Genomic DNA, 72,089 nt, shown 5'->3' with positions numbered 1-72,089 from the left:
TAATCTTGGATGTGAAATTAAAATTCGTCTATATTCTAAATTTTGATATATTTTAGTCTTTAAACTTTAAAAATGAATAGATATAATCATTTTTAACTCAATGACCGTTAACTTTTTTTACATGTTAAATGTTATTCTAGACTAACATAATCAAAATTTATAACATGACGAATTTCAATTTCATATCTAAATTTAAAGAGTACAAAATATTTAACCCAAATACAATTCATACCCCCACCTCATCTTCACATATGCCCGAATTTATAAATATCCAACTCATCTTTACATCTTACCAATTTTACTTTAATAAAAATATATATTATATTTATTATGTTGTTTTTAAAATTTTATAATTATTTTTAAAATATAATTAATTACTAATAATAAAATTAATTCTTTTTATTATCTATACGCATATAAAAAAGGAATCTTTTTGTCCATGTTTTTTACTTTTATCTTTTAAATTACATTTTATTTAAATTTAACTATTTTTTCAAAATTTAAATATTATTTTAAATTAAATAAATAAATTATATAGTAAATAAATAAAAATCATTTATAAAATAAATAATAATTAAATTATAAAAATTATTTATATAATTTTATTATTGTTTTTGAACATATACGCACATATTCACCTGTCATAAAGTCATAATAAAAAGAAATCCGTAGCAGGTGTTTTCACTGCCCATAATTAAAAAAATCCATAAGGGCATGTTTTTACTTGTTATCTACTTTTACCTTTTTATACAAGGTTTTTATTGGTTTTCTCTTTTTGTTTTCGGAATTAAAAGTCAAATTTCAAGAGTGGGTCAATTCCATATCTGCATTTCCGAACCCAGCCAATCAAAACCACCAACCCAACCCGAAAAACAGAACTAGTAGAATCCGCATTTCACCCACCCACCCGTTTTTTCTTCTTTCTCAATCACGCCCAATTTGGGTATACCTATCAGAATCGGATCCAAATCCAAACACGCAGTTCCTCGCCGGGTTCTCTCTCCGTCTCCCTCCCCTCCTAACCCTATCAATTTCTGCCGGACCCTCCTCCGATTAGACTCTAATATCTCATCCACCACCATCACCACCCTCTCTCTCTAAGTAAGACTCTCCCTCTTCAATTCAACTTTCTTCCCTTTTCCTTTAATTGGAACTCTTAATTGCCTTATATGTTCAATTTATCTTCTGAATTGCATAATAATTTTGTAAAATATTGCTTTTATTTAGAGCTTATTGTATATAGGCCACGAAATTGTAGCAGTCTATGGTTTTAAATTCCAAAACATACCTAATTTGTCTTTTCCTTTACTTTTTTTGCCTTCAATTTACTGTGACTTTGATGTTTATTTAAGGTTTAAGTTAGTTTGAGTCAAGATATGTCTAGATTCTGATCTAAATTAATTGTTCTTACTTTGTTTTTCTGAGGAGTATGCTGAATTTCAAGGTTTTGTTTGTTAACTTGAGTAGGGTTATAAATTACAGTTGTTATTGTGATCATCATAGTTAAGTTAAGGAATCTTGTAGAGCAATTGCGGCTGACAGGGTCTGTGATCACAGCCTGATGAGACTGTGATATTGGCAATTAAGATGATTGAGTTTGAGCTCATCATGTGAGGTAGGTTGCAATTTAAAACTTTGCTCTAATGGAAGAAATCTTGGAAGAAATCTAATTTAGGAATATAGGTTGTCGTTTTGACAAGGTTTATTAGAAGATAAGCTTTAGCCCTCTACATCTTTGTCTAATTCATGAAAGAGCGAGGGGTGAGCCTTGTCGAAATAGTAAAGTTGCAGGATTATGACATAGAGGTCACAGGTACAAACCTAGAAAAGTTTGCTTGCAGGGTAATATTGTGCAGATTTATTATATATACTTTCCCCAAACCCACTTGGTGGAGGTGCCTTGTGCATTTGCCACCCTTTATTCAGAGGAGGGTGGGACCCACATCAGCTTTTGATTTTATTCTACCTATTCATCCTTAAATGCTTTGCTACTTCACAAATTTTGAAGTTTTGACTTTTTGTTTTGGGTGATTACTTATCAGTTAGTTTTGTGTGATGTGTAGAGTGTTGGTAATCTGAAGCCTATGCGATGGAAATATCAAATGATTCAGGCACTAAGAAACCAAAAAGGCTGACATCCGTTGTTTGGAATCACTTTGAAAGGGTTAGAAAGGCTGACATCTGCTATGCTGTTTGTGTGCATTGTAACAAGAGACTCAGTGGATCAAGTAACAGCGGAACTACTCATCTGAGAAATCACTTGATGCGGTGTTTGAAAAGATCAAATTTTGATGTGTCTCAATTACTTGCTGCAAAGAGAAGGAAGAAAGATAATACCATCAGTCTAGCTAACATTAGTTTTGATGAAGGTCAGAGGAAAGAAGAATATATAAAGCCAACGATTATCAAGTTTGAACAGGAGCACAAGAAGGATGATATCATTAGCTTCGGAAGTAGTAAATTTGATCAGGAAAGAAGTCAACTTGATCTTGCACGCATGATCATATTACATGGATACCCATTGAGCTTGGTTGAACAAGTAGGATTCAAGGTCTTTGTGAAGAACCTCCAGCCTCTCTTTGAGTTCATGCCAAACAGTGCTGTAGAGATTTCTTGTATAGATATCTATAGAAGGGAGAAAGAGAAAATGTATGATATGATAAACAAACTACAAGGTAGGATTAATCTGTCTATTGAAATGTGGTCTTCAGCAGAAAATTCTTCGTATTTGTGCCTGTCTGCTCATTATATTGACGAGGAATGGACATTACAGAAGAAAATCTTGAACTTTGTCACACTTGATTCTTTGCATACTGAAGACTTACTTCCAGAAGTGATTATCAAATGTCTCAATGAATGGGATATTGACGGCAAGCTTTTTGCCTTGACACTGGATGATTGTTCCATCGATGATGACATCACCCTTAGAATAAAGGAGAGAGTTTCTGAGAAAAGGCCTTTCTTAAGTACTCGTCAGTTACTTGACATACGCTCTGCAGCACATCTCATAAATTCCATTGCTCAAGATGCCATGGATGCATTACAGGAAGTGATCCAAAAGATTCGAGAGAGCATCAGATATGTTAGAAGTTCACAATTAGTGCAGGCAAAATTTAATGAAATTGCGCAGCATGCTACAGTTAACACTCAAAAGGTGTTGTTTCTTGATTTTCCTGTTCAGTGGAAGTCTACATATCTCATGCTTGAAACTGCAGTAGAATACAGGAGTGCTTTTTCTCTCTTCCAAGATCACGATCCCTCTTATTCATCAACACTAACTGATGAAGAGTGGGAATGGGCCACTTCTGTTACTGGATACCTAAAACTTTTAGTTGAAATTACAAACGTATTTTCGGCCAACAAATTTCCTACTGCTAATATATATTTCCCTGAGATTTGTGATGTCCATATTCAGTTAATTGATTGGTGCAGAAGTTCAGATAGTTTTCTTAGTCCCATGGCTTTGAAGATGAAAGCCAAATTTGACAAGTACTGGAACAAGTGCAGTTTGTCTTTAGCTCTCGCTGCTGTTCTAGATCCTCGGTTTAAAATGAAATTGGTTGAGTACTACTACTCCCTGATTTATGGCAGCACTGCTCTGGAGCGTATCAAGGAAGTTTCTGATGGTATCAAAGAACTTTTTAATGCGTATTCTATCTGTTCAACTATGATTGATCAAGGCTCAGCCTTGCCTGGCAGCAGTTTGCCTAGTACTAGTTGTAGTTCCAGAGACAGGCTAAAAGGCTTTGACAGATTCCTTCATGAGACATCACAGAGTCAGTCCATGACATCAGACTTGGAGAAATATTTAGAGGAACCAATCTTTCCACGTAATTCTGATTTTAACATATTGAACTGGTGGAAAGTCCACATGCCAAGGTACCCAATTTTGTCTATGATGGCACGTGATGTTCTTGGGACTCCAATGTCAACTTTGGCACCGGAATTGGCATTTAGCACTGGGGGCAGAGTGCTAGATTCTTCTCGTAGTTCACTAAACCCTGATACAAGAGAGGCTTTGATATGTACCCAAGATTGGCTCCGAAATGAATCTGGAGGTATGTACTTATCTTGTACCCTTTTCCACCCATAGAATAATGTTGATTGATTTCTGATTCTGATGCATTATTTTTTCTGACTCTTTTCAGATCTAAATCCATCCCCAATCCATTCTGCTCTACCTCTTCTCCTCGAGTGAAGTTAATTTTACCATGGTATGCTTCTGTAAAACTTGTGCCATGAGTTCCCAATCTCTCCAGACTCCGTTGTCGAATATTTTATTTTTTATATGTGCTTGATTTTCAAGGCCGATGGGTCGGTTACCAGTTCATGAATAATATTTTACCATTTTATTTTATAATTTCAGGCCTTATGGAAGAAGCATCTTAGAATTCTCAAGTTGGCCCTTGTTCCCCGCGTCATTTGTAGCAGGGAAGTGATCTATCTTTGTGCAAATATTCTGTGAAGATGCACTGTATATTCTTAGAGCAACAATGTAGATTTTTTTTATACTTATAGAGATCTCTTCTCGGTTAGATGCTTTTATTGGGACTAGCGGCTGAATCTGATTTTGTATAGAGGGTTGCATGCCCTTGATATCAAAATCGCTCCTTGCCTGAGTTTTCTTTCGCTTCACTTTTCACACAATAAAGTTGCACTAAATGAATGATCCTAACGAATAAAGATCACTTCAGAATGGTATGTTTTAAGTATCCTTCATCACCTTTATAATGCAAAGTTTTTATCCACATTTTTGTAATTAAACATGAGAGAAAGGTTAGGATAGATCATAATTGTTAAGTACAATATTAATCATGTTAGGAGAGTGATATATATACACACACTCACACACACCTCATTTTTGAGAGATATCTATTATACATCCTTTGTTTCTTTTTTGTTTCTTTTTTTCTTTTATTATGTCATTATTCATAAAACATTTTCCGTCTTGTTATTAAGGCTAGTGCATACCAAAGCCTCCAAACCCTTTCCAAGTAATTTCTTCTCCAACTGCAACTATCCACTGCTGATTATGGATAGTGACATTTTTCTTTCCTTTCTTGGCCATCGTTGCCTCCTCCTTCTTCCTCTCCGAACCCAGATTCACCCATCATAATCCATCCTAACCCAATTAAATTCCAGAATTCTGTTTATCCAAACATAATCTGCAAACAAATATCAGTAGCACTAAGCCTTGCATAATAATATGGGGTTTATAGAGCTGGAAGTGGAGCTTCAAAATGAAAAGATTGACAATGGTAGCAATCACAAGAACCACTTTCCCTAGAGTTAAGCTGTACGGAAATCAATTTTTGAGAAGAGAGAAGCTTTTGCTTTCTACATGTCGTAGAAGAGGAATGTCTACTAGATTTAACCATTTGAATATTTCTATACATTTAATTGATTAAATTTTAAATCAAATAATTAATAAGTGAAACTTAATTTATAAGTATTAATTCTTTAAGTTATAATGTTTAATTAAATCTTTCAAATAATATAATATAAAAAGTTAATATTTTAAATTATTTTATTTAATTTTTAATTTTAATGAAACAGGATGGTCTGCTAGTCTATACATATGACGGATTAAGTGAAAAGAGATAGACCACATATTAAAATCACTAAATTCATTAAAGGTTGTTTCCTCCTGCATCCCATCAATTATTTTCCTGCACCCATTATTCTTGATTTTATTTTTTAAACACACTAAATCAATTTTGGAAATATATTTCTGGAAGATAAAATTTTCCGAAAGTCTTGATGGGTGCTGGAAGAAAATTGACAGGCTATCTGCTTTTTAAAAAATTTCAATTTCATCTTAACTTTTTAAAGTGTTTCAATTAGGTCTTTTACAGACAAAAAATATTAAGGTTGTTAGCACATACCACGTGTTAGTCTCTGATTTTTAAATTTTTTAAATTTTTTGAATTTTTAATTTTTTTTTGAATTTTTTTTTTTAAAAAATTGTTACGTGTCAAATCTTTGGTGTGACATGTGGCATTGTCAGTGCCACGTGACAAGGTACTGCCACATGTCCATATTAAGTGTCATGATTTCAATTTAGTCATCACCACATATATTTATTCGTTTCAATCTAGTTCTCATTCTATTTGTTTCAATTTTGTCCGAATATTTTTTTACAAAATAGAAAAATATTGTCTTTTCCTTGAAATCAAATTTATTATTTATATAAATGTTATATTGAATTTGTTATTAAAAATGACTTACAAAATTATTATTCATATTTATATTAAAATTTAGTAGTAAAAGTCATAAATAACAAAACATGAGTATAACAATTTCAATAATACTAATTTTTTATTAAAAATGACGTCATAACATATTAAATTTTTCTTAATTGTTAATCCATGTTTTGTTATTCATGACTTTTACCACTAAACGTTAATATAAATATCAATACTTTATTTTGTAAGTCATTTTTTAATAACAAATATCAATATAACATTTAAATAAATAATAAATTTTGTCTTAAAAGAGATACAATATTTCTATATTTTGAAAAAAAAAATTGGACTAAATTGAAACAAATAAGGTGGAGACTAAATTGAAACAAATAAATATATGTGAGGACTAAATTGAAACAAATAAACATATGTGGAGACTAAATTGAAATCAAGACAATGACACTTGGAAGAGACACTAACACAGGACAGTACCTTGCCACGTGGTACTGACAATGTCACATGTCACATTAAGGATTTGACACGTGGCAAAAAAAATCAAAAATTAAAAAATTAAAAAAATCAAAGGCTAACACGTGGCACGACGTTAACGAAGTTAATAATTTTTTTCTGAAAGGGACCTAATTAAAACACTTTTTCAAAAGTTGGAACGAAATTGAAACTCTTTTAAAAGTGGGTACCAAACTAAAATTTTCGAATGAAAGTAGGTACCAATCGACTAATTAAACCTTTAAATTATGATGAATACACATCCAAGTGAGCTTTGCCATTTCTAGATATGTGGCAAAGTTCCAAGTGTTGTCTCAAAATTTTAAGGAAACTTTGGATGAGAAGCAATTTTGCACTCTTATAGTTTTTATGTGCATTTTATGGGAGTGGTTAAAAAGATCAAACTCTCTTCGTTGTTGTCGTCATTCCCTTTTTATCATCATCCTCTTGTGGTCATTGTCACATTGATTTTTGTGAATGAATTAAAAAATGTAGAGGTGTCAATTTGGCTAATGGGTTAGTTTTAACCCATCCTTCATGAAGTTCCTTTTAGGGGGTCCCTAAATGAGAGGGTCAAACAAAAAAGTCTCAATCACCTCTCAAGTGAGTTAGGGCTAGAGCTAAGGTAGGTTTGACCTCATTAAAATACTTTAATTAAATATTAAAAACAATACTTTGAGTCTTAGACAAAAATCGAGTCGAGTTATCTCGGGCCAAGCCAAAAGCTGAGATGGGTCGCCCAGACCAAAGGTCAAGACTAACCGGCTTAGGTAGAAAGTTTAGAAGGGTCGACCCAGACCAAAGTTAGAGATGGACCGACCTGGGCCTAAAGTCGAGAAGTGTCAATCAAGGTCAAAGGTCAAAATGGGTGACCCAAACTGAAGGTTGAGATAGACTGGCTTGGGCTGAAGGACGAGAAAGTCTAGGACAAACTAAAGGCAGAGCCGAGTTGGGCCGAAGGCCGAGACGATTCGACATAGGCTGGCAGTCGAGACTGGCCAACGATTTAGACGAGTTGGGTCGGCCCATACCAACGACCAAGAGGGGTCAGACCAGGCAGACAACCGAGACGAGTCTAATCGAGTCGAAGGTTGAGATCAGTTGAGCCAACCCAGACCAACGGCCAAGATGGGTCGGGTCGGGCTGATGACAAAGACAAATTGGCCTGAGCTAACGACGAACATATGCTAACTCGAGCAGATGGATGAGATGGGCAATCAATTTATTATTATTAGTTTAATTTTATTCTTTACATGATTTTGATCAAGTGATATATTATAACTTTTATTAGTATATAGAAAAAGATACTCATTAGAATTAAAAAAATTAAAGTAAACAGAGATTTAAAATATATTTGAATTTGAATATTTGTTTTCCTTTTATATTTTTAAAAAATATTTTTAATTTTTATCAACTAGGTTTCATTAATGTTTGCAAATTTAATAAATATTTTGGTTCTCATGAAATTTTATTTGATACTCTAATTTGAAATGTATACAGTTATAATTTCTTTTTAATATTTGATATCGAAAAAACAATCATCCTCTTAATATTGAATATGTGATAATATTATGTTTCCTGTACCATATTTTTTATTATTTTATAAAAATTAATTAATTAATATTGAAACAATAAGAAAACAGATATGTGAATGGGTACAAGTATATATTCGTTACCTAGTGGAGATGGGCAAGAGACAAAGTTTAATACCTGTTGGGTTAAGGTATGTGGATGAAGATAATTTTTTCTATAGGGATGAGTATGAGATTAAAGGATAATAAATTAAATGGAGACCCAAAAACATAAATAACATTATCAATAGATAAGGAAGGAAGAAGATTAATAATACCAACACCATAACACCATGTGAGGAGACCTAAGACCCATTGACCATGGTAATGAAAGGCAAATAACTTGAAGTAGACATAGAAGAGAAAAAAGATTTAGTATTAGTGATGTAATCTATGGCACCTAAGTCCAGAACCTAAAAGCCATGAAAGTTAGAATGAGTGAGACCAACAAAATATGTATCTTATGCAACAAAAGCAATGGAACTAGAGTTCTCACAATTCTCATGCCATTTGAAAAAATTGTTAAAGATGGTAGGTTTTTTAAAGGATAAGATGACACATGAACATTAGAAAAGGTCATAGGTGTGTGTAGAGAGTGAAAATAATTACCACGAGGAAAGCAACCCTCTTGGTGACATTTAGTTGCCTACCGTACACATTCTTGGAAGTTTGGATCACAGATGCTCAAATTACGGACATTTTCTTTCCGCACTCCCCCATCAAACTTTTTCTACCTTCCATTTATTTCGAAATAAGCTCATTTAAGAATATTATGAGATAAAAAAAAATCCCAAATATATCTCATACTCCGTCTAACTGTTTTTTCTTTCATCTATGTACTTCTACTCCCTACCCCATAATATAAACAAATCAAAAAATAGCCGATGTATTTTTATTATAATATATAAGTGAAAACACATGCGTTGTTATTTACTTTTTTTATAATAAAAAATAATAAAATTATTTTATTATTATAATTATAAAATTAACAATTATTATTGTAGGTAATTTTTTAAATAAAAAATTATTAAGTTTAAAAAAAAGTCAAGAAAAACTGTTAAATTAAAAAGAAATCAATCATTTGAAAGGTAAAATTGGTAAAATAATGATTTTAATTTAATTTTTTTTTATGTAAAGGGTAAAATTGGAAAGAAAATATGAACACCAAAAAGTATCCTTTTTATATAGGTATAGATTGTAAAATATAATAAATTCAATAATAATATTTTTATTATAATAATAAAATTAAATAAAAGGTTTTTATAATTTAATTATAAAGAGTTTTTATTTATTTTATAAATAAATTTTTAATTAAAAAATTATTAAGTTTAAAAAAGTGGTCAAATTTTAATTTATTTATTTTTTATTAAAAGGGTAAAACTGGAAAGTAAATGCAGATACCAAAAATAGGTATCTCTTTATACATAGGTATAGATTCTAAATTGCATAGTGGATTAAATAATTTGAAATATAACTTTTGAATGCATAGTTTTTGGAATAAGATTATGTAATTTTGGACTATATGATATAGTTTTGAGTTATATAATATACAATGTTGTTATTTTATGGTACAGTTTTAAAATATATTTCGATTTGTTTTAGACTGTATAATTAAAAAGTATCTGAGTTTATATATTCTAAAATATAGCTTCGAATTGGTTATGAGATACGTTTCATTTTCATATTATGAAATATAAGAAAAGGAATTCTGGGGGTGAAGAAAGTAAAACTGATTAACCAATTGTCAAAATATTGGTACAGTTCAACTTCAACAAGAACCTTGTCTTTGCAAGACTGTACTGGCCTATAGAAGAGGCTTTTTCTTCCTGCACCCGTTCAGTTTTTTCCACATCCTTTAAATTTTCAAAATAACCATATTTTACCTTTTGTAAAAGTGAATTTTAGATTACCTATCGTGAAAATTTTTTGGAACGAGATTTTTAGAACGCGTGAAATATATTTTGAAACAATCTTTCCATAATAATATTTCTGTATATATTACCTCTAGAATGAACTTTCCAAAATAAGTTTTTCAAAATGATTTTTTTTAATTACTCGGATAGTCTCTATTTTAGTAGGGGTGTGATATAAGTAGGGACTAAATTGAATTAAAGAGACATAAATAGAGACTAAATTGAAATCAAGACAATGATATTTGATAGTGACACTAACACGTGCTATTGTCCTGTCACATGATACTGGTAGTGTCACGTATTACATCATGAACCTGACACGTGACAACAACCACATATTGACACGTGACACGCCGTAAATGACGGTAGTAAATTTTCTCTTAAAGGAGCCTAATTAAGATACTTTTTCAAAAGTTATGACACAATTGAAACTTTTTTAAAAGCATAGACTAAATTAACACATCTGTACTAAAGTGAGGACCATCCAAGTAATTAAACATTTTCTTTTCTTTCTTTGCAACTGTTTTCTCTCTCATCTTTGTTTGCAACATTCTCCTTGTTTTCTTTTTTCCTCTACAATGTTCTCCCTCTTTAATTTTATCATTCTTTTTTGTTTTTGTCTTTGTAGCAACGACATTGACAACTAAGACGACTATTGTTGAATTGATAAAAATAATACTTTTTGAAAAATCTCACAACATCTAGGATAAGCAAAGGAGTGGGTATTAGTCTCACAATTTGTGATTTATATTCAAACTTTGTGTAGTGATAATTGTCGAGAATACCTTTCACACTCTTTTAAACATTTTATGGCTTCTCATGACATTCTTCGTGAAACCTCATGTGTTTATACACCTTAATAAAATAGGGAAATAGGGTGATGGAGCATAATAATAAAGACAACTTGTTGAAATCACTTGTACAATTTTAATTCATGGTGAGTTTTATCGGTATTTTTGAGGTAATGTTATTCTTATTACATGTTATCTTATTAACACGTGTCATCTTCAGTTTTAAATAACAAAATCCCTCATTCTATTTTGTTCGCTCATGAACCTTTTCACCCTTACCTCTTAAATTTTTTGTATCTACGCGTTTTGTTCATAATTTTAGTTCTGGTCTTGATAAATTATCTCCTAGCTCATACAAATGTGTTTTTTTAGGATTCACCATATCACAAAATTGATATAAATGTTTTTCTCCTTAACCCTAAAAAATATATATGGGTTACTAGGAAACCCTAACTTTAGATACCATGTGAAAATAGTCAAAATTAGGTAGAGAATTCATTCTCTTGTGTAAAAAATACACATAGGGTAATATATTTATAATAAAGAATATTACTAAAAAATATGGGCTAAGCCCAAATACACATAATATTGTAACAACATAAGATATTGTAAGTAACTACAACTTAATAACATGTAACACTTCTCAATCTGGTGTATATGAATTGTATGTACTATGCTTGGTACAAATATAATCAATTTTAAATTCCCATAAAGACTTAAAATATATGTTAACTAATAATCACTTGAGTTAACAAACCTATTCATAATGTCTCTAGATACAATTATTTCTCAAATAAAGAGACATTTAATCTCAATGTACTTGGTCCTTTCATGAAAGACAAGATTAAAGTTATGGTCTCTCCCAATTGTGAATTTGTTTAGCTTAAACAATTACTTAAAGAGTTGCAATTTGGAAATATCACTCAAATGATACTTTATGTGAAATCAAAGATCTTATTTGTTTACCAGATCAAAGGTCTGGAGAGATAATTGGCACCATATGTGAGCCTCAACGTCTTTATCACCTCACCTTTGACCTTCTGCACATGTTGACACAATTGAAATGTGTATTATGTTGTTTTGTCATCTTACTTATCTCAAAGTGTTAAAATGTTATGAAATTTAATATTATGTGGTCAATATAAAAATGATATTGTAGTTAATGTAAAAGAGTGAATAACTTATTACTTAAATGATAAGAGACTCTCTTTGTCACTACCATTAATAGAACTAGCCTTGTTATCCAACACATTTTAAATGAAAGAAACAAAAATTGATCCACCTTTTATATTACCCACAATATTATTTTACTTTAATCACATAGTTTCATATTTTTTTATCACATAAAAATAAGTAAACAAGATAATATAAAAATATAACAATCACGTCAATAATATAAAACAAAATAACAACAAACTCAATTAAAAATATATATAAAAATTGAATACACAATAAAAATAATTAAATTTATAAAATACTTAAAACTTTATTATACTAAATTTGCCAAAGCTATTTCTATAGAACTTATTGTACAAGAACACTTGACAACTACCCATTCACTCTTCATACAATAGCATAAACCAATATTTCATCAATTTTTCAAGATTTTTCGCAACTAAGTAACTTTTCTCGTTTTTATTAAATATTAAATGTTTATCGTGATTATGATGTTTTCTGTTTTATTAAATAATTAAGTAATACATCAAATCATCAAATTTAGTACATTAACTTAACATTCCATAAATATAAGTATCACGAACAATAAAAAAGAAAAAAAAAATATCATGCATGCAAGGATTTTATTTTATTAAAAAATAAAAAAAGGAGAAGAAAGGATAATGGAGAAAACAACTTGACCAAGTTGTGACAATAACCTCACAACTCTTACAACTAACTTAGAAAAGTGTGAAAGAGTATATTGGTATATAACTTTTTTTTCTTAGAAAAGTGAGTAAATTAGACAATGTAAGATTTTTACTTGATAAAATAATAATAAAAAATAAACTATCACAATAAGTAGAAAACATTTTAATATAATAAATGCGACCTCACTAGTAGAAGGTCAACATAATATTTATTCATAAAATTTTACTCCTAAGAAAAATATGTTCATGATCAATCAATCACCAAATCACTTTGCATATATTCTCTCGAAAAAAAAGCGATTTAACTAGGTGGGCACAAGTCTAAATTGATCCCATTATCCAATCAACTTGAGCAAAACAAAGAAAAAGTTGAACATAGTCAAATATTGCTACAACTACAAATATAGTGGCATTGTTTCCACCATCAAATTTAATACGTAGGATATTCCAAAAAATACGTGTATAGTTTTATGTTATGTAATTCATAATTCTTATCACTCAATTTGTATTTTTAACCGTATATTCCTTACGATAAATAATCGTGCTCCCTTGATCGGATTTTAATAACACAATTATAAATAATAATTTTTCACACAATTTACATGTAAGACTCGAATTTGAATAGACAAAGCAAAGCTAAAGAGTGACACTTTAGAGATTCAATAATCTAAAAGAACTTCTAAAATGAAAAAAAATTATGCACGAATTTAACAAAAAGATAAACGATGATTCTTTTTTCTTAAAAAAAAAAAACTTGTATACAAAATTAATTTTGACTTAAAAAATCATTTTTTTCAACGTAGTTATTTAGGTCAAATTCAATACATACATGAAAATAAGGTGAACGAGTCGAATTGAATTTAATTCATTTTTAAAATAAATTAATTTTTTCTTAACTAAATCTGATTCGAGTTCGTGATGAATTGGATTAACTTACATATTAAAACCTATTTTAATATTTTTATAAGTGAGCGGAAATGATATTTTAAACCATAATCATGAGTTTGGGTTACAACAAAAGAAAAATAATTTTATAAAACTTTTGGAAGAGAATAAAAAAGTAGAACAAATTCCCTATAGGCAAAAAAGATCCATGTCTCCAAAAAAGCTCTCTTTCTGTTACTTTCTTCTCTAAATTATTTAAACCCTTACATTCCTTTCTTTCTCTTTAAGGATTCACACTATTTTTTTCTCTCTTAACTTTCACACTCAAAACCTGCATTTCATACTCTCAAGGACGCAACCTTCCGGTTAGTTTTATTTATTTATTTATTTATTTTCTTTTTCATTTTATTTTGTTTATGAATTTTATGATTTTGCTTCTTTCGATTTGATGGATTTGTTCTTGATTTTGGTAATGTTTTATTTATTTACTTTAAGGTTTTGACTGTGTTATTATTATGTTTTCTTTTTGGTTTATATTAGCTTTAATCTTTGATAGTGAATGGTGTTGTAGCCCCTGTGTTCTACAAAAGCATAAAAGTGATCCAATTCACTTTTACTTAAAAGGTTTATATAAATATATCATTTATAAATTCAAAGTACAGTAAAAGTTACAGGACTCATACTCAAGATCATACGTGGGTTTGGATTATTTTTTTTTTTGACCTTTTAGATATATTTAATTTAAACTTTTGTTGATTTCTTCCTTTTGTGATATAAGGAAATTCGGATTTATCAATTGTTTTATTTAATATATTTTTTTTTGTCTCTTGTTTTTTTCTTATGATATTTTCTGTGTGGTGGTGGGAGTAGACTGGTTTCTTATTTAAATTTTTTATTTTTTACACGTAGTTATTAAATATGATATTTTAAGTTTAGTTCAATTTTACAAAATTAATTTTTAAAATGAATTTTATATTTATTTATGTAATGTAAAATTGTTTTATATCTAATATATGTGAAATCTTTAATATACCTCTCACGTCTATACATATCGAATGTATGTGAAAGTAAATATTGATGATGATTTGATAATATTTTAATAACAGTGTCATGATAAGTTCAACAAAATACAAATTTCGTTAAGATATTTCACATAACTCTGATATTATTTTAAAAGTCTAACTCAACCTAACAAAATTAACTTATAAAATAAAAAATAAAATTGACACTGGACTATAAATTTATCTTATTTCAATTGATACGAAATATCCAACATATTTTTAATAATCACATGTAATGTTACAATTTAACATTACTTAATTAATATAATTTTCATTATTGTCTTATATCCTATTACTCTCCATCTTCATGTTAGTGGGCATGTAAAAAGTCGGTTAAAGTTATTTTCTTTATAAGTGAGTCATTCCTCTTTTTCTATCTTTTTCTAGACACAAATCACTTATTCTTTTTCTCTTATCTGGATTCTTTTCATTTTGCTCTTGCCAATGCTGTAAATCTTTACATATTATTCAATAAATTCATGTTTTAACATGAAAGTTTTTAATAACAAATCATAAATAAATACTTAAGAAAAATGTTATACCGTATCTCTTCTTAATATTTTTACAACAAATGGAACGTGTTGTATATATGGTGGTGGAAATTTTGAGTCAAACAATTCAATAATAATAATAATAACAAATGAAAAACTCAAATATAATTAAACACGTGGAAACAATCCTCACCAAATCCATTTCTTTATAATATAGTTTTATGTTACACTTGTCTTCAAGTTAATAAAGAAGAACAAAAGTCATAACTTACGAAATAATATTTTCAGCTAATCACGTGGTTCAAACAATACGTGTAACACACACAAATAAGACAAAAAAAAAAAAAAAAGAACCGTGTGGAGACATTGACTGGTCAGATTACGTGTAATCTCAAAATTCTTACTTGGCTTCAGAATACGACCAAATTATTTTTAATGTTTTTAACCATAATTGGTGTATACAATAAAAGGATATCATCATAAAACCTTCACGATGATAGAAATTGTTACCATTTATGTGAAATAGAACATATATTTATTATTTTTAAAAAGTGTTTGATGATAATTTTATTATTGAGCCTAATTAAATTTTTAAGTGGATAGATAATATATATATATATATATATATATATATATATATATATATATATATAATTGAATAAAATATCCATTAATTGAACTGATTCTTTTAGTCATCGATAAAATTATTGAATACTTTACTGGACAAAATTTTTTGGAAGAAATTGTCGTTGAATAAGTGGTGGTTTCTATCAAGTACTTTACATTGACAATATGGAAAAAAAAAATTATGGAAAAGGTTGTTGTTGAATAAGTGGTTCAAAACAAGACACTATAAAATAAGGCCAAAATAGTTAATATGTGGAATTTAAATTTCATCTTGTATTTTTAAATGAATCAAAGTTAAATATTTTTGGACTAGATGTCGAGTTCAAACCTTAAATTTATAAAAACATGGTTCAATTTGGTTAGCACTGAACAATTTGATTAAATTTAAGATAAATGTTTTGAAATAATTAATTTTTAAATGATCACTAATTTAAGAAATGAATAAGATTTTATGGTTAAAAAAAAAGGAAACTGCTTATTTTATTAAAAAATATTTTTTAAAAGATAAGCACAAACAATACCGTCCACTTTCTCATATTTTTCAATAAAAAAATACATTTGAGCATAAACATTTAGTTTAACAATATCTCAATTATTATTTAATGATTTAAAATTAATTTTATAAAACTGTAAAATGGTGTATATATCATGGAGGGTACTGTGAATAGAATCAGAAGAAGAGGTATTCATCAATATATGAACCACGTTAATCATGCAAAAACAGAATAAAAGAAAAGAGAAAAGTAAAAATGCTAAGTTGATTTCATACATGAAAAAGTTTATGCCATTTGGCTGTCTAACTTTGGAACACAATAAGAGGACAAAACATATAGCCATGTAAAATGGTTGTCCCCTTTCATGTGTTAAGATTTGTTTGGCTTCATAATTTGAAAATGAAGTTTCAAAAGTGCTTTTTGTGACTGCTTCCACTGCTATAGCTTGCATTTTATGTACCAACTTGCGTTTTCAAAGAGAGATTGTTGCATGGCCAGTGAAATTCCTAGACTTTGTATTCAATCTTTATATGTATATATACTATGATATAAAAGAGATTTTTTATGCATATATTTTATTTGTAATTTTAATTTTTAAGTTTTTCTTTAAACTAAAATAACTATATTACCAATTTTATTTTATTTTAAATTTGACCATCTTTTTTCTAAAATTAAATTATTTTTAAACTAAAATAATTATTATAATAATAAAATTTTTAAAAATAAACCTTACCTATAATAAAATTGTAAAAATTATTTTAATTTACTTTCATAATTATAATAATAATAATTTTATTTGTTTTATTATAAAAAAAAATGAACACACAAGTAACACGTGTTTCATAATAAATTTAAATAATCGTCTACATATAAAATTGATTAAGAATGTGAAATGGTATATTGGCTAGACGTGGATCATTCAATATAAATTTTTCCATTTTACCATCTTCTTGAAGTGTGTCTTCATGTTACCATTTCCAATTAAGGAAAATATAGATTTTTCTTAAATGACTTAAAACATTTTTTTTTTCTTAGATAAGCACCATCTTGAAAATATATATATATATATATATATATATATATATATATATATATATATATATATATATATATATATATATATATATATATATATAAAAGGTAACACCGGCTTAATTGATACTAATTTATATATTATAAACTTTTCTATAATAATTAGAAATCGTAAATTATTTTTTTATTCACACATTTCTTTCGTTCACACTCTTTTCTCCATTTTTTTCATTCGCATTATTTTAATTATTTTCTTTATTTACACTTATCTCTTTCATCTATATTAATTTCTTTCATTCACTACAATTGTTTTCTTCTTTTCATTTATTTTACTTTTCTTAACATGAAGATGTTGTACCATATTATTTTTAACTAACTGTCATTAAGGTCAACTAAACCAACACAAATTAGATAATATGAAAAATAAAATTTATTAGATATCGACTTAGCCGACAGCAAATTACATAAATTTTAAAATAAAAACGCACCAATACCGATTTGATCAACACTAAAATGTTTTGATTAAAAAAAATTAATTTAAAAATTAATGAAAAGTTAGTCAATACTACTTAAAGTCTTGGATAATAAATTAATGTACATAATTTTAGAATCCTACCATGTATAACTCTAATTTAACTTTATTGCTTTTTTCTTGTTAACGTTTTTTAATTGGTGTAAAATGCCTATTATTTTCTTGAAGTGAAAGCAATAGATTCAACAGAGTACGTAAAATATATATTATTATAGAATTTAATGGCGTTCCTTATATTTTATAATGAGTTGAATATGCAGAAAAGAGTGTGATGGACCCAAAAAATATGTGGTTTTGTTGGTTGTTGGAGAATTTATGGTTTAATGGAGTAACATAGCCATCTTTGACGGGTCCCCTAGCTTTTAAAAGTCGAATTCCACACCCACTTGCCTGCGTTTAGTGCAGAAGAACAACCTTGCATGCAATGCAAAATCTTTATACGATGCTGTTTTTGTCGCTTTTAATGGGACCTTTACTCCACTATGTCGTATGTAGTTCCATTCGCGGTGCTCGCAAATTTCGTATTTTTCTTACCTTTATAAAAGTTCCTCCAATACCTATTTTCTTTAGATTCTTATCAACTTTTATACAAAAAGGCTACTTATACTTTTGTTTTCTCTTATTTGGAAACATATGGAGGAAAATTGGAATCTAGTAATATTGTATCTTTTCTATTGAATTGATTTTCATGAACTTTTTTGTTGGTAACATTTTGTGGGGATAAAGTATCAAGCACTAACACAAAATGCTCCTTTAGGTCTAGTGCTTTTGGGTTCTCACGCCTGGTTTATATCATATGTAGAATCGAAAGGCGTAAATTTATGTCTGTAAAAAAAAAAAAGAGTTGCATATGTCTAGTACAAACAACCAGACATGCAATTACAAATATATAAACTTCTTTGGGAGGTCACTCATCGCACACCACCGTGGATGGTGGTTCATGCAACCACTGCATTTCGAAGGAGATCCACTGTCGTGTCGCCGTTGCAGTTGGAGACCACATCGTCCTCTGTTGTCGCACGTCGCTATCGCACACCGCCGTTGCACACCACTGTTGCAAATGGAAGGGTTTCAAGCTTTCGGGAAATGAAAATGGAGGCAAACGAACATGGAGGCAAATGAAAATGGAAGCAAACGAGAAATATACCTTTGGTGGGTTTGATGTCGCCATCCCTTTCGTGCACACAAAAAAATGAGAGAAAACCCTTTCGCGCACAGAGATGAAATCACTAAAGAAGAGAATCTGAAATAAAAAATTTAGTTTATGTCTACCACACCAAGGTCAAACATAAATATCACAATTTATGTATAATTGCACACATACATTTACATCTGCTATGACTGAAACTAACGTAAATTTATGTTTGACTACACACAGTCAGACGAAATTATCGATATTTATGTTTGACCTTGGGATGCCAAACGTAAATATTGATTACTTATTTACAAGTATGTCACCGATCATTTTTAATGTCTTATCCCTCTAGATTATGAAAATAAACAATTATATCAAACTAGACACTTTACTATTCCATAACAAAATAGTATTGTTGAAAGAAAACATGAATGTATATTGTTGTTAAACATGTTCATTTAATCAATGACAATCTCACTGCACTAAGGCAAAACAGATCACATTATACTATCAAGTGTTAGAATAGTTGACTCTAGAAGGGAGGCTGAATAAAGCATGATATTTTTTTGGTATAGAGATAGACTAGACCGTCTAGTGAGATTGAATCAAGCAGCACACATAATTTTTATATCAATTCACTCTAATCTCTTAGACTATATCAAGTTCTCTCTTAAGCAAAACTTAAAAGGTTTCACTAGTCAAAACAAAGATTACAAACCAAGTATACAAACTAGTCATGGTTAAATCTTCTTTATCTTCGTTTGAGATTAATAACTCTTAAGCAGAAAGAAAATCACTCTCACAGAGAAAACAATTTAAGCTCACTTAACCAAACTTCACAATATATATTAAGGATTTACAAGATATTTCTCACAATCCACAAACATAAGCTATGATCACTATAAGGCTTAGTAAGAGTGTTTGTTGTTGATGTATTCTTCAACTTTAACTTGATATCTTTATATAACTTCTTGAATTTGATTGTTGCATCTATCTTAGCTAACACTTCATTCTACAAAATCTGCATGTAAATGTCCATCGGAAAAGGTCCATTAGATCATCTACTAAATCATTAGACGATGTCATCAAACTGTCTAGTTAGAGACAAAACCTAAACTTTGTAAGATCCATGCTTCCATTAAACTGTCACAAAAACACACGTTAGAATATTCATATCATATAATAGCATAACACTTAGAGTGTTTGTTATCATCAAAATTGTTGGATGGTCGACTCGTGTTAAATCTTTTTCTAGGGTTCTTAAGATTAGATTGTCTGGTCTCAACATCAAGGATATTGGTCCTCTCAAGTACTTCTTAGGCTTAGAGGTTGCTTGATCCACTCAAGACATAATACTAAACTAGAGAAAGTATTGTTTTAATCTTCTTGCTAACACTAATTTTATTGTTAATAAGCATGCATCTTTCATGGACCCCTTTTACAAACTTATGGATGATTGAGGTCATTTAGTAGACAATTCAACAAAACATATGGGAGTTATTGGAAGATTGATCTACCTTACTCCACACCCTCCCCCAATATTAGTTATGGTGTCCAACAACTCAACCAATTTGTATTCCAATCTTTGGTATACCATGTGTAGGTTATACAAAGTATAATAGGGTATCTAAAAACTTCACTTAGTTTAAGTCTATCAGTTTCTAGCTTAAGGGTGTGTTCTTTTGTAGAGATTGATTTGAGGGAGAGGGATTGGATGAATTATGATAGATTTAAGGGTGAAGTTTGTATTGTTTCTTTTACGAGATTTGAAGGTGATAGTGGAGTGGGTTTGAGAGTAAAGTTTGTAAATGTTTATGAGAGATTTGACTGATATGATAAATTAAAAAAAGAATAATAGATAGAAAAGTAAGATTACCAAATTGTCCTTTATCTTAAAAGTAATATTAAATGATATTTAGATGAGTTGAAATTATTTTAAATATTTTTTATGATGAATAATTTAAAAAAAATATTAATTGAAATAAATAAAGAATATAATATATTTTATATAAAAAATTAAATATTTTGAATTTCAATATTAAAAAAAAAATTAAAGATTCCAAGCATAAATGATATTATTCAACTAGTCCACCACTTGCTACAACACAAAAGCATTATTTTCATAATTGGAATAGGTTCCAAGCACAATGGAACTTGTTCCACACACAAAGCTTGCACCTTTGGAATCATATCCACTAAACCCATAACCAGTTCCATTTCCTTGTTGAAGCACAGATATGGTTCCCACGCCATGTGCATGGTGGCCTGCATCATCCCATTCGTCAAACTGCGTGAAGACCGTGTTGTAAATAACTGACAAATCACGAACAAAAGGTGCTTCCTGAGGCGTGTAAATTCACTGCCCTTAAGGACTTATCCGCGGTGTATTGCGCAAGCCCCCCAAGATACAACAGGAACTTCTCGGATCTTCCGAGGATCTTAGAACTAGAAGGCAAGTACTCTTGAAAGAGTATTTAACCCAGATAAAAGAAGAAAGAAATATGAGAGAAGAGAGCTAGAAGAATGAAAGAAAAGATTGAGAGATGGTGTGTTTTGGAGAGCACCAAAACCACCTATTTATAGGTGTGAGTGGTGAATGGTGAAGGGCTGAAATCCATATCATTTATGGAGAAAAATTCAATGTATGGCAACGGTAAAAATTTTCCTGCAACGTATACAATTGGCAGCCCAACTTTCAGGTTCAAGAATCAAAACGGATGCACCTCTATCATAAACTTGAAACTGTAGCAGAGATAATTATGGCATGCAACATTTAGAATCTTTGCAATAAACAGATTATTTTATAACAATCCCCCACATATTGCAAAAGATAAGAAAAGAAAGGAAGAAAAATTCTGGGTCTCACAAGACGTAAATGCATCGGAGCTGGTATAGCAAGCTATATGAACTAGTCCTAGACAGATAAACTTAACACACAGTGTAGTTGGTATAGCAAGCTATATGAACCAAAGACACTTGATGTGTGTTAGTGGTTTATCGATCACAATACACCCCCACAATCCTTGCTGTTAACGCTGTGTTGCGCTTACTAGGACATGCGCGAGCCCGATATTCATGAGTGCTCTAGAGATCATGCCAAGATCTCATACAAGCGGCCCCACTTAACACTCATATAGGTGATTTCATCAAGTGTATGCTGCAAATCATACACTACCTATAAAGGATATGAAAATCATTAAAACTTTGTTTAAACTAAAATTCTTACACCACATAGAATTTAATTTACAAAGTTTAACCTCTCAAAATGCAGCCTTTAGCACTTTCACGCACACCATAGGAATGGACATAATTGATTTAAAAATCAATTTAGTGCTATCAGAACTAACAAGTAACCTTTTTTTTACCCATATGAACCTTTTTCATGGGATCTCCAATCACAAAGGTTGGGTTACCATCACTTGTTTGTTTGCAAATGGCTTCAGTCTCATTCCCCTCGATATTTCTAAAATCATATTTCTTCTCAAGGGTTTTGTCAGGGGATCTACTAGATTCCGTTTTGACTTCACATAATCAATGGAAATAGTTCCACTCTTTAGCAGCTGCTTAACCAGATTATGTCTCAATTGTATATGTTTATTCTTTCCATTATAGTTTTTTTTGGCTATAGCTATTGCCGATTGACAATCACAATGTATAGATACATATGGGGTTGGTTTAATTCCTAAAGGAATGTTTGCTAAGAAGTTTTTCAACCACTCAGCCTCACTACCAGCCATTTCGAGAGCAACAAACTCAGATTCCATTGTTGATCTTGCAATAATTGTTTACCTGGTTGATCTCCATGTAATCGCATTTTCCCCATGTGTGAATACATAACCACTAGTGGATTTTGTCTCATCTGAATTAGAGATCCAGTTAGCATCACTGTACCCTTCTAGTACAACGGGAAATCCACTATATTCAATGGCATAATCCATTGAACCTCTTAAGTATCTCATAAGCCTTCCAAGTGCATCCCAATGCTCTTGATTAGGACATTGAGTGTATCTACTCAGTCTACCTACTGCATAAGTAATATCAGGTCTTGAAAAGCTCATTAAATGCAGTAGGCTCCCAATTATCTGGGTATACTGAGGTTGAGAAATTGATTTTCCTCTATTTTTCATTAATTTAGAGTTAGCATCATAAGGGGTACTCACAGGTTTAAAGTCATAATATCTAAACTTCCTAAGAAGTTTCTCAATGTATTGTTCCTGAGATAGTAATATACTATCTCCCTTCCTTATGATTCTAACACCTAAAATCACATTGGCTTCACCCATGTCTTTCATTTCAAACTTAGATCCTAGAAATAATTTAGTTCTAGAGACTATATCAATGCATGTACCAAAAATTAACATGTCATCCACATACAAACATATAATGACACATTCACCATTTTCAGATTTAGAGTACACACATTTATCAGCATCATTAGGTGAGAACTCATCACAAACTAACACATTATCTAGTTTTTCATGTCACTACTTTGGTGCTTGTTTTAACCCATACAAAGATTTTAAAAGTTTGCACACCTTATTTTCTTGACCAGGGACAACACACCCTTCAGGTTGAGTCATATAAATTTCCTCCTCTAATTCACCATTCAGAAAAGCAGTCTTAACATCCATCTGATGTATCACTAGCTTATGGGTAGCCGCTAGAGCTAACAAAACTCGAATAAAGGAAATCCTAGTCACAGGGGCAAAGGTATCAAAGTAATCTATGTTGGGTTTCTGAGTAAAATGTTTCGCTACTAATCTTGCTTTATATTTATCTATGGATCCATCATGGTGATACTTTTTCTTAAAGATCCACTTACAACCAATGAGTTGTTAGGTTTATAAGGAGGGGGTTTCACTTGGGGAGATCAACACCAATGAGATCTGAGCCCAACCATATAAGACACTGACACCACTCTCAACCCAAAACCTTAAGGCAATGGGTTTATGGGTCTTTATTCTTATATAGTGCTCTACTTTCTCGTTTCTGGTCAATGTGGGACTTAGACTCACACTTGGATTCCTAACAATCTCCCCCTCAAGGGTGAGTCTCTTCAACCACATTGGTACACTCCCCCTCCAGCGGAAGCTGCCCAACCACGAGTACTCCTTTTCTGCCCTTTTCTGTACCGCCGTTCTTCTTAACGGGACACGCTTACCTGGAACCCTTATCTGGGACCCTTGCCAGGAAGACTTTCGATACTAGGACCATACTGGTACTGCACTCGTCTGAGCCGGTATTAACCATCGGCTCTGATACCACTTGTTAGGTTTATAAGGAGGGGGTTTCCCTTGGGGAGATCAACACCAATGAGATCTGAGCCCAACCATATAAGACACTGACACCACTCTCAACCCAAAACCTTAAGGCAATGGTTTATGGGTCTTTATTCTTATATAGTGCTCTACTTTCTCGTTTCTGGTCAATGTGGGACTTAGACTCACACTTGGATTCCTAACATGAGTTTTGCTCTTTTAGGAAAATCTACTAAGGTCCAAGTATTATTTTTCTCAATTGATTCAATTTCAATCTTAATAGCCTTATTCCATTATTTTACATCAAGAGCACTAGTAGCCTCTAAAAAACTTGTTGGATCATTTTCAACTAGATAAGTATAAAAGTCATCTCCAAAAGAAGTTTCTTTCCTTTGCCTTTTACTTCTTCTTAAACCCTCACTCATGGCATCACTATAAGTATATATAGGTTGTTCAGATGTATCACTAACCTTTAATGGAAATATATGTTCAAAAAACTCTATTTTTTGTCTCCACAATAGTATTATGTTCAATCACATCACTTTTAAGAACAAGAAACCTATAGGCAGCACTATGTTCAGCATAACCCAAGAACATACAATCAGAGGTTTTAGAACCTATTTTCCTTTTCTTAGGATGAGGTAACATTACTTTAGCTAGGCACCCCCACACTCTCAAATATTTAAGATTAGGTTGATACCCTGTCCATAACTCATAGGGAGTTTTACCCATTTTCTTATGAGGTATCCTATTTTGTAAAAAAAACATGTAGTAAGAAGGGCTTCTCCCCAAAGGTTATCAGGTGCATTATAACTAATAAGCATGGCATTCATCATTTCCTTAAGAGTTCTATTTTTCCTTTCAATTACTCCATTAGACTCAGGTGAATATGGTGGGATTACTTCATGGATAATACCTTCTTTTATGCAAAAGTCATTAAATAAAACATATTCACCACCTCTATCTGATCTAATCCTCTTAATTTTCTTATTCAATTGATTTTCTACTTCTGCTTTATAAGTTAAAAACACATCAAAGGCTTCATCTTTACGTTTGATTAAGTACACTTTGGTGTATCTAGAATAATCATCTATAAAGGTCACAAAATAATTTTTACCACCTCTAGACATGGTTTGTTTTAAATCAGCTAGATCAGTATGAATTAACCCTAACAATTTTGTTTGACGTTCTACAGAATAACATGTTTTCTTAGTTATTTTGGATTCTACACATACATCACATTTACCATTTTGTTTATCATGCATATTAATTAATCCAAGTCGTTGCAATTTCATAACATACGAGGAATTCACATGTCCTAATCTAGCATGCCACATATCATATGAGTCAACGATATAAGCAGAAGAACATGATTCATTTATAATTTCTAAAATATTGAGTACAAAGAGACCTTGATCACAATATCCCTTCCCCACAAAAACATTATTTTTTGTCATTACAATCTTGTCAGATTCGAATGACACTTTAACCCCCACTTTTCCCAATAGTGCTACAGAGATTAGATTAACTTTGATAGAGGGCACATGTAGCACATCACTCAAGGCCAAAGTCTTCCCAGATGTGAGTTTTATAAGAACCTTTCCTTTTCTAGTGACTGGAGTTGTCCTAGAATCACCAAGATAAACATGTTCTTCTCCATCCCCTACACTAGTGTAGGAGGTAAAAACACTCATGTTTGCATAGATGTGCCTGGTAGCACCAGAGTCTACCACCCACTTGCTCACATTGGTCATCAGATTTACTTGAGAAACAATCGCAACTATAGTATCATCTTCCCCTTGGGCTATATTTGCCCTAGGAGGATTGTCGTTTCTTGCTATGCGCTTGCACTAAGGTGTATGATGGCCTGACTTCCCACATATGAAGCAATTACCCTTTTTCTTAAAGACGAGGTTAGATCCATTGGGGCGGGAATTTCGAAAGTTATTTTTCCTTTTGTGATCAGGTTTGTTCTCGTACCTTTTTAAAACAGGTTTGTCTTCTACCACATTTGTCTTTACGGATAAAGCTTTGGCCCTTGTAGTAGCATTCTCCTTCCTGTTGGTGTCTTCTATTATGATGTGTGTAATGAGCTCTTGAAGTGTCATTTGCTTGTGTCTATGTTTCAACTATTGTTTATAATCAGTCTACGATGACGGTAATTTCTCGATCAAAAGTTCTGAAACAAACTCATCAGGCAGAAGTATGTTCTCTGCTTTGATATCTTCAAGTAACTTGTGATATTCGTTGATTTGAATCTTTATGTCTTTATCTTCGATCATCTCCCAACGGTAGTAATTCCCTATGACGAACCTTTGTCGGACGACGTCCTCAACAGTATATTTGAGAATCAAGGAATCCCAAATTTCTTTCGCTTCCTTATATGAGCAATACACATCGAACAAATCATTGGACAAGGCGCTAAGTAAGGTGTGTTGGCATACCTTGTTTGCATAAGTCCAATCTTCGACTTGTTTGGCACTGGATTCGTCAGGTTTTGAAGTTGAGAGAGCCATAGCTACTCCATACATGTCTAGAAGAGTAGACATATGTTCTTGCCAGCGTCGGAAGTTTTGCCCAGAAAATACCTCAATTTTTGATACATCCGAAAATGGTTTTGCAAAGACGGTCGGAGTTCCGAAACTATTTTGATTCTCTAGCGTAGTAGAGTTGTTGTTGTTGTCAGCCATAAGTCCTTAAGATTGTTGTAAATAACTGACAAATCACGAACAAGAGGTACTTCTTGAGGCGTGTAAATTCACTACCCTTAAGAACTTATCCACGGTGTGTTGCGCAAGCCCCCCAAGATACAACAGGAACTTCTCGGATCTTCCGAGGATCTCAGAACTAGCAAGCAAGTACTCTTGAAAGAGTATTTAACCCAGATAAAAGAAGAAAGAAATATGAGAGAAGAGAGCTAGAAGAATGAAAGAAAAGATTGAGAGATTGTGTGTTTTGGAGAGCACCAAAACCACCTTTATAGGTGTGAGTGGTGAATGGTGAAGGGCTGAAATCCATAGCATTTATGGAGAAAAATTCAATGCATGGCAACAGTAAAAATTTTCCTGCAACGTACACAATTGGCAGCTCAACTTTCAAGTTCAAGAATCAAAACGGATGCACCTCTATCATAAACTTGAAATTGTAGCAGAGATAATTATGGCATGCAACGTTTAGAATCTTTGCAATAAACAGATTATTTTATAACAGACCGAACCATAACCCAACTTTGCTATGGATTCTTCACCATCAACCATCTATATAGTGACACACTCATCACTTCACCATAAAGCGAGGTTATTTCAGTAAAATTACTGTAATCACTCTCAAATCTCCTCATTCAAGTGTGATTCAAAAACAACCCCAATCTCGTAATTCTCATCATTTCATCACCTCACAATCACTACAAAGGAACACAAAGAATCTTGCAAATCAATGCTTACTATTATCTTGGAATAGTAAATTCATGCAAAGGAACAAAACCTAAATGATTTTACTATTTAGAGGTATTTCTTACTCTAATTGGGCTAATGACATCAATAAGAGAAAATCAACCAAGTTATTATGTCATCATTGATTCTTCTTTTTGTTTCATGAAAAAGAAAACAATGTACTATTTCTAGTTCTTTGAGAAATATTGTGCACTTGTTTCCTTAACTTTTGAGTTTCAATGAATTTATTTCGAAAGTTCTTCCTCATTTTTCAATGTTCAATGATAGGTAATTTCATCTATAATGCCAAAAATCCAAAAGTTCACAAAAAGGACTAAATACATTAAAGTGGATTGCCATTTTTATACTTACTAAAAAAATTCACAAAAAGACCAAATACATTAAGTGGGACTCATTCCTCGTGTGCCTATCTCCTTAACTTTTTAATTTGTTGTTAAATCATTGTTATCTAGTTCTTTTTGTTCTTATTGAAGATCTTGAGATAAGATCAAGTTATAATATATAGGTAAGAGCAAACCTCACATTATTAAGTTGATTTTGTGAGGTTGAATTAAATTTAAATTCCACATTATTAAGTGAATGCCAAAGTTATTCAGAGTTTATCCTAGTGAAATTTTGGGTCTATAATACCATTCACAATTGAGTTCTCCCTAAAGCTTGAGATGTCTAGTTCTCCACATGAGGTTACATTCACATCAACTATTGAGATAGGTGGCTGAAAATCTTATCTTATCCTTGCAAATTTCATAAGGTTCATAATCTTTCCCAGTGAAGTTTGTTGAACCTATTGTATTATCCATTATCGGATTCACTCTAACTCAATGTCCACAACATGAGAAAGTATTGGAGATTTCAAATTGACTAAAGATATGACCAAATTATAATATATAAGTGGGTGCAAACTTCATCTTACTATTAATAGTTCTCGCTGTGAGAGAGTGTGTTATAGATTTTATATCAACCAAAGATATATTCAAATTATAATATAATATATAAGTGGATACAAACCTTGTGTCGATTTTGTAAAATTAAGTAAAACTTAAAGTTTACTTTTTAAATTCGAATTTGAACAGCATTATTATATATGCTCCAACTTGGAAGTATTAAATGATAAAATAATCACTATTTTTTTTTTTGTAAATGTAACAAATGCATAAGTTCTTCCGCTTGGTAGAAAGGGAAAAGAATAGAGGAAGTGAAAGAGAAAAAACATAAATGAGTGAAAATCAAAGTTTTTTAGTGTAAATAATGAACGGAAATAAAAATGATTTCATTTAATTTTATAATGATATAAAAATAGACATAATCAATTAAGAGAGTTAAAACAACTAAATACTATTTCTTAAAAAAATATAATCATATATATATATATATATATATATATATATATTATAACAATCAATTATCGTATAAATAAGACGTGATAGTTTTCTACAGACATTAACAAAATATGATCCGTAATGTTTTATTCCATCTCAATCAAAGAATCTTCTCTCCTATCTTTCTCACTAATTTTTTCTTTTCCCAATTTTTTGGGATTCCTTTTAAATGAAGCTCAAGAAATACAAGGTTTTTTTTTTTCTTTCTTTATGTTGTGAATATATTTAATTTTTGTTAGCAGAGGAATATACTTTTGTCGCTTTTTCTCATTTTTGGTTTGTTTTTATTGATCCCTTTTCTTCTTCTCCCCGTCATCCTACAAGTACTTTCATGATTTCCCCACATTTAAATGACTTCCCATGTTTTCCGCCAAGTTTTAGGTCATTGGATGATTATACATAAAACATTCCAATTTTTGGTCAAGATAAAGATCTATTAGTAACTTTTTCAAGATTTTACTTTTTAATTGCTTGCTTCTTGGAATGCGTATTTTTTGCTTGGTCGGATGATGATTTTTTTTTTTTTTAAATTAGTTTTGTTTAGGAGGAAAAAAAAATCAATAACCCTTTTTTTAATTGATTATTTATCTTACTAGGTTTCATACATATTATTCATTTTCTTCATTCGTGGGTTTAGGGTTAATAAAATCTATAAAAATTTAAGAGTTATCATAGTTAAATAATATTTAGAATATTTTTTTACATTTTATTATGTTATTGTTAAAATATTTTGATTAAGTTTTAAGTAATTTTGTGATCAATAAAATGATAAACAACAATATTTTATATTAATAATAAAATCTAACATTTCCTAACACATGGATTTAAGAAAATGACATGATAATGCAACATTCACATTACTCAATTAATGAGAAAATTAAACGACTCAATTGAAAACTATTCAAGTTTAAAATACACATATACAAAAAAAATAATAATAAGAATTTAATTAAAAATATTAAAATTTATGAGACACTGAAAAATTAATCCAATCGTTTTAAGATGATAAACAAAATAAATTTATTAAGTTGGATTATACGAGAAACTATGTTTTTTTAATTAAAATATTAGTGGTTAAAATGAAAAAAAAAACAACTTATAAATTTTGAATTACACTAACGTTAATAATTTTTATTTATAAAATCAATAAGATCTTCTATATTGCTAATAACAAAAGAATAAGTTTTTGTACTTATAATTTATCACAAAGTTTATTAATGAAACATTAAGTCATTTATATTTTTTACCGCCCTTATTAGATTATTAGAAATATAAATCATTATAGTAATGAATATAAATTATATCTCGTTTCAGTGTTATGAGAAATAATGAATTTGATAATAACTTATATTAAAGCTTATCCAGTGAGAGAAATCTTTTAGAGAAGAATTAATGGTTAATATTTTAAGAATTTGATGACATTAGATGTTTTTGTATTTTGTAAGCTCTATTATAGAAAATTATTTAAAAATTGTATTTATATGGTGCTTGATAAACCACAAAATGATAAAATGATATATGTAAAAAAAATCCCAAATTCCCTTTATATTTTCAAGCATGAATTTCTGAATAATTTAGAAATAAAAAATTGGAAGAAATTGACCGGTTAGAAAACACTAGAAATGTAACATCCCATTTTAATACTCAAAAACTGTTAAAATAAAACATTCTATAGTTGAAAATTCAAAACAAATAATTCATGGTATAAAGTATATTAGGAGACTCCTCCAAAAGATACAACTATAATAACATAACTTTATGCATCTCAAAATACTATAGCTTGGTTCTAAGAAAAAATTTCTCACCATATAAGGACCTAATTAGTTCTAACATCTTCCTTAGTTGGCTCATCATCTCTCAAATGAAATCCTAAGCTTGTACCATCCTCTACTCATACCAAACACGGTGATCATTGGAAAAGAAAGAAGACAAACAACACAAAACAACAAGACACACACGAGGGTAAACTAATTTATAAAAAAAAATAGTCATATAACAGTTAAACTAATTACATCAAAAAAATAGCATATTTCAAACATTCATAAAATACCAAACATATACATACCCTTTAGACTCATTATGCGAATCTAGACATTGATGTATGATTCTTTGTGATTTTTGCACTTGTGGTAATAAAGAATAATGCTCGACCTAAGCTGCTCTACCTGAGTTGATACACACAAGGTTAGTTCCTTTAACTATCATAAGAATCATAGGGTCATTCTTAATAACAAGACCTCTTGCCTATATCACCACATAACTATTCTACTCTATACGAGTCTTGAACATGTATTAGAGTATTAGGATAAACATCCAGTATTGACTCCTTACATCAATGCATACACTAAAAGAACACCAACATAGAATCTCCCTACAAGATTCATGGAATCAAGCCAAACTCATACTTTCATCCACAAACATGATTCCACATCAAATTCCAAATACCAAACATCATGTTCGTGATCAATTACAATCATCATATATTTTCATGCATGCTTATAAGCATTAACAAGCCCATCATCATCAACATCATAATTTCATACGACATTAAGCACATGCATATTCATCAATGAATTCATCAACAATTCTATAAACAACCAGATACCTTCAATTATACCAAGTTAAACCAAAACCAAAAATAAGAAGTGCTTTAATAAAAAGGGAAACCTAAATTAGGACAAACATAAGAAATTAACTATTCTAACTAAAGATCTCAAATCAAAGATCCCACCAGTCAAAGCAATAATTCATGTGCCTAGGATTTGTTGTCAACATTAGCTCGATCCAATGATTAATGAAGCGAGAATCTTCATTTTATCCAAAGAACGCAGATTAGAAAAACAAGGTGGTGCCCAACACTGGAAAAGTGGCACCTGACGCTCAGCCCTTGGAACCCATTGACTTGCTAGAACCCGACGGTAAAAAAGTGACACCCAACACCCCCAAGTCAGTGGCTATTGACTCATTGGCGCCTAAACCTATTAGTGGCGCCCAACCTTATTAGAACATCTCTAATTCTCCTTTTGAGTTTGATTTAAGTAATTTAACACTACTTGAACTAAGTCCCAATGTTTAAACATTTCAATTATCACAAAACTCGTATTTCTTGGCTTAACCAGTGTCAAATTACCCAATTCACTCTCAAAATTAGTATTCTCAACAACATATTGATTAATTTCACAACATTTCACCAATACAAAATCAAGTCATAAAGAATTCTACATACTACACATATTCAAATCAAATTAAACACTCACGTACAATTTAATTTACCACTTTATGATTACACATGCAGTTCATCATTATAGAGCCAGAAAATACAGATTCACAACTTAAAACACCACATTCACATTTCATAGCACTAATTAACAAATCTCAACATGCAAAACTAAAATTAGCTTCCCTCACCTGTAAAAGACAGCCCAAACAGTTCTTGAAACATCAAACTACCTCCAACCACACATGATGCTTTATCTACACATATAAACATCACAAGAATGATCATGACCTACTATTATGATCACTGATAATCAAAGACTCATATAGAAGATTAAAAGGCACATGTAAGCAGAAAGGTTTCACATGCAATAGAAACTAGAAGAAGACAAAGAAAATTGAAACTTAACTTATGCAGATAGAGAAACTGATTGGTCCAAATTGAAGAGCTCGCCGCGAGAATCATTCATGCGGTCTCAGATCTTCAATCAAACGAACAGAGAACGAGAACTCCTAAAAAGAAGTTAAAGAACTCTAAAAAAGTGATTTCTAGATAAGTAATGTTTTAAAATAATAAAACTCTTTTATAACAAAACTATTTATACTAAAACCTTTTAATATTAAAATAATCAAGTTGGTATTTTCTAGAGTTTTACGATACAAGTTTTAATTAAATATTTTAATTTAATTTTTTAATCATATTAATATGGACAAGATAAGAAGAAAAAAACTTTAAGCATTATATTTTATATTATTTTTACCACTATACTTCGACTCTGGAAAAGTTTTAGTTTAGTTGTTGATAATGTGTATATGAATATGTTTGATTTTTCAATAAATAGTACAAACTTCACTCCAACTCAATTCATTAAAAGTTTTGTATTCCATTAAAATTTGGACTACTTTAACTAACAAAACAAAATTAAAGATAGTGTAATGTTAAGGATAACAATATTATTCAAAACCCCTTACGAAATTTTTTATTTCACAAGGACAAACTTGTCGACATGTCATTCTTTTAATAGTGAAATCCATGGTATATTCATTATTTTTTCTTCTCTTATTATGACCAATTAATAAGAAGAAGATTCTCATCTAAAAGCCAAATTACACTTCCCTCTCACTTTTTTTCTCTTCTATTTCTTGATGTGTCTACCGACACTATAGCTATTGTGCCTAACAAGTACCAATAGTGTTGAATCAACCACACAATGAGTCAAATCCTAAGACTTGCACTCACAAAAAACAAATAAATTTTTAAAATGTAAATAACATTTCATTTTCTTTTTCATTAAGCTTTATAACTCCATTTTCCTTCAACATATAAAATCTTTACTTTAGGAGAATAGAATTTCACAAGTGTTTATAAAACTAATCTCATATTTACTTATATTTATGATCATTAAATTATAACCATCATAAATGTTCCAATACTTACCTTTTGAGCTAATTAGATAATTCATAATCATTAAACCGACTTTAGTATGTTGAACCGGATTGATAACATTATAACAATGAAACCAAAACGTTTCTTTCAATAATATGTGATTACATATTATTAAAAATTTGTTAATATATAAGAAAAACATGTCTTTATCATATTCTAAAGTGTATCTAAACTTTTGAAGGAAAGAAATGTTTAAAGTTAAAAATATTCTTCACTAGGCTTTGGACTTTTGACCTCAGATTGAATAGAACCTTTTAATCAAAGTTAGTCGTATAAAAATCACCATGTGAGGAAAAATAGGTAAAGGTAAACATAGTCAACTTTTGCCTCAGCTGAATTATAGGTGTTGGCATTCTTACGTGAGCTTTGGTTAGGGTTAATTATGAAGGAATGTTCACTTGTTCCTTTCATGTTTGCGTCAAGTACCATAAATTTAGCCGCGAACCTACATTATTGACTGTGTAGATTATTTTTTTCTTTTTTGTTTTTGGTCAAATGTTTTTACCTAATTTGCTTTGACAGTAAATAAATTATAATGTATAAAAAAAAATACAATTCTCATACTTTTACAGTAAAACTGTAAGTTTTATAGTGAAGTCCAGTTATATAAACTGAAAATATAAAATTAAAATAAATAAGTATAACGAATCTACTTTGTTATTAATGAAAAAGGTAACAAACTGAAAATAAAATATATGAAAAGTGTATTTAGTATAAACTAAAGTTATAAAAAGTGTATATAAAATATGTGTTAATTAATACTATAGTTGTTATAATATAAAACAATCTTTTAGTTTGTGTTCAGTCTCTTTATTAACCTTTAAATCCATATAATTTTCTTGCATGCTTGGGTAACTTTAGAACCAATTATGAGTCCCTTTGAGTCCCTTTTATAAATAGTGTAAATACATAGTTAATGGTATATCTCTTGTTATAAAGATCAATTGCAAAATTTTAAATTAGTACAACCTCTAAGAACTAGTTTTGATCTTTTGAAACATAATTCAACACTTGAGATTCCTTTTATATAGTTAAGGAGTCTTTTAAAAAGATTTCGCACTTCACTAGAATTTACTATGAATCTACTGATCACCCACTACATCTTCAATGTCTGGTCTTGTATAGACCACATGACATACATATGGCTTCCCACCACTAATGCTTCAAGATATTTATATCTTCTGCTTTATTGTTGGAATCATACATAAAGATAACTTACAATTAAACCGAAGTGGTGCAAAGTTTGCTTTTAATCTTACATGTTGAAGTGTTCCAAGACTTTTAGTAAATAATTCTTTTGAGAAAGCTAAACCTTCATTTCAAGCTCTCTATCCAACTATATCTTCAATTCTTTGATTTGAGCTTTATTGGGATTGCCACCAACATGTCATCAAATACTACAACAAGATGATAAAATCATTATCATCAAACCTATTGTAATAAGTACAATGATCTGAACTTGCTAGGTCTAATAAGGAATGGATAAATTCTTTTGTATTAACATTGAGGCACTTGCTTTAAATAATACAAATATGCAACCAAGTTTTCATATTTTGTAAAGCCTTCTAGTTTATGCCAATTTTGTAGTTTATTTTCTAAAAAACTACATATCTTTTAATAACAACCTTGTGCATAATGGGATCCTATATTAATATACCTCTTTACATTGTCAACATAGCTCAAGAATATATATTTTTAGATTTTGGATCCAACCTTATTCTTTCTTAATAGTTAAATACATGCAAGGAAGAATAATCACTCGCTCATACATATGATTAAGTTTGTGATGCCACACCATTATTATTTTTTCTTGACTTGTTGATGCAACTATTGTATTTATTTCTTGCAATGTATCTCCCAAAAGAACATACAAATTTGTCATGATGTCCTATGCTTTTATGACTACCAAATTCTTGCTCACCATCTTTAAAGTCTCACCTTCAGTTTGAATCTCACACCTAAAGTCATCTAATTGTTCAATTGACAATAAATTATTCTTTAAGTTTTTCACATATTATATCTCTTGAACTATGTGTATAGTATCACCATACAATTTTATTTTGACTATGTGAACTTCAACAATCTCTAAGACATAATCATTTCCCATGAACATAGTTCCTAAGAATAAATCCAATCATGATGCAGATTCATGTGCCAAGTTACATTGGATCAACTATCCAATTACCATGTAACTTCTTTTCCCATTAGAGTTTATTATTGCTTCACAAACTAGAATATCTTTGTTTTCTATGGTACGCCTAACACAATTTTGTGAGATACTTTAGAGTCCTTTCTTTTATTCTTTTTTGAGCCAACAATATTTCATTGCATGTTCTCTCTTGCCACAATATCATTTAAATGCTTATTTCCCAAAGCCTTTAATTTTTCAGGTGTTTGACTCCCAATAGACCATATTTTGTTGATTGTTTGCATTAAACTTTCCATTTCTACCTTATTTTTTTATCTAGATCAGTTGACTATACAAGTAAGGTAAACTCTAAAGTAGAAGCTTCAAACGTTCACTTTCAACTATGTTGAAATTTTTTGTTGAAAGTTGGATAAATCAGACAAATAACATACTCATATTGTTATAATGTAATTTGTCACTAATGTGGACCCACTTATTTGAAGAGTGTAAAGTTTTATCTTCAAGTTTTTTCATATGAAGTAACTTGACCTCGTACAATTTGATGAGACTATCCTAAATGTCCTTTGTAGTAGTCTTTTTCTTAATGCTAAACAAAACCACATATGGCTTTGTTAAATGTAAATTTGCGGTGACATAGCTATTGATTTCCTTCCTTCATGGTAGTATTTCTTCAAGTGCATCTACACAATTTTCTTTTCTTAAAATTGTCTTCATCTTTAGTTTCCACAAAGATAAATTATTCTCGTTAAATTTGTTTGTCTCATATTTTGTTATTATGACTTTAAAACCAACTAATACACTTTCATTATGAGTAGTATTTACTTGAAAAATGATGGTAGATTATGAACCGATTCACTAAGTAAGGTTACATAAATTGTGAGACAATAATGGACACACTTAAATATTAAGTATTTTCTTTGAGACAATAATGGACACACTTAAATATTAAGTATTTTCTTTGTCATAGTTTTTTTAGACATGCACTTTCACACTACTAGTGTATATCCAATAATGAGAATAATTCTTTCAAGATGTGAAAGATCATACTAACTTACATGAAATACTAAAATTTGTCTACAACATTATTCCAATGTTATTAGGATCAAAATACAATTAGCAATTAAGAACCACTATTAAGTACTTGAATAATAACATAAGAACTCTACAATACCACTCTCTCTAGATAGAAAAAAAAATAAAACTCATTCTTAAAAATAGTAAACAAATATTAAGAAAACCTTAAAAGGATAAACCATTTTTTCTCTCTTATATATTAGTTGAACAAAACTGTTAAAAGATCTGTAAATGTTATTCTTTTATTTTAAATGAACGTAAGGGACTACAAATAATAATTTAAAATAATAAGTGATTTCAAATTTTATAAAAATAGAAAAAAAAAGTATAAAAATCAAAATTAGGACAAACTAATTTTACAAGATAGAAAAATATACTTAAGTCTTAATTATATTTGAATATATATTATTTAAAAATCGGTCAAGATCATAAATAATTACAATAACTTATTCTATTCACTATCATCACTTTCATTATAGTGATTACTATTATATTTACTACTTTGAAAATATTTTATATTATATAAAGACATTTCTTTTCAATAACTCTAGTAAAAAGTTAAATATACATTATACAAAGAATAAAAGTTACTTTTAACTAAAATAACAACTCAAAAGTTTTTCTACATCTATAACACAACTGCTAGAAAGAAAATAAGATATTTTTAATTTTAGTTGATTTCCTTTAAATTATTTTATATTTTAAAATAAAAATATGATACGATGGATGTCGGATAGCGATTTATTGAGATATGGGGTGTTTCTCGGTCACCACCCAAATAATAATACTAAAAAATCTTAAAAAAATCACACCTAAATTTCCTCTTGAGAAATTCTGCTTACCAAATTTACTTCAATTTTGAACGTAAAAAAAAAAAAAAAAGTTTTTGGCTCCCATTTTGAACTCTGCTTCTGGTTATGTGTTACCTGCATGGGCGGGGCGTTTTAAAGTGGCTTCTGAAACTTACACGGGGATTCCACTATTCCGCTTTCTTTTCTCTAAGTGATACCATTAGCTTCAACATTCTTTGTCATTCAGATTCTTCAAAATTTTCCACTCACTTCCCACCTCTTCATACACAGCTGTTAACTCGCTGTCCAAACACTTCCCAAAGATTTCGCGGACAGGATTCTCTGTCTCTTGCTTCTCCTCAACGCTACCTCACGGAGCGAGGTTACTCTTCAATTTCTATTCAAACTTTTTCTCTCTATGTTCATCACTGTTTTTTCACTGCGTTCTTATTTTCGCAACGGTTTCATCATACGAAAGGTTCATATCTCAGTTTCTCACATGCTTATGCTGTTGTTCGTGTAGAAGAACGCAATTGTTACTTTTTTTCCAGAGAAATTTATGTTCGAACTAAACATTTGATTTGGTTATATAGTCAAATTCTAATCCGTTAGTATCAATTTTGTATAGTTTCGTCGTATTTGATAATTGATAATTCCGTTAATGAGCATTTGTATTATAGGAAAGAAAACCTAGAATTCTGATAGAAGAATGTCAGCAAAAAAAAAAAAAAACGCTCGAAAACTGCATCTGAATGTTCGCGATTTTGTTTTACTCCATGCAATGTGGTTGCTGCATTCGTTTAAATTAAACTCCTCTGTGAATCTCTGTTTTACTGAAATAGATATTTCGAATGTCAAAAATCTCCAACGCGTTGGACCGAACAAATTGGTTGTTTATGATTAATGTTTTCCGTTGGTTTGTTTGCTGGATTTTTGTTTTTGTGTTCACTGTTGTTGATGGAGCGTGTTTTTGAATGCAGGTTGGAAGAAACTGTTGTTGATTATTGAAGCGTGGTGTGTAGGAAGAACGAGCGTATGCCTGGGAACAAGTACCACGGAAACCAAATACCGGGGCGTGTGGAACGGCTTCTGAGAGAGAGAGAGCTGCGGAAGAGTGGGAGAGTGATTCAGTTGAAGGAGGGGAATGAGGTCAATGGGAGCAGTGGTGAGGCTTTCGAGAAGGAGAAGGCGCGTTTGAGGGAAGTAGTGAGCGAGGCGGGTGATGGTGTTGAAGGGAGTAGGGTGAGGAAGGGGGTGGGGGAAGAGAGGCATGAAACGAAGCCGTTTAGACAGAGGCTGTTGGTGGTTGCTAATAGGTTGCCGGTGTCGGCAGTAAGGAAAGGCGAGGACGCGTGGTCGTTGGAGATAAGTGCCGGTGGTCTCGTCAGCGCGTTGTTAGGTAAGTGGCTGTCACCATGATTATCATCATGCTGTTTCTGTGTTGTATTTTCTGATGGAAGAGAGAGGGTTCAGCTAGAATTTTGATTTTGCTGAGTTTTTTTCTGCTGTTCTGCTGCGCCTTCAGAAAAACATTTTGATGGTCAATGATTCTAAAATTTTAAAATATGTTAAAATTATTTTTAAAGTATTAGTATAATTTTAGTGCTCAAAAGACAATATCAAAAAAATTCAATAAATTCTGAACTCGTTCAGCTGACAAAATTTCAGATTAATTAATAACTTTTTTTGGGTGATATAAATAGGTGTAAAATATGGGGAAAGGCATTATAACTTGTTTGGCTGTACCAGTATTTTTAAGTAATTAATGGAATCGTGATTTCCAAACATATTTATTCCATTCACAAGAACCTTACTGAAAGGAAGGGATTGAGTATAGGTCATATGTTTGTACTTATTTGGTTAAAAGAATAATTTTTAAATGATGGGATTGTTATAGTATTTGTACTGTTTTTATAGAATGCTATGACATCTCAACCTTCATTTAGTTATTTAATTTAATAATTTTAATATAAAAAGTATAGCAAAAACATTGATGGATGTGAAATTTTAACAGTCTCTACTCTTGATTTTTTTTTTCTTAATTAGAGAGGATTCATGCCCCCCAGTTATTGTATTTTTATTTTCAATCAAATATCCTTAATTTAAATTTTGCTTTTAATCATTTTCATCCAACATAGTTTCCCGTTTTTTTTACCAAAAGAAGTTCAAGGGTTTTCTATGAAAATATTTTTTTCTAAAATCAAAATTAGTTTATTTATGTATAAATTAAAGACAAAGTTTTAGAGAATTTAACGTGACAAAATTTCCATAAATTACCTCGTAATCATTTCTATTAATTTTTTATAGAAAAATATTGCTTATTATTGATATCTACTTTTAAATACTTATTTCATTATTATATTTTATTTTTAAAAAGAGTAATAAAACCGTAAGTCAAGGTTATTAAATTAAAGAAAAGTAATTTTTTGTACTTTTTTAATCGAGAGTTTTCTTTCTATCATATTTACCACATCTCAGATTTTTTTTTGGTGTTGGTTGGATAATAATTACAAATAGTATTTCTATTCTTTTTTCCTTCCAAATTTGTGACGGCTTTTCAAGTCGTAGGACTAAATGTATCAGTGTGGTTGGCGGTGTAACTGTTACACCTTTTTTTATGTCTGCGCCCATTGTTTGCCTTTCGAAATAATGGGTAGTTTAGAAAAAAAGTTTACAGCTATGTTGAATGTGAAATTTATTTAAACTTGTACTAAATTAAGAGTTTGGGCTGGCTTTTATACATTAATGATTTTTAAACTGATTTTGTTTTATACATGTTATTATATGATTTAACGGTAGTCTATACATCTTCTATAGAGTTAGTGTAATCTAATTAAATTCTAAACATAATTTATTTAAAGATTATATTTATACAATTTCTTTTAATTATTTCAATGAGATTTTAGAGAGAAAAAAATATTAAATTACCGTCTTCATCTGCTCTAACATGATCATGTTCTTTTACAAAGGTGTGAAGGAGTTTGAGGCAAGGTGGATAGGTTGGGCTGGAGTGAACGTGCCAGATGAGATTGGACAGAAGGCACTTACTAAAGCGTTGGCTGAAAAGGTATACGGTTAAATATCTCAGTTAATTGAGTGTGCTATGTTGCTGTAATTTTTTTTGTATATCTTCAATTTTTATGAGTTTTTTTAATGTTACAAAAATTAGTTGATGTTGGCAATATAGAGAGCGTAAATTTAGAAGTAGTAGGTATCATAATTCTTAATTAGTTCTAATTGTTTTATAAAGACAGAAATTAAGCACTTATTAACATGCCACGTGTTCCCGTACGTTGTTTCCGCCGTATACTATATTCAGTAGAAGAAAATGTTGTAAATAATTCATGAAAGTTGTTGTGCGTTGCAGAGGTGTATCCCTGTATTTCTTGATGAAGAGATTGTTCATCAGTATTATAATGGCTATTGCAACAATATATTGTGGCCCCTTTTCCACTACCTTGGACTTCCACAAGAAGACCGCCTTGCCACCACACGCAGTTTTCAGTCTCAGTTTGAGGCATATGAGAAAGCAAATCAGATGTTTGCTGATGTTGTGAACAAGCACTATGAAGAGGGTGATGTTGTTTGGTGCCATGATTACCATCTTATGTTCCTTCCAAAATGCCTAAAGAAACATAACAAAAAAATGAAAGTTGGATGGTTTCTCCACACCCCTTTTCCATCTTCTGAAATTCACAGGACACTGCCATCTCGTTCAGAGCTCCTGCATTCCGTTCTCGCTGCTGATTTAGTTGGGTAAGTCCTATCTGGCTCCTCCATTTAGCAGTCACGCTTTGGTATCATTATTATAAATTTGATACGGGCACGTGATTTGATAATAAAATTTTCAGGGGACTTTTTGACAATTTGTGTAGATATATAAGATGCTGTCATTAGACTCAACCTGTAAATGCTTACCAAGTATGTCTTGACTGTTTTGGGGCAAGTTATAATAAACCACTAGTTTAGTACATCGAATTTGCCATTAACCATTGGCTGGCAAACTGCACTTGATAGGAAATCCTGTTTCCTAAACTAAATATATATATATATATATATATATATATATATATATATATATATATATATATATATATATATATATATATATATATATATATATATGATCATGTTATAGATGTTTGTGGTATGCCCAGTACCTCTCGTCTATAAAGAGGTGGACTTGATTTCCTCCTTTCGATTCTCGCAAATATCTTCAGCTACCTTCTATCTTCCATGTATCTATTTCATATAAGCAAATTTTGAGAATAAACATTATTATATATTAGTATTTTCCATGAAACTGGATACTAACAATTTCCTTTCTGTCTAATCAGCTAATTTACATACATGAAACTAACAACTGCAGTCACCGGACAGTAACCCCCGTAACCCCAATTGGTGAAAACTACTGCCTGATGACTAAATGTTCTCAGTTTCCTTGTGGATGGGTTGACAAACCACTGGTCAAAGTGACTGCAAATCATTTTATTGGAGAGGGTTGATAGTCCTGGTAGTGGATACAGAGGACCATGCTTATACAAAAGTGTGTCTAAATGGATTTTGAGAGTATTACACCAACCCACTAAAAGCATAACGCAGGAAACAGATTACATATGAATACATATCATGAAGCCATTTATCATGATAAAATTTGAACTGTTACGAGTATTATTACCTATGTATTAGTCATGTAAATCATGGAAGTATGGGGCTATACTTCAAGTTTACTCGGCTAAAGTTTTCCATTTAGTTTAGAAGTATGTTTCTTTTAGATTCTTAATTTGGAATTTTCTTTGTTTATATGTCGTCTTCTTGGGTTTAATCATTTTTATTTTTTTATTGTTTTTATTTGATTTGAAATAAATTTTCTTGCAGTTTTCACACCTATGATTATGCAAGACATTTTGTTAGTGCCTGTACTCGCATCCTTGGACTTGAAGGTACACCTTATGGGGTTGAGTATCAAGGGAAGCTAACTCGAGTTGCTGCAGTATGTGATACAAAATTTGTCTACAAGCTAACTCTTGCTTTGTCATTTGAACAGTTGTTTAAAAATTTGCCCCTAACTTTACCTATTAAAAAAGGAGGACTGGAAGAAGAAATTTTTATATGAAATTCAAGATTTAATCAATTACGATGTTGAGCTTAAAATTCAAATTTCTAATTTGACTCTGTTCTCTTGAATGCCAGTTTCCAATTGGTATAGACTCGGAACGATTTATTCGAGCTCTTGACCTTCCAGCAGTACAAGATCACATCAAAGAACTACAAGAAAGATTTAAAGGCAGAAAGGTGCTTCTCTAACTTTATAGCAAACACTTCTTTATATCTAATAACTTATTTTACTTGTTCCTAGTAATTTTGGCATTGTTTTAGATTTACGCTTCTTGCTTTTCAGTATTCACGAGTAAGGGATTTATTCTTATTCTGACAAAGTGAAAGGCTTTTAAGGATTGGCAAGATAAAATATAGATGATGGCATTGATGAAAACTTATAGGTTGGAAAGGGAAGAAAATTGGAGTTAAAAACAATGAAGCCATTGCTGGCCACTACGTGAATCCTTAAAATCATGCGAAAATTCTCTAAAATTCGCGTTCTAAATACTACTATATAAGATGTGCCACTATTACAAATCACTATTCAACTGTACCTCCAACTTACTAGTCTATCCTATACGTATTAAGACCTCATGTCAGGAACTATTTGATTTATTCTGTGCCCAAATTTCTTAAATATCTTAATACAATTTTAAATTTCATAGGCTGTGTTTGGAAACAAATTTTAGGTTTATATTACTTGGAGTTGTTCATTTGTTGTTAGTATTTCCAAGAAAATAATAATGGTGGGTAAATAATTAAGCATAGAAATATTTTGCTTGTATTATATTTCTATTCTTAAAATAAAACTCGACCTCTTATTGTCCGCAGAAAGTTGCATCATTGTTAGGTATAAAACCATTCTTGAGCTTGAAATTGGCTTTAGGACGTGCTCAACACTAATACTTTTCCTGTGCATTCTTCTATAAAGAGGTTTAAGTTTCCCTGTGTATTCTTCACTAAAAAGGCTTGAATTTCAGCACAAATTGACTTATGCGATGTCAAACTCCATTTTTGGGCCAAAGTGGGTCTTGTGTGACGGGAATTGTTAGATGTAAATATTTTGTGAGCACCTAATAGCTTAAGCTTTTAAGGAGAGGTTGTCATTGATCTTCAATATAACTTAATCAGAGCAGTTACCATGCTATTGCTATCTCTGTGTGGTACTAGTAAGGAATGGATTTTCTTTCGGATTTGTTTAGAAAGTATTACACATTTTACCACATTGTTCTAGTAGTGGGGGATTTAATTTGGGACTGACCCAATGAAAATGTTGCTTTCAGAATTTCAGGGTATAAGTATTTGTTTGGCATGCAGTGCCATGAACCCATGACAGCCACTTTTCTTTATATGATCTAAGTGCTTATTTGATTCGGTTCTATTAATTGAATTGTTCCAACCTTTTTCTTGCCTTGACAGGTAATGTTAGGTGTTGATCGCCTTGATATGATTAAAGGAATCCCTCAGAAAATTTTAGCGTTTGAAAAATTTTTGGAAGAAGATCCTTATTGGCGTGATAAAGTTGTTCTGCTACAAATCGCTGTCCCGACAAGAACAGATGTTCCTGAGTGTATGCTACTCACATTATTTTATTTGTTCTTGTGGCTTCTTTGGTATAGTTGCTTTAAAAAAGGCTGCTCACTTTCAAATTATTTTTGTTTCAACAAATGAAAGATTATGTCTTCTAAAAATAGAAGGAAGTTGTCATTTCGTTTAAAGTAAAAGTTATAATGTTTTCTATTAAACCCTTATTTATACTTGGACTTTCTAGAATCTTATGTTGGACAAAAATAAATTGTTTTGTACTTTAAGTTGCCAGCATTAATGCAAATCATCTCAGATATCTATACATTATTCTGCAGTTTTGTCTCTGTTTTATATGTATCAATCTTTCACAATGAAAAAAAAAATATTTTGTCAAATACTGAAGTCATAGTCATTATATTATGTTCGTTGCACTATTATTATGCCACATTCACTTTACACTTCATTCTTAATGTTCATACCTGGGATACCGAGTTTTACTCGTCTCTTTCCTCATTCAATTTGTTTGAAATGCCTAGTGTTGGGAACATACACATTGGCACGCCAAACATGATTTACTATTTTTCTATACATTTTTGATTAAGGCGCCTTAGTTTTGGCTTTGGAATCATGACTGATAAAAAACAAATTTCTTACATTTTTTCAGATCAAAAGCTTACAAGCCAGGTTCATGAAATAGTTGGGCGCATCAATGGCAGATTTGGAACGTTAACTACAGTTCCTATACATCACTTGGTGCGTTCTTAACATAGTTATAATTTTATTGAAATTGTATTATTGCCAAGTCACTACCACAAACAATACAAGGATACTCTTTTCTTTCTTTTATTGACTTGTCTAACTCAATTGTCCTTCATGTGGGATCTTTGTTCTAATGTAAGGAAAATAGAACCTGCTAGGAAAACTCGCAATAAAAAGAAAGAAAACATGACATTGTTTTAAAATTTGCAAAGAAAGAATGTTCTGAGAGCGTGTATAATACTTGTCTCAAGTGATCCAAATTATCTTCTCAATATTTACTATAGACCAAAATGCCACATAAGAATTCAAACACATACTTGCAAAGAACGATAAGTGTGCCATTCAGAGTGCATTGGAAAGTGGCTCAGGGCATTTGTTAACCCTACCCAAATGACATAATTGGAGACCGACAATGTCCTTGGTGAGTTTTGAAGGTTGTTTTAGAACATCATGTTCATGCATTTTGATATGGTGATAACTTGCCTCTATATCTATTTTAGCGAAGTATGTGGCTTCATTTAATTCATCTAGCAACTCCTCTATGTTAGGAATTGAAAACTTGTTTGGGACTGTAGCATTATTTACTGCCTAATAATCCACAGAATCATCATCTTCCATCTTTCTTTTTGACCAAGATTACTGAGTTGGAATAAGGGCCATTGCTTGGCCTGATAATTCTTGATGCGAGAGCGCAAATTCTGCCATGCCCCAAAAGAAGCGTGCCATGAGAACGAGAGGCTCTACGTACAAGTTGATACAGTAACTACTAAAAACACAAGATGGTAGGAACTATAGAGTTCAAAGCATCCAAAATTGCAGGAAATTCTATGAAAGAAAGAACTTCGAGACTTCTTGATTATAGGAATAGAAACAGAGAAGAAGAATACTACTGTTTTTTCCAAAAACTCCTTTCTTTAGGCCCGGACTAACTATTTAAAGAGTTAGTTAACAAATAGTTAGTTGTCAACCGTTAACTACTAAAAAACAGACTCTAACACCCTATGAACAAACAGGGTTTGGCAGCAAATGATGTAGAAGATATCATGGTCTATCCTTGTTGAATTCCAGTCCCACTAGAGGACGCATGGGTATTGTTGCTGCCACCAAATGCCCCTACTTCAAACCTTTTTCATGGCTTCTTCAATGTTGTGGACTACCTCCATTTCTGTTAAGAATAATCCAAGTGTGAGTCAAAGTCTAACATCGAGTAAAAAAGACAAAGTTAAATGTTATATAAGACTAAAGACTTATGACCATATTGCCTTAAGGTTTTGGATTAAAAGTGGTGTTAAATGTTTTATGTGTGTTAGACTAATGTCATTTATATAAAACCACAATCTCTCGATGACTATAATTCATATGAAAAAAATATATAAACCCAACAATTAATTGCATCTGGTCCTTTGGGTTGTGGGGACAGATTAGGCTCCAAATGTCCTGACGCAACCTGATCAAGAAATATTCAAGAAATTGGTCCTCTGCACTGGTCTTGCTTGGGTTGACAGAATAAAAAAAAAACTGCCATCTTCATAACAATCAACTGTTTCTGTATATGTAAAATTTCACATTTCATTTATTGAAAGTATGATTTTGTCATTTTATGCAATTAGATAGAAGAGGGAAAATAGGGGAAGGAGCGTTGGTCTGGTTTCCATTTCCTATCTGTCCCATATTTGTGAGTCTTTTTATTTATATATATATATATATATATATATATATATATATTTTTTTTTTTTTTCTAATGTGATAATTCCACTGAATTTCTAAGCATGATTTGATAATTTTATATGCTCATTCTGATGATTAATCATTAGTCTACAACTCTTACTAACACTATTAATATTGAATAGGTTGAAGAATTTTCTATGCTTGATAATCTTACACTTTTATTGTCACAACAGGATCGCTCACTTGACTTTTATCAACTATGCGCTTTGTACGCTGTTACTGGTAAATTTGTGCTTTTACATTTTCTTTAATTTGATTGAGAGCTACTCTGTGAATAACTACTTTTGTGAACTTGTCAGATGTTAGCTTATACTAATTTATTATGCTTAAAGTTCTATGCCTAAAGTTGAAAGTATTTTCCAGCGTGCTCTTAGAAATGACTTAGCCCTTGTTTGTTTCAAACCATGGAAAGCATGGGAGCGCTGATTTGAGATTAAAGTTGAAAAATGAGGCAAAATGGGATGTAATATTTTTTTTGTAACTTTCTTTCCTCACGTACACAGAAATGCAGGAAAAGTTTACATATAATATAATAATAATAATAATAAGCATTAATAATATTAAGTTTTATAATTAATAATATAGTAATATAATAAATAATATATACATCAATCAAATCATTTACAAACTTTTATAAACTTTCTTCTCATTTCTCATTGTCTTTCCCTTAATCTAAACAACCTCACCTTCACATTTTTTTCCTTCAAATCCACTCATTTCCATTCCAAATCCATCTTCTAATCCAAACACAACATTAGAGCTTTTTGTAAATGATGAAATTAAAGAGAAAATTTGTTTTGAATATTGCACTGAATGTAGTGTACATTTTTCTTCCCTTTCTTTGTCTACTATGTATAAATTTGTCTATATAGCAAAAGGTAAGGCATTGGAAACTGATTTCAGGGTGGTAGGCTACCCTAGCACCCAAACCGCAGCCTGAGTATACCTAATTGTCTTAAAATCTGATTGCTTCCTTGAAGCATGATTATTGTGGTTGTTGTCTTGATTAGCGCCAATGTTCCTTTTCTAATTAATACAATGCAATCTTCATTTAATCATGATTCATGATATTTACTATTCCACTTATTGACATATAGTTCTTATATGTTATATAGAAAGGCGACAATTTTACATTTTTAGTAGTTTCTATCATTTGATGGCTCATTTGCAAATTCCGGAAAAATGTTTCGTGCAAATAACCATACAAGGGATATACAATGTAATTCATTTTTAATAATTCAATCGACATGGACACCAAATTTAGTACCAAAATATTTGTTTCCATGTTGTTCATTTATGGTATGTATTCAGGAAATAGTACTGAAAAATTGGGTACATTATGTGAAATCAACTCTAACAATAAGACAATTTTGGACTTTTATTTTTGGGTAATGGTGAAAGCATGTTCGATGCGTCTGGGGCTCTTCCTCGTGTATGTTAATACTTCATTACTCATTTTCTTGAATTCTTAATTGTCTTTGGAGCATTAAATTTTATTATTTTATTTCTGGTAATCAGTATATTATATTGTAACTTCTATGCTAATTTTTTATTTAAACTCGCTACTGCTTACCCAGATGTAGCACTAGTCACTTCTTTGAGGGATGGAATGAATCTTGTCAGCTATGAATTTGTGGCCTGCCAGGAGAAAAAGAAAGGGGTTCTCATTCTTAGTGAAGTAAGTGTAGAAACTTGCTTGTGTATTTATGTTTTATTTATATGTCAATTCAGGCTTTGTCAACGTTGAGTTATTGAATGATGAGAGAATAAAGTCGAATGTTGGAAGTGTTGGTCCTGACAATAAAACTGCTGATAGCGCTCCATTTTATAGACTTAAGACTGATGCCAAGTCTAAACAGTTTGAATTTTTAGGAGAGTTGGTTCTTAACATCCTATGAGCTTTGCAACCTGCCTAGAATGGACATCGACTCCTAATTCCTATATTTCTTTTGATCAGAGTACCATGTCAAAAGTTGCTTTTTCAATTTTTGAAAAAGCAAAAGTTGTTGATCCCATTATTCTCTTTTTCAGCACTATATGAGGAATCTTCACTAGAAGTAGAAAAATATAGAATGTCAAAAAACAAGTAGAAAAATATAGAAGAACGAACAATATGTAAGAGACAAGAAGGGCAAGATTGAAAGAAAAATCTCTTAGAAACGTTCTACAATACTTTGTGCCCATTATAGCTTGAGTTCACAACTTTTGCCTTAGCTAAAGAGTTCGGTGCTTAATTGTGTATCCTCTCGTTGTGAATTGTATACTTTATCAAACTGAATTGGTGAAAGTCAAGTGATTTAATATTAAATAATAGTTGGAAAACGATTTTTTGTAAAGATTGTGGGTATCTAGGAGCTATATAGAGAATATTTGTTGTAGTACTTGTTTTATTAATCAATTTTGATTAATGGAACCTTTATTTGTTAAAGGAGAATCAGACGTAATTCAATTTGAGGGAACTAATATAAAACAAATCTTTTTTCTGCACTTGCCCTTTCTATCCTTGTTATAAAAAGCCTTTGGATGAAGCTTACGTGATTTAAAACATATATGGTTGATTTCAAAAGATTTTTCAAATGGCAAAGTTTTGAATTCTACTCTAAAACACTCCGTTCTAGTGTGTACCTTGTTTTTGACTAGTTTGACTTGTATTAAACTATCCATTTAATAAGTCATACTTATCGTAACCAAAATATAACATCAAAGATTATTTTATTTCCATTATTGAGCATCTTACAATACAACTCTGTACCGTGCTTAAACTTCTACCATTTAAAGTGATTTAAATAAATGATAATTATCAATCTTTCGTTCTTTATTCTTGTCTAGATCGTGTATTTTTAGTTCCCATCTTGGTTTATAGAAAGCTTTCATGTGTTGTATGGATAGATCAATTATTGCACGCTGACTTCTTTAACTAGCTTTAACTAGATATGTATTATGTTGATATCATTCCTGATATTTGGCATGCTTCTTGAAGTTTGCTGGTGCAGCACAGTCTCTTGGGGCTGGGGCAATTCTTGTCAACCCGTGGAACATTACAGAAGTTGCAGCTGCAATTGGCAGGGCTCTGAAGATGCCATCTGCAGAAAGAGAAAAGAGACATAAGCATAATTTTCTTCATGTAAAATCCCACACTGCTCAAGAATGGGCAGGAACCTTCGTAAGGTATGCATGTTACTATCTGGATTTTGTAAACTCGTGCCCTGTAATCAGATGCGAAGGAATAAAAGTAGCATTTATAACCTATCCTAGTTACTCAAAGAAGAAACTATTAAACATCTTTTTTTAATTTTCAAAATGTTAAATACTTAAAGATTTCATTTCGTAGCTTCTATTATTTCCTTCTTAAGAAAACCCTTGGTATTTTGAACATTTTTTTTGTTTTTCTTTTTAGGAGTTTGTCATTTATCTTCAATATAGCGGCATCTTTTTTATCGAAAAGAATGGAATCCCCCTGTTTTTGTTGCATTCTCAAATCCCTGAAATTTTGTAATGGATGTAAGTCCCTTTTAAAGTGCGCAACTTTTATACATATGATCATGGTTCAGCTGTGAGCTTTGCCGTTGTTTGCATTTATCAGTCTTGGTTGTATTTAAATATAATTTCATGCTCATTTATGATGATTATTTACTTGTTACCTAAGTATTTTAGGAATAGTAGAAAGACATGATTTGCAATTGTAATTTATCCAACCAAGATATCTTAGTAGGTAATGCATCTCTTGCTTTGATTTTTAGGAGAGCTTCATATATGATGAATCTTTGAATATTTGCAGTGAACTAAATGACACTGTTATTGAGGCACAACTAAGGACAAGACAAGTTCCACCTCAACTTCCAACCAAGACTGCAATTGAAAGTTATCAGCAATCAACTAATCGATTGCTCATCTTGGTATGATGTCTCAATGAAGCTTGAGACTTCTCTGAATACGTCTTTTTATTTCCTTCTTGTCCTTTTCTCCTTATCTGAGTGTTTTTACAAGATAGTGCTTCATTGTCCGAGTAGATGCAGTGAAATCTATTGTGCAATTGTACTAGATTAGGATATTTTGATAGGTAAAGATCCCATTCACACAGTTTTATGCAAGGCATAAGAAGGGTCCAGAGGATAAGAAAATTGCTGGAACTCTTGAAATTTCAGTGAAATTGTGTTGCATTCTGTTTTCATTTGGGTGGATTTTGTAATAAAGAATTTCTTGCCTTTTTTTTTAACGATTCCAGTTTTATTAACTGGTACCAGAGCTCCATCCGGAAGCTTGTGGGCAACAGAAAGGTTAAGGATATTTGGGGAGCAGTAGGTGGTGAATGGACAATTCTTAATGGCACTACTTGTGTTGAATTACATTTAGAAACGTGGATGGATGGGATCCATAGGAAAAAGGTACAAAGCAAGTCCAAGGGGGTGAGTCAGAAATTTTATGGGAGAAGTTGGTAACATGCAATAAGGGTGACTAGGAAATTTTGTAGCTTACATAAAGAGTTTACATGGAAGAAGAGGTGAAGCCAAAAAATCTACTATTCCATTTCCATCCTTTGACAGAACTGGGTTCAAGGAACCTAAAGCTAGGTTTAACCGTTATTTTGTTCGAGAGGAAAGATCCGAATCATAAAAGGTGAAGTTCATATTAATGGTAATGCAAGACAAGGCATTTCTCAGTCGTAGACACTGTTTGTAAGAAGAATTTAAATTCACAGCAGATTTTTGTTAGAGACTATCGATGAGAGATATGTATAAGGTGAGACTTTCATAATTAGTGTGGGAGGGCTTGAAAAGGCTGAAGGAAAAGATCATAAAGAGATTGTTTTAGGTGTGATAAAAAATACGGTTCAGATCGTTGGGAAGACAAAGCAGTACTAGGTCATGGTTATAGTAGACTAGAAATGAATGTACCTTCCACCTTTCAATCACTTATGAATGAAGTGCCTAAACCTATTTGGGAAAGTGTGTGCTTATCTTCTTTGAAAATATTCTAGTGTACAAGAATTTAGAGACTTTTGTTTTTCCATTGAAAGTTTTACGGGTGCTGACAGCAAATGATCTGAAGGTGAATAGGAAGAAATGCACATTTGGGCAGCCAAAACTAGAACTAGTGGCCTTCTATGAAACATTCACCTCCAAGCTTTGATTTTATTGAAAATAAGTAGTGGAACTTACCTGAATATGCAAGTCATTGCATAACTCCATTTTGAGAATGGCATGTTGAGTATGCGAGTCTGAAAAATAGGATTTATTTATAGGTAAATTTGGCTGGAAATCATTGTCAAGGAGCTATGGAATCTAACATAACTGAGTTCCTCATTCTTAAAGCTTTTGGTGGGACTGGGAATCCTGTTAGGATCCCTGATATTAGACTTCTCTTATAGCTTGCTCCTTTTGTTGGATGTGTCAAATGATGGGGCTGCCAAGGACTCTTTGGGCACTATTCCTCGTGGTGGTATATCTAGGGACAAAAGAGCGCCATTTATCGTTAGTTTTTGGTGCAAGTTGCGATATTTGCATATGGGTGCTATTTTGACAATCGAGATTGCTTTCACTGTAGGATGGTTAGTGTTCCAGGATGCCTCAATTTATATTGCTTTGGAGTCTGAAACTAAGAATGATTTAAATACATCTTTATCCATTAACCACCCATCTGAAACATCTTTTAGGGACAAAATTGTGACAGAACTCCAAGTTCCAAAACGGACATTACCTCGAATCTAATGGACTTGAGGCTGGAACATTTAGGCTTTAGTTGGATTGTGATTCTCGATTAGTTATCCAGGCTCTTAAAATTTCAACTATAGTTCCTTGGACATTGCCTTATAGATGGCTTAATAGCAAGGAGAACACTAAACACAAGGAGATATATCACTTATATTTTTAGGAAAGGGGACTATTGTGTGGAAAAAGTAAGCCAATTACGGTATTAGTACACAGTTCCTACGTGGTGGGATGATATACTATTTTTTGTAAATTTTTATTTTTCCAAACATAGATGTCAACTTCCTTGTTACAGGTTTTCTTTGTGGCTTTTGGTCTAAAATCTCCATTCCGTTTTTTTCTCCTCTATTTTATGGACTGGAGTGCTGCAGAAGATTGTTGGTAATTGTTATAGTTGGGATGACAATTAACATTGTGATGTCATAGTACTACCATTTTATTAAAGAAACAGAAAACATTTGTTCAATTTAACTTATTTTAAAAAAGGGGAACAGTAAATATCATGTTCTTGACCTCGAACAGTCATGATAGGACTCTCCTAGAGTCCTAGAGGAAAATGAATTCAAACTTTCCTTCTAACTTCAGCAAAATTTTCCCTAGACCAACTATCCAAAATGGTTGAGCAGTTAGGTTAGATGAAGGCTCGTGAGTAGTTTGTACCTAACAAACATGATGGACGTGTGTCTATGTTGAATTTACTCTTTATATATGTTATAAGACTTTCCATGGTACTACCTCATCACAAAGTTTGAGTTTGCAACCTCTAAAACAAAATCATGATCATCGAAAAACTGGCTGCTTTTTATTATACAATGTTACACTGGTATGAATCCTAACCGGCATTTAATTACGTATATGAATTTTTGTATTAACATTTTCTCTCAACACTGGTGATACACACTGCAGGGATTCAGTGGAACTTTAACTGAACCAGTCGAGAAAACAGGTGATCAGATTAAGGAAATGGAACTTAAGGTGCATCCAAAACTGAGACAACCCTTGACAGCACTATGCAGTGATCCAAATACCACAGTTGTTGTGCTCAGTGGAAGTGGTAGACAAGTCCTGGATGATGTAATTCTTGGCACAATGCTTCTTTTCTTTTGTGAAATATTATATCAGTCCACTTTTAACATATTTCACATAACAGAATTTCAAAGAATATGACATGTGGTTGGCGGCTGAGAATGGAATGTTTTTACATCCTTCGAAGGGTGAGTGGATGACGACAATGCCAGAGCATCTGAATATGGAATGGCTTGATAGTGTGAAGGTACTCTCGGTTTGATGTTTCAATTCATTTGATGTTTAATGTTCTCTCTTACGTTACTGACCTTGCTGGTCCTGCATTGCAGCATGTTTTTGAGTACTTCACAGAAAGAACACCTCGGTCACATTTTGATTTTGAAGAAAGAGAAACTTCACTTGTATGGAATTACAAATATGCAGGTGATCAAATGTTTTTATGAAGGTTTTTCCTTTTCCAGCTTCCTTTTTGGTTACTTATCTTGTGATCTCAACCAGATGTTGAGTTTGGAAAGCTTCAAGCAAGGGACATGCTGCAGCATCTCTGGACAGGTCCAATTTCTAATGCATCAGTTGAAGTTGTTCAAGGGAGCCGATCTGTTGAGGTGCGAGCTGTTGGTGTGACGAAGGTGACCTCTTGTTTCCAATAACTGACCTCTCAGTAATATTCTCTCTGCGTAATTTTTCATCCATATCTAAATGTCTACTCTAAATTCCTTTCCTAATCAGGGAGCAGCCATTGACCGCATCTTGGGTGAGATAGTGCACAGTAAATCAATGACATCACCAATTGATTATGTTCTTTGCATAGGACATTTTCTGGGGAAGGTAAATTGGATTTTCTGTAGCATACAATTCGCTTAAAATGTGAATATTGTAGCATACAATTCAAAGTTTCTGTAGCACCACAAGACATTTCTCAGAAAGAAATACCAGTAACATACAATGAAATACCTTTTCTACTATTAATTATAAGTTTTTGTTGATCTAAACTTATTTACTGAAATATCTTTTATAATTCTATAGTTTTCAATAAATTTTAACCTACAATGAAATTGGTTAGAGAAAGTGTTGCTAACACCACAACTCTCAGCAACTCTCCTCTTGTTTCATTCTTTACAATTTATCGTAAGGATGTTGTAAAGTTGATTATTATTTTAATCGGTATGACTAATCAATGTCTTATAAAAGCATTAGTTAAGAAATCCCAAACAGAAAGCTTTAAATTAAAGCACTACTAGTTAGTATTTACCCATTTTCATTGCAAGAATTTTTTATCGCCTTGAACTATATAGTTGAACACTTTGGAGCTCCAAATTTGACATTATTAATTGTGACAGGATGAAGATATTTATTCATTTTTTGAGCCAGATCTTCCCTCTATTGGTGTGGGTCTTCCACGAAGCAAGGTAACATCAGATGGAGTTAAATTTCCTGTTGAGAGGAAACCATGTTTGAAGGAGCCACCAATTAAGAGCGGACCAAAGTCATCTCAAAATAAGGCAACACGACCAGTGTCAAATTCTGAGAAGAAATCAAACAATCATATCTCCATTACACCACGAAGGGCAGCACCTGAAAAGGTTTCATGGAATGTCCTCGACCTCAAGAAAGAGAATTACTTCTCTTGTGCCATTGGACGAACTCGAACAAATGCTCGATATACGCTTGATTCATCCGATGATGTTGTTTCATTTCTGAAGGAACTAGCTACTAATGCCTCTATCCGAAAGTAGAACCGAGTCAAAATACTGCACCTTGGCACAGGAATTCAGCAGAGTCCAATTCAGTGCGATCACTCTTCCACGCATTCACACATTCAGTGTATTTATAACTGTTGCGTGAAAATCAGACTGTTTATCTCATACGTGTTTTACATCAGTCTGCTTATAAAGTATGAGTCATCAGAACTTCATCCCACAGTTCCTAGTTGTTGAATGAATGAATGCGTGTAAAGAACCCGAATTCGGTACATCCTTCACTTCACTCCCGTTCCGAAAGACTAAAGTCATGAAAAACAGAAATACACATGAAAGATTGGGTACGAGATTTTTAGAGGATAATTTATGTTTTCTGGACAGTTTGGAACATTTTATAACAAATTTTGTTATTTGGATAGAACATTTTAGAAGAGATTAAAATTTTAGAAATTTACGAAAATAATTTGATTGTTTTAAATTAGAGCAATTTAAAAATACATTAAAACAAGCAAGAATTTAAAATTTTCATTTTTTTCTCTTTCTCAAATTGACTTCACTTACCATGACATCGCCGTGTTATTAGTCTGCAATAGTTTTCAATTAATGTTAAATACTATTTGTTTAGGTGATATCAATGGAGATTATTTTAATTTGATATTAGTTTTGAGGTACTTTTCCATTAATTGTCAATAAGAATGTAGGTTATGGTTATTTATTGAACAGTGTCAATATAAGGTTTTTCATTCAATATTAACATAACTATTTTTTAATTGATATTAATTAATTAAGGATTTCTATAGATACTAACGAAATATTGTTTTTTAGTCAATGTTTTCTAATTGACGTTGATTGGAGTTATTTTTTATATTAGTATTGTTGGAACTATTTATCTATGTTAGAGACGTTTTTTTTTATATATTTATCATTTTTTTAGACTAGTGTTGGTGTTACTATTTTTCACTTAGTGTCAAGTATATTTTTTCAATTGAAATATGTAATAATTACCTTTTGTTGATGTTTGCAAGGATTATTTCTCATTTAACACTATTGGTGTTATTTGATGGTATTTGATCTATTTTATTCAAATTAAAATATTAAAATTTAATAAATTTAGATTGTCTTATACAAATAAAGTATTTATAATAAAAACATTTCAAGTTTGTTGCACTTGAATTTTTTGAAAATTGTAAAATTGCTTATTCAAAGTGTTCCATTCACTTAACATTCTCTTGATGATAGCGTACAAAATAATTTATGAAGTTATAATAGAGAAAAAAGTGCTACTAAATATTATTGAAATGTCAATTTCTTTATGTTGAGTTTAGACAGCTAATTTTAAAATTTCCAAGAAATTCAAATATAATAAATTTGAATTGCTTTCATTTTAAATGGCCTAATTTTCAAATACTTTGTTATTTTAAATTTAGCCACTTCCTTTTTTTTATTTGTAATTTTTTTTTACAGAATGCTAGACCTTTAAGGTTCATTTTTTAGCAATTTAAGTTTTTTTTTGTATATCTATATAGGGGTGGGCATGAATTTGATCTTTAATCACCCAATCTAGATTCAATATGGATTCAAATATGTGAATAAGATTTTGGATTCAAATAATTTTTTTGTGAAAACAAAATTTGAATATTTTAAAATTCAAATCTAAATATTTGAATCAAGTTAAATATTTATATCCAAAATATTTGGATAAGTTGAAAATCTAGATCTATTTCTAAATCCAATTTTAATGATACTTAATTTTTTATAAATTTAATTTCAATTTAAAAAAAAATATTTCATCTAATACATAATATTTTAAAAAAGTTAAATAATATATAAAGTAATAAAAATATTATAATATTATAATTTTAATAGTATTAAAGATTAAATATAATATATTATTTAAATTCTTAACATTAAAAAAAAATTAAAATCATATAAATGTCCATATAAAGTCATTTGGTAATGAAAATGTTTATAAAGTCATTACATCATTATATGTCATCATTAATATTAAAAAATAACAAAATTTAAAAACAATAACAGAATTCATGAGAATTTTACCAATTTCTTCAAATAGAATGCACCAACAAACTGGAGTTGGCATCAATCCACTTTATTCGTGATTTATCTAAAACATGCACAAAATATTAAAGAAATTTAAATAATCTATTCCCATGATAAGTACCATAACAAATTCAAATAAATAAAATCATGCTTTAATTGTCATTATTACTAAAACTATAACTTATAGAATATTAGTTTGGATTTTTTTTTCAATATATACGTAATCATGTACGCAAATAAGGAATAAACATGACAGATAATGCAATGGTCATGGTTGCATACCAAACCAGGACTTAAAACATTTATAGGAAAACTATAAATTCTAACTCCATAATTAGCAAAGGATGCATTAGGGTTATACTATTACTGATACCACCACAAATCTAAAGCATCTTTCTTATATATGAAAGCACCAACAAGAATGCAATATCTTCTCCACCAATAAGGAAAAAAATACTTCCAATAAGTAATATCCTCCTTAGTTATTAAACCAAAGAAAAGCTTCATCTGCCTCTAAAGTTGGTTGGAAAAAGAATGAGCTTCAGTAATAAGAAAATACAAAACTAGTCCATCAAATAAAAAGTATATATGGTACACAATTAGATGATAATTATTAAGATTCATACCAAAGTTGATAACATAACACCCTTTACCGTAGCCAATAATACAAGAGTGACAACACAAACTAGTGACAACACAACCAAACCAGAGAAATGTGTAATGGAGAAAATAAAAATTTGCAAAACCAATAGAAAACAAGTGAGTAAAGAGTTATACATGAAAATAATAGGGGAAGTCCATTCATGTACTTATTGATTGCAAGAGGAATGGGGCTTGAACTTTAACTCAAAGAAATTATGTTGTAGTCAACATCTTGTTGAGAAACCAACTCTCTAAGAAATGAAAAAAATTATCATTACTCAATACATATTTAGTTGTAATATTATTACATAATTTAAACATCAACATACCTTGGTCAACACATTTTAGCTCTTCAAAATTATAGTATAACAATGATGGTAAATGTATATCTTTTAATCAATCTTGTGTACATATAAGTGCCTCCACTTTTTGATGTGATAAAGAACTACAATATGGATCAAGCACTCTTCCTCTTGTGCTAAATGTATACTCAAATGCTACCATGTTATGTTTGACATGATTGAAAACCTACATGAATTAATTTTCTACCAATCAAGAATGTTCAAATTTGATGTTGTATCAAGCTCTTGCTCTAAATACTTTTGAAGTTCATATTTGTTTGAAGAGGTTAATCATGTTGTTTGCAAAAACTTATTCCAACCATACAAATCATTCTTATAACTAGTTATCTCTGCATGTGTTTGTTGAGTGTCATTTTCAGCTCCCTCATTTTGACTTATATATTCATCAAACAACAACTTTAAAGAAGTATTCAATCGTGACTTTAACACCCATCTATCATTTGTCTTTTCAGGATCAAAATGTTGATCAATTGCCCAATTCATATAACTCATTTTGTATTTAGGATCTAAAACAACAACAGACAAAAAAAATATATTGAACTTGTTAGGTTCACCCCAATATTTCTCTCTTTTTTTTCATTTTTTCAACCATCTTATATGTAGCACTGCTTGTAGCATTGGACTTTAGCAAATGATTGATCTCATTCCAAATTCCTACCACCTCTAACATGTAGATATTACTAGTAACATAAGGGTTACCAAAGATGCGCAAAGTAGCTTCATAAAAAATGCTCAAAAAAGGTAGAATAGACTCAATGTATTCTCAATCTTCATAACAAGGCAATCCAATCCCCTTTCCTAACTCATTAGCATATTTTGTATCATGAAGCTCAAGCTCAACAAATGCCATTTTATGCTTGAAAGCATAATCTAACATCAAATAGGTTTAATTCCATCTTGTTTCAACATCCAAGAAAATATGACCTTTATATTCAATTTTTTTGTCTTTCAACACACTCTTTGAATTTCATAAATCTAGAAGGAAATGATCTAATATAAAACAAAGTTATCAATCTCTTTTAGCCCACTATTCACAATTAAGTTCAAAATATGTTCACAACAACACATATGAATATAGTCACTTTCAAAACCAAGTTATTCCAAGACAATAGTCTTTCCTTCAAGTGTTGAACTCCCATGTCATTTGATGTACCATTATATATTGTCAAGGTCAAAACATAACTCAACCCCATTAATGCAAGCATGTCTCAAAAAATTTAGTCATGGCCTCTTCGATATGGCTTATTACTTAACGAAAATTCAAAATCTTTTTATGCAAATTTCAATCATTGTCGATGAAGTGGGTTGTTAAACACATGTAACTTTGATTTTGAGGTGAAGCCCATGTATCAGTAGTGAGACAAACTCTTTGACAATGTTGAGAAAGAAAATCCTTCATATATACCTTTTTTTTCATTCCATAACGTTCCAATGTTCCGTGATAAGGTATAGCATGATGGGATCTTAAATCTTGGTTGCAAAGCATTTGAATACCTCCAAAAAGCAACATGCTCTACAAATTGAATGGGGAGTTCAACTTCCACAAACATTTTTAACAGTTCTTCTTAACAAAGTTCTTGGTCAAATCTATCATAAGAAGGAGAGTTAATATTCCCATCAATTGTTGAAGATGAACTTACTTTTTGTCTCTTATTTACTTTTTTATTAGGGTTATTTGGACTTCTCAACACATGATTACGCATTGTAGTTGTTCCTTTCTCATATTGAACAAGGATATCAAAATACTTGCATTTAACCCCCTTATCCGATTTAGGTTTCGGTTGAATGAAATTATTCCAAGCTTATGATCAATTTTTTAGTCCCTCATGAGAAATGAGTCTCATATTTGTAGAGCCACTAGCAATTGGTGGAGTAGAAAATGCACTTGGGGGTAATTTTGTTTTCATTGCTACAACATAAATCCTTTCGTTTCCCTTTTAGTTATTGATTATGGGCACTAAACAGCATAACAATGGACTTTTGATTGAGGATGTGAAGGTACGTTTGGTTTTGTGTTTGAAATTCCTTTGTCTATTGCTTATATTAATATGGTATGATTTAACCGAAATTTTTGTTTACACAGATGTTTTTCCAGCATTCTTGCAAAGCCAAATATGTTGGAAGTTTGAATGAAAATTAAGTGTGAAACAACAAGAATCAATTGCACGCACACCGTTTTGGTGGTTTATGTTGTTAAACCATTCGGTGAAGATAAGTCGCAATTTGTTATCTGTGTTATGTTATCAATGGATTGAAAGGATGGGTGGTTTTGTTATTGGTAGGGAAGTAGTTGAATTTAATTTGTTAGATGTTTGTTTAGGGTTGGGTCTTCAGGTATTGGGTGAAAAAAAATTGATATAAGTGACGATGATGAAGATAGTGGTTGTAGGAAGTTATTTTGTAGTGGAAAAGTTGATGTTAAAACGATTTATGAGTTTCTTTTGGAATATGACAATGATGGTGGTAGTATAGAATTGTTTACCAGCCTTTATATCTTGTTAGGCATATCTGAGTTCCTGTTGCCAAATAGAGACGAGATTGTGTTCCCCAAAAATTTTAAGTTAGTGGATGACTTGCAAAGTATAGGTAAATACAATTAAGGCAACTTAGTGTACGACTATTTGGTTGGTAGCTTATGCAGTGCTTCAAGGGCTTTGAAGTATGAATCAAATACAAGTCACATTCATGTATTTGGATGAGTGTATATGTTGTAGGTAAAGTTTCATTGTTTAATTTTCATGTTAACTAATTACTTAGTAGTTGTACATTTTGTTGTGGCTAATTCATTTTCAATGTTTCAGTTGTGGTCATTTGATCATATATTTGTTTGCAATGCAACGTTTAATTGCGGGATATCAAAGTTCCCACGATTGTTGCACTGGATGAATATTAAAGTTGGTGACAAATTAGTTAAAAGTGCCTTTGATAAAGAATTGGTTAGTATGGAGAAGTTATAATACTTTTGTTAAATACTGGTATGTTTAGTTTTTGTTAACTTGTGTTTGTTGTTGGCAAGCTGTTAATGAGGTTGTGGTGTAATAAAGAACTTGGTTATGACTTTGTGAGAGAAGCATTTCAAACTTTTGGCACTTCATACAAGAGATCAATTGATAAGGAGAATGAAGAGCTAAAACGTCTTGTAGACAATGAAGAACGTGAGATTGTTGATTTGGAAGCTGTTTTGTCTCTTTTAGAGGATATTTTCGTTCATTTCGACAATGTACTTTGTATAACAAAAAGTACGCAGTCGAGCCTATCATACACCACAAACATAAATAATGTATAAACAAACAAATTCCCATTACTTGGTACATCAAACGCACAACAAAAACGAATAGCATATTCAACCAACCTTTTCATTAATTGCATTGTTAACAACCATGAATTCCAACACTTCAATTCACTAACACCAAATATCATTGTTCAATGGAAAACAATTCGTATTTAGTGACACAAAATTTTAAGAACAAATACCCACATCAATTATAAAAGTTTCACATATTCAATGAACACAACAACCAAATCAACATATTCAAACATAGCCAATGCATTTGGATCTAAACCAAACGCACCTACACACAAACGAAACATCACACCAAACATCACTATAACACTTACAATGTACAAATATAACTTAAGTGACGAAATCCAACGTCTATTGAAAATGTCACAATTTGCACCCAATGTTCCAAAAATATCAAACTATAAACCATACATAAATCACACTTCCTCGAGACCACATTTCAGGATAAAAAACCATGGCAAACAATCTTTGATTAAAAAATTCTACATAGCTGCACTTTCAATTTCTTCAATCATTGTCCCACAAATAAACCAAAATGAAAAACAATAACATTATAAAACATATCACACTAATCAGAACCTGGTTGCAAACAGATGAACAAATATGTGGCATTGGTGGAATCGTTGGTCGAGGTGGCCACAAAATTGTTTTAAACTTTAACCTCTATACTCCAGGTTGGCCATTGCTAGGAGATTTGTATGTTTTCCCTTACAAAACCCACACTTTTGAAAAACATCCATAACAGGTCAACAATTAAAGCACACACTACAGACTAATAAACCACAAACCTCCATGGACAAAAATAATAATCATCATACCAATGTCGTCCAACAACCACTTGTCGGAAATTATGTTACTGCTCCACCTTCTTTTCCACCTTCTTTTCCTTGTGTATGCGAAAGGCACCACCTTTACGAAATCCTCTCCACGATTCTCCTCTACAATTTGCAATGACTCAAACCAAAATAAAAAGCCAATGGTTAACTCACTATAAAACCACAATCTCCTCCACAATAACAACGACCAGGAAAATGTTGACATGCCCTGTCTACCAAAGGCCACACCTTTATAAAGAAATTCACACAATCCAGAAATGGAAAGAGAACAATGCCCACTAGAGAACTTCAATACACGCAAATGACGTTCTATTTTCTGGCGAACTTCAGTAGACGAAAACGATGTTTATTATTTACTGTTTACCCACTAGCGAACTCTCAGAGCGTTGGATTTTACACACTTCTCTGTTTACTATTTTTTCCCTCTCAAACCCATGCCTTCACTTTTTAGTTCACTGAAAAATTCCTCTTGTTTCTTTTCCTCCAACCACCCACATGTGACACACTTTTAAAAAGAAAAAAAATAAAATAACTGCACTGTTAAACGTTTGACACGTGTAATGGTGTCAAAATTGAGTTAAAGTCCCAATGTCAAAATAACGTTTTCGTTCTTTTTATTATGGAGAGAAGAAGAATGAGTAAGTAACAAAAGAGAATAAGAGACAAAAGGAGAAAGGAAGAAATAAAAATCTAAACTGCAATTTTACATTTTTCGTATGGTTGGGGTAAGGGAAGTAAATATATTATTTATTTATTTATTTTATTATTTATTCATAATTATTTTTTATACTAAGTAAATTATTCTTAATTTTATTCTAATTTTCATTTATTTTTAGTTACATACTCGATTTATTTATCTAATTTAATATCTTCAGTTATACATCGATTTTGTTTATTTAATTTTTATTTACTTCTAAATATGCATTGGTCTTATTTATTTATCTATATATTTATCTACTGTTATGCATTAATTTGTTTATTTAATTTATATATCCAGTTATTTCCACTCAAATAACTTTATTTTGATTTAAAACTACATAGTCCCTGATTTTCTAGTTTAAATGGAAATACGTAGGATCGATACTAACCCTTGTCGGGTCCAAAACAAAATATTTTGTAGAATCTTTTATTTTTATTTTTAAGGACAATCATTTTTGAGGTAAAAGGAGAAGACATTTATCATTTTATCTTTTTACTTTTATCTTTTTATCTCTTTATAATTATTTTTATTTCTATATTTACCTTTAAGTGAGGTGTCCCTAACCTCATTCTAATTTATATTTAGTTTTCATTATTATTTATTTATTTATGTTCATTTCCAGTTTTGCATTGGTCCTATTTATTTAATTTACATTACTCTCATTTATTTATTTATATTTACCTCCAGTCACGTACCGATCTTCTTTGATTATTTATATTTATCTCAAGTCACGTACTGGTGGTCCTCTTTATTTATTATATTTATTTTTAGTTATATGCTGATCTTATTTATTTATTTATACAATTATATGACTTAATATCAAAATAAAACTTATGATCAATAAATATTTGATTATCGAAGTTGGAGGTATGACCTTAAGGATTTAAATGAGTAGTTAGTACTCAAGATGGAATGTTCTTGAGTTACTTTATTGGCCATGTTGAGACTCATTTATCCTTGGATTAGTTTGTTGGCCATGTTGAGACTCATTTATTCTTGGGTTACTTTGTTGGCCATGTTGAAACTTATTTATCCTGAATAACCACTACAAAATATAATAAATATAATACTTTTATTATAGTTGGCGGTGTAAACCATGAGGATTTAAATGAGTTGTTAGCTCATTTATCCTAACTAGTCACTGCAAAATATAATACATCCAAGTTTACATAAATTTTGTAAAATAATTACAGAAGGTTATTTATGAATGGTTTACTGTATAGAATACTTATGTGACATTATTTGAGTGTGATTTGTGTTGATACTATGTGAAGAACTTTTATTTGGTTTATTTGTTTTGTTACAGTAAGATTATAATTTCACTAGCTTACCCTTGTGTTTATGTGGATGTGGTTTCTACCTACGATGATCTTATATTTATGTCAATATGTGTGAATAAAGGGTCTTGTAGGTAGTTGCAGATCAATAATGAGATTGTGAATTGGTGAATAGGAATGGACGCAAGTATATATGTATATACCTAGTATCAGCAATGTCTCATTGATATTAAATATCTTATTTTTGAAAAATCAACTTATAATTTTGGAGGGTTGTGAATACTTAGTATATAGATTTACATTTTCCTCCTTCAAAGGTCACTTTTATAGCTTATTCTTCATCATTGTTCTTTTGGAATTTTTGTTCGAGTACTATCAATGAGTTTTGCAACTCATCAATAAAGAGGACATTAATGTCCTTTGACTCCTCAATTGAACATATAATATAGTTATTTTTCTCACTTAAGGAGCGCAATTTTTTTTCCACCACTTTAACATCTAATATGTCTTCTCCATAAATTCGCATTTTACTGACAATGGTGATGACCCAAAAGCTTCAAATTTTCTATAGAAAGCTTAAAGAATGGACATTGTCACCTTTGCGTTTCCTTCAAACTTCTTCTTGATAATATCCCCTATTTCTTTATAGACGTCCTTCTTGAGAATAATGTCAAGGATAATTCGATCAATTGATTGAAAGAGATAATTCAAATGTGTCGAGGAGCAATGTGTTGCACCTGCAACAAGACTTTGATATCACATGATACAGATCCAATATCCAATTCAAATATGTTTTGCATCATTTAACCTATTGAGCATAAGTCAAATATGCGACTATGCTTATATGGTTTCCTCTAATAAAGATACATGTGCATTCTCATAATTTGATGGACAAACCTTGTTTATCATCACATGAAAGAACTATGAGTTTTCTTTATTGTCCATAAGAGTGATTCATCTTTCCATGTGTTTGCGATATTCTACAAAAGAGTATTGATTGAACAAGATTATTGTATATCTATAATTATAAGTGCTCATGATAATGAATTTGAAAATGGAAAGCTTCAAACATTCTCCGAATCAAATGGTATACATTACAATTTCTGTTCGCCAAGAATACCTCATCAAAATATAGTAATGGAAAAAAATAACAAAAGCCTACAAAAAAAAAACAGAAAAAAATACCAAGACTATATACAAAAATAGTCCAAATTGCTTGTCATAAAAAAAACTCATAAATTTAATAATTAAAAAGACTCCTATAAACAATAAACTCCATATAATTATAAAGAAACAAAAAACCCAATATTTTTTGTTATTATTATTTTATCTTAACATCAATTATCAAATTAGAAAATTTAACTCCATGATAAAAATACATTTCTAATTAGTTAGTCAAAGAAATTAAAGGTATATATAAAATATTATTTAACCATAAACCGAAAAAAAATAACCCCATGTTGTCCTGCTCTGTCAGCAAAATTAACGCTAACAGTTGGTTTCAATTGAACACGGACAACCAAACGCGGGCTCTGCAATTTTGTTTTTCACGAAACGACCCCGTTTCAATCTCCCGCCCCTCCAAATTTTAATCCCAATTGTTTTCTCCCACCTTCTCCTTTTCACTTAACCGCTCTGCTTCCCCTCCCATTCTCAAATTCAAAACCCAAATCTCACTCTTTATGTCCCTCGCAACTTTTCCAATTCTTCATCTTCACTCTCTTCTTCCTTTCCAATGTCTCAATCTCACAACCCTAAAATGCATTCCTCCGCCACCTCCCTCCACCACCTTCCGCCGCTCAAAAGACTCCGACTCATTCAACAACAACAACAACAAAATCACTTTTCTGACTCTTCACCTTTACCCGCCAAAAAACGCAGAGAATCTCGAACCCCTTCTCCCCCTTCTCCTCCTTCCACCATACATAACTTCTCCCTCCCCGCCAAAAAACGAGTGTGGGCCCCATACCCCCAAACTCCCCCATCCTCAGACGACACCGTTTTCCCTCCCCAACCCTCGGACGACGCCGTTCCTCCCTTCGATCTCAACATCGAGTACAACCCCAACCTCGGAGAATCCCAAAACAATGCCGATGCCGACGCCGACGACGACGGGGTTTTGTGCTGTGTGTGCCAGAGCACGGACGGGGACCCTGCGGACCCGATCGTGTTCTGCGACGGGTGCGATCTCACGGTGCACGCCTCCTGCTACGGCCACCCTTTGTCGAAGGGAGTCCCCGATGGCGACTGGTTCTGCGAACGGTGTCGTGTCGGGGAGGGCAAGAGCGGCATGCGCTGTGCGCTGTGTCCGGCGCGTGAGGGCGCGATGAAGCGCACCGCGGACGGCGCGTGGGCGCACGTGGTGTGCGCGCTGTTCGTGCCGGAGGTGTTTTTCCAGGACCCCGAGGGGAGAGAGGGGATCGACTGCTCCATGGTTCCGAGGAAGAGGTGGTCGCAAAGGTGCTACCTTTGCGAGTGTTGTGACGGTTGCGGTCTGGTGTGCTCTGAGCCAAAGTGTGGGTTGGCGTTTCATGTGACGTGCGCGCTGAAGGAGGAGCTTTGGATTGAGTACAAGGAAGGGAAGAAAGGTGCCACCATTGTTGCTGGCTTCTGCAAAAGACACACCCAGATATGGGAGAAGGTAAATTTCTACTTTTTATTCATTCTTCTCCTTTTACTACTTCGGTTCAGAACTAAAGGGATCGGTTGCATTTTTCTCTCTTGTTTTTGAGAGTTTAGTTTATTTATCGATGTTATTTTCTATTATTTGGTTTTGTTCCATTGGTAATTTATAAAGAAGTTTAAAATGTGGATTATATTCATATGGTTTAACTGAAGTCCTTTTCTGACGCAGCAACAGCAATCTGGGAAGTACAAAATTGTCGCTCTTGAAGATGAAAAGTAGCAAAAGTCTGTCCTTTTTTTTTCTTTTCTGAACTTATGTTCGTTAGTGAACTAATCTTAGGAAATTCAAAGTTAGTTATTTCGGACAACATTTTGAATATGTTGTAATTTTAGTTTCAATAGGTTATAGCTTGTGTTTTTTTGTAAGTGTTCTAAGTTTTCAGATGAAGATTGTGGACCACAGTAATGATGTGTTAACAATAATGGTTGGATTGTTACAAACTTAAAATATACGCGTTATTTTAATTGTTATTCTAAGTTGTTAGTTACAATTGATGTCGTGGGGGAGGGTGCGAAAAGAAAAAACCTATAGTAAGTTGTAACAGGCTCTCTTTACTCTTTGCTCCGTGCAATTTCTTTGTGCACCTCCTCAAATTTTGAAAATACCATTTTTAATTAAACTGCGTTTTAAGTTACAATTTGTGGTTATAATCTCTGACAGAAGACATTAATGTTCCGTACAAAATTTTTGTTGGGAAATCGAAAGACCCATACATTATTTTATGGTGCAAATAAAAGTATGAAATTTTATTTATAATTAATTTAATTATTAGTGTATCTTTGGTAACTATGCATCAATATTGGATAACTCTAACAACACCTTTAACAAAATTGTCTCTAGGAAAATCTAATAATAATTTGGTTAGATGTAAAACATCACTCTCTACTCTGAATGCATTCAAGTACACTATTGAAAATTTTGAAATCTATGGGAAAATGTGTTAATTAATATAGGTTGTTCAATATTTCTACCCAAAATTTCAAGAGGACTATCATTTTTTTTTCTAAATTTTAATAAAAGATTTTAATAATGATGTACAATTTTCTCTTTTTTATATATTTAAATAGTTGACTTGGGTTTTTGCATAATATGATATTATTTTCAACCAAAATTTTAAGATTCAATGTTTTGTAAAGTCTTCTTTAAATCATTCAATTTCTTTTCTATTCTTATTTAATGCGAGATTTCCATTTTATATTTAAATTTCTAACCGTCTAAACAAGGAAAGTAGTTTTTAAACCATATATGTATGACGATTGAAAATGGTGTCCTTTCAAAGATAAAAAAAAGTCATATAAATCCCTTTTTTTCAACTCTATAACATCATCAAATTTGTGGTTCAAAATGTAGTAGCTCTCAAATTTGTCTAGCTTATGCTAAAAATTTAAACTTTGACCTAGCCTTTGTTATTAGGATATCGTGTAAAGTATGCAACGGAGAGACACAAAACCCTTGCATTGAATTTCTAGTTTAATTTAGGCGGTGTGAGGATTGGTCCATTGTTTTTACAACGTAACTTAACTTACACTTGGAAATGTATCACAACAAAATAATTAAAATATTAACACTATTGAATAAAAGGGTTAGATACAAAGTCTAGTCAAAGAGTGAGAAAAATATACAAAATATACATATATATAATTCCCGAACATATTGGTATATTTTTCCTTGCATCAATCTATTATTAACTGCCAAAAAAACATTAATTATATAAAATATTTTGTATTACTAGTTTAATTATTTACATAAAATACCGGCAAACTTTAACATTTTTACTTTATTTACAAATAATCTATTACCATAAATGACTTACACACATATACACACACACACTTGAGCGTAATTTTATTATCTATTATACCTAACATATAAAATTTTATTATCATTTATGCTAAAAGATGAAATAATGAATCAATAGAATTTGATAGTTTTGATTTTAATTGTTCAAATAAAAGAAAAATCGTTAGTGTCGTGATTGTATGTTAAATCATTTTATTTTGACGTGATTAAGTATGAAATAAAGAATAAATATTAAAATTCTCTATTTAAATGTGGTGAATGTTAGAAGTCTCCCACAGTATAAAATAGTTTGCTGATAATAAAAAGGATATATTATTCAATACATCAATAATTTATATATCAACAATTTGTTTTCCCCTAAGAAATGGAAACTCAAAAAATGATATAAAGAGTAATATTAAAGAAGTTATTGTTAAATGTTTAAGATGGAAGCGCTACATGGGATAAAAAAAAGTAAAAAAAGAATAATCATAAATTTATTACTTTAAAATTGAGTTAAAAATATTATAAAATAAAATTTAAGTTTAACTCAATTGATTTATTTGATAAAAATATATCTACTTATATATATTATAAAATGATTTAATCTCTAATCAATTTAAATTTCTAAGAGATATCCTAACTTTTCATATAAGTCTATACCTTATTCTTATCAAATTTATTTAAAAAATAATAATTTTTTAACTATTAAATTTTAACAATTTTTTCTTATAATTTGATAAAATTTCTTACATAAAATCTCAAAGTAAGAGAACTAATAGTTAATTCTTAGTGTTTTTAATGTAAAGAAACTCATAATTAATTAAGGTAGAGAGTACTAAAATAACCATGTCCTATATTATACTAAGTTATACTTTAATAGGCAAAGAAAAGTGAAATATTTTATTTTAAAATCCAAAATAGGATAACAAAGGTTAAATCAAACTAGCTCTTTTACTTACAACATCAAATTATGATTATATACATGTATATATACAACAATAAAATTTCGATTTGGTGGAGTAAAAGAATTCCACAAAATATATTGAAATGGAAACTTGATGATTGAAAAGTGGGTACGTAACTCACCGCAGACTCATCATTTGTCTGGGTACGTAGCAGTATCACATCCTTAAGGTACAAGGAATCAATCTGTAGGATAAATCATGTCTGACTTTTACTCCTCGCCACGTACGCCAATACCTCCAACAACCCTATAAATCCCTTCCTCTTCCACCATCAAAAAACCACACACACAACACAAACCTTAACCCACACTGTTCCCACACCAAAATTCAACCATGTCGGTGAAGTTGTTCGCTTCGCTCTCTCTTGCCGTGTGGCTCTTCACGGCCACATCAACACTGTCCCAATCCAACCTCTACGTGCTGGACACACACGGCGACCCTCTGGAAACCGACGAGGAGTACTTCATCCGACCAGCCATAACAGACAACGGTGGCCGTTTCACCCTGATCAACAGGAACCAATCCTGCCCTCTCTACGTTGGCCTCGAAAACACCGACCTCCCACAGGGATACCCTGTGAGATTCACCCCTTTTGCCAACGACGACGACGATGATGAAGTGAAGGTGAACCGCGACCTGAAAGTGGAGTTCGTTGAGGTTTCTTCCACGTGTGTGCAATCCACCGAGTGGAAGCTGGGTGAGAATGACACCAGCATTGGAAGAAGGGTGATCATCACTGGTCGTGATGACGGAACACGAAATGCTGGAAACTATTTCAGAATCGAGGAAACAGAGAATGCGAGTATCTATAACATTGGGTGGTGCCCCACTGAGGTGTGCCCCACTTGCAGGTTCATTTGTGGTACTGGTGGGATTGTTCGTGAGAATGGGCAGATTTTGTTTGCTTTGGACGGTTCTCCTCTCCCTGTTGTGTTCCAGAAAAAGGATGATTGAATATTCTGTTTGTTCATGTGATTCCAGATGATATTTACATGTATATTGGATGAAATAAAGATACTCATTTCTTTAGTATTCTCATCTTCTTCATTTGTAAAATAAAACTCTAAACTGTTATGTTAAGAGTATGTGTTGTTTATTATACACTTATTTCTTCTTTTCATTCCAATCTTTCAGTTTCTTTGTGGGCTGTGATACAAATTTTTCTTTGATAAACTTTTACAAATAATTTTGTTACACGTCGCATTGTCCTGTCATTTGTCAAAACAGAAACTTGGCAAGTGGGCAACAAAAAATTTTTACAAAAAGAATTTTAAAAATTAAAAAAGATTAAAAAAATGTGAGAGTGATACGTCTGTCCGGTATTAATTATTTTTTTCTGAAAGAGACCTGATTGATGCACTTTTTTAAAAGTGGAGACGCAATTGACACTTTTTTTTCGACCGTACCAAATTGACACACTCCTACCAAAGTGGGTACCATCTGAATAATTAAACCTAAATTTTATTACTTTATAAAAAAAGAAAAATTTATTCTATATAATAATTTTGCCAATTTGATCACTATTTTCGTAACAAAATCTTAAATTAAGATAAAGAAAAATAAAAGAATATTTTGTTACAAAAATAGAAATAAAGAAATGATTAAACCTTTATAATACAAATAAATAAATAAAATGCACAGGAGTTCTAATATTTTTAAACAATATTTACAATAAGAAGTTTAAGGCTAATACATTTGATTCAAAATCACTTTTTGAAAAACATTATATCAGTTACATTTTACTTATCTTTTCACTATCATTATATATTTAAATAATTTGTTGTAAGTTCATAAATTTGTTTAGTATTATTTTATTTCTGTTAAATGAGTGAATTTAGTAATTAGATTGATTTTTTTTCTAGTGTTAATTCAATAATATAATTAATTATGTGATATGTTATTATGTTCGTAAATATATATGAGTAGATGGTAACATATAAACACGGTTAATTAAATAAAATGTACTTTAGAAATTAAATTAATTAGATATTGGGATGAAAAATACCAAAAACTATTGGAGATACCAATATTTTAATAGAAAAATATAAAATTTATTTAGCCCTTTATATTAGAT

The 72,089-nt window shown here is 31.2% G+C and overlaps 4 protein-coding genes across 7 annotated transcripts; all 4 read left to right on the top strand.

Annotated features, from left to right (window-relative positions):
- The first annotated feature begins 869 nt into the window (after window positions 1-869).
- LOC114169721 (zinc finger BED domain-containing protein RICESLEEPER 1-like) lies at window positions 870-4,748 on the top strand. The gene is made up of 4 exons (XM_028054989.1): window positions 870-1,101; window positions 2,064-4,058; window positions 4,149-4,214; window positions 4,367-4,748. The coding sequence occupies exons 2-3, from the start codon at window positions 2,090-2,092 to the stop codon at window positions 4,196-4,198; spliced, it is 2,019 nt and encodes a 672-aa protein (XP_027910790.1). The 5' UTR covers window positions 870-1,101; window positions 2,064-2,089; the 3' UTR covers window positions 4,199-4,214; window positions 4,367-4,748.
- Window positions 4,749-14,009: 9,261 nt separating this feature from the next.
- LOC114169734 (alpha,alpha-trehalose-phosphate synthase [UDP-forming] 1-like) lies at window positions 14,010-55,668 on the top strand. 3 transcript variants are annotated; one of them, XM_028055006.1, is made up of 18 exons: window positions 14,010-14,082; window positions 38,836-39,254; window positions 40,825-40,922; window positions 41,223-41,611; window positions 42,734-42,848; window positions 43,049-43,150; window positions 44,375-44,525; window positions 45,147-45,235; window positions 47,143-47,191; window positions 48,547-48,647; window positions 49,950-50,137; window positions 50,748-50,865; window positions 53,584-53,751; window positions 53,828-53,950; window positions 54,033-54,126; window positions 54,202-54,332; window positions 54,433-54,531; window positions 55,044-55,463. In XM_028055006.1, exons 2-18 carry the CDS (start codon window positions 38,891-38,893, stop codon window positions 55,437-55,439), a joined length of 2,775 nt encoding a protein of 924 aa, XP_027910807.1. In that variant the 5' UTR covers window positions 14,010-14,082; window positions 38,836-38,890; the 3' UTR covers window positions 55,440-55,463. The 3 variants fall into 3 exon arrangements, with proteins under 3 accessions (XP_027910807.1, XP_027910805.1, XP_027910806.1); XM_028055004.1 differs by lacking the exon at window positions 14,010-14,082 and adding an exon at window positions 37,988-38,237 and having other exon boundaries at window positions 55,044-55,668; XM_028055005.1 differs by lacking the exon at window positions 14,010-14,082 and adding an exon at window positions 38,222-38,333.
- A 10,552-nt stretch (window positions 55,669-66,220) lies between these two features.
- LOC114168916 (protein AF-10) lies at window positions 66,221-67,715 on the top strand. Of its 2 annotated transcripts, none has more exons than XM_028053889.1 (2): window positions 66,221-67,223; window positions 67,443-67,715. In XM_028053889.1, exons 1-2 carry the CDS (start codon window positions 66,318-66,320, stop codon window positions 67,485-67,487), a joined length of 951 nt encoding a protein of 316 aa, XP_027909690.1. In that variant the 5' UTR covers window positions 66,221-66,317; the 3' UTR covers window positions 67,488-67,715. The 2 variants fall into 2 exon arrangements, with proteins under 2 accessions (XP_027909690.1, XP_027909689.1); XM_028053888.1 differs by having other exon boundaries at window positions 66,223-67,223; window positions 67,437-67,715.
- A 2,563-nt stretch (window positions 67,716-70,278) lies between these two features.
- LOC114168802 (alpha-amylase/subtilisin inhibitor-like) lies at window positions 70,279-71,049 on the top strand. Its single transcript, XM_028053758.1, has one exon. It carries the CDS (start codon window positions 70,349-70,351, stop codon window positions 70,967-70,969), a length of 621 nt encoding a protein of 206 aa, XP_027909559.1. The 5' UTR covers window positions 70,279-70,348; the 3' UTR covers window positions 70,970-71,049.
- Window positions 71,050-72,089: the final 1,040 nt, after the last annotated feature.

This window comes from Vigna unguiculata, chromosome 11 (genome assembly GCF_004118075.2).
Source record: "Vigna unguiculata cultivar IT97K-499-35 chromosome 11, ASM411807v1, whole genome shotgun sequence".
NCBI lineage: Eukaryota > Viridiplantae > Streptophyta > Magnoliopsida > Fabales > Fabaceae > Vigna > Vigna unguiculata.
The sequence above is the reverse complement of the archived record's forward strand: the minus strand, read 5'-3'. Positions and strand labels throughout refer to the sequence as shown.

Excerpts from the sequence above, each read along its gene's own strand:
- LOC114168802 (XM_028053758.1), top strand. The coding sequence starts at position 70,349 with ATGTCGGTGAAGTTGTTCGCTTCGCTCTCTCTTGCCGTGTGGCTCTTC.
- LOC114169734 (XM_028055004.1), top strand. The coding sequence starts at position 38,891 with ATGCCTGGGAACAAGTACCACGGAAACCAAATACCGGGGCGTGTGGAA. Across the intron at positions 50,138-50,747 it reads TGGGCAGGAACCTTCGTAAG|TGAACTAAATGACACTGTTA; the intron begins GTATGCATGTTA and ends GAATATTTGCAG. Across the intron at positions 53,752-53,827 it reads GTAGACAAGTCCTGGATGAT|AATTTCAAAGAATATGACAT; the intron begins GTAATTCTTGGC and ends TTCACATAACAG.
- LOC114169721 (XM_028054989.1), top strand. The coding sequence starts at position 2,090 with ATGGAAATATCAAATGATTCAGGCACTAAGAAACCAAAAAGGCTGACA. Across the intron at positions 4,059-4,148 it reads GCTCCGAAATGAATCTGGAG|ATCTAAATCCATCCCCAATC; the intron begins GTATGTACTTAT and ends GACTCTTTTCAG.
- LOC114168916 (XM_028053888.1), top strand. The coding sequence starts at position 66,318 with ATGTCTCAATCTCACAACCCTAAAATGCATTCCTCCGCCACCTCCCTC. Across the intron at positions 67,224-67,436 it reads ACACCCAGATATGGGAGAAG|CAACAGCAATCTGGGAAGTA; the intron begins GTAAATTTCTAC and ends TTTCTGACGCAG.